Raw genomic sequence first — 70,859 nt, forward strand, 5'->3', positions numbered from 1 at the left:
TATATGTTCTGCCCTGTTCTCTGATAAAATAAATTTATATTTCCACAACAGTAACTGCTGGAATGATTCAGAGATTGAAAGGACAGAAACAATAAAGCAAATCTGATTTCTACTGTGACAGCACACCTTGCGAGCTTCCTGCAGTAATGCTGTTCAGTAACATTGCAGGGGGTGAAATCGCTGCGTTACAGGAAAATACAGAAAATCTCACTCTGCTCCAGCGGCCCTGTGATTACAGTGGTGCCTTGGAAAGCACAACGTATGCAGAAGCGAAATGTTGTGATAAGATTAAAAAGGTATAAAGATAATAAAGTTAAAGGTATGAAGATAATAGTAAAGTAAAGGTATAAAGATAATAAAGTTAGAGCACACACATGAAATTCTGGTTGTGGAAATGGAAGTAAAATTAGGGGAGCAGATCAACCCGATTTCACTGGCAAAGAATGGTTTCAGGATGATGAATCTATAGAATGCACTGCTAATGTTCATAATTTATTAAATCTACCTTAAGGTGCAGAAACCATTCATATGATGGTATACTGGAAAGTACTGTTTAAGGTTTTATGAGTCAGCACACTTTTCAGCTGTGCTGTGAATAATACGAGGTGTGAAAGCATTTCACATTTGAGCAAGAAGCCCAGATAACTTAGCCTGAAAAGCACTCCTATTCATTCAGCAAGTCTGGAGAGAAACAGAAATAAAGACCAGGGAGCATCCAAGTCCAATGCTCAGTTTGTAGAACCACAGACCAGTCACAATTTTGTGGTAAAAAAATATGGCAAGACCTGGAAGTCAAACACTACCACAGATGTTTGATTCATTGAGAATCTAGCATAGCATAAGAGAAAAATTAGAATAGAAAGCAGAAAAGAACACAACCTAAAAGATTAAGCAAAAATGTACTTCCAAAGAAAGTTTATGCTCAGAATCCACTTCACAGCTCATGTCGTGATCCTTAGCTCCAAATCTTTGATGCGCAGTTTTTCTTTACACTGGCTGTATTCAGAGTCACCACTTAAACTATCTTTTGTTTTACTGCACAGAAGAATGGAAGAATGGAGGATGAGCAAAGACAAATGAAAAGACGTGGGCAAGCGGTGTAAATAGCAGGCAAGCAGTAGTTTAATAGTAATGCAGCTCACAAATGGTAGCTAATGTTTGTTCCTGGAAATACCAAGCAGGACATTATATTACAAGTAAAAAAAAAAAAAAAAAACCTAGCATTTTAATATTTTAATACAATTTTTTTAAAAAAGTACTCAAAACGGGTATCTAACAACACATCTTTCACTCTTGAGAGTACAGTAGTGCTGTTTGGTTTTTTGTTTATTTAAAAGGTTACAAGGAAACAATGACACAGAAGAAACAAAGAAACAGGAGCATCCTACTGGATTCATTGATACATTAGCTCCTCTCAGATAACTGACAATGGAGCCAGTGGCATTGTGTGAAAAGGCAACAGGCAGGAAACAGGAACAAAGAAAGCATTCCATTTAAACAGGAATGAAAAAAAGATCTTTTTTTTTTACTGTGAGGTTGATAAACAGTAGAGCACGTTGCCCAGATAAATTGTTGAATCTCCATTCTTGGAGATATCCAAAAGTCACTGTTGTGTTCCTGGGCAGCATGCTGAGCTCACACTACTTTGAACAGGATTACTGGACTAGCCAATCTCTAGAGGGCTCTTTGAAATTTAACTGTTCTGTGAATCTTTAGCTACCAGGAATCAGCAATTCAAACCTACAAAAATTGAAGTAACTTGGCTACTTGAGCAGAGCAGAAACACAACAAATGACTAAAAGTAAAGCATATCTGAAACTGAGTTTATTGACTACGGAACTCAGGATGTAGGCACATACCACACTGGATCTTTCCTTGTCTTCAGTCAGTGCCATACTCTACAGGTGTTATCCTTGCTCCCTAGTAATAAACACATTTTGAGGGAATTATTTAGCAGTATTGCACAACACACTCAACTTTGTTAACAACTCAATTGACCAGCTATCTGGAAAACAGAGAAACCAGAAGGACAATATTTTTCTGTCCATGACTAGCAGAAGACAGCAGGCCCTGCAGCAGTGTTTTTCACTGAGATCATCTTGCACACGGATATTTAGGGGGTTCAGTGCAAAGGTCCAAGTGGTCACAAAACCTGCTCACATTTTCCCACACAGGGAATTTTTGTCTGAAGTAACTGAAACCTGAACAGGCTGCGTTGTTCTGTAACCAGAAGGTACGCTCTCATTAAAAAAAGCGTTGCATCTTCCTCATCCAGAACTCCCTCACAGTAGCGCAGTACAAGAACATGACTTAGACACTGCTCTGTGGCTACTACTTGCCAACAGGTGCTTTGGTACAATTTTTTTCACAGCCATATTCATTTAAGCTTCAGTTCCAAAGTAAGTGATAGTTTTTCTTGACTATATTTAAGCAATTGTTGGCAACCTACATTTGGGAGTGGCCCCACAGCACTTTGCAGACTCTATTTTTTTAGCACAATAAAATTGAAAACGTGTTTCAAAACAAAGGAAAGAAAAAAGATGATTTGGGATACATTAGTTACCTGTAATGATTGTATTGCCTTTGTAATTGAAAGCACAGGAGAATATCTCATCAGTGTGGCCCTCTAATATCTGAAGGCACTGTCCAGTAGCAGCATCCCAGAGTCGAGCTGTCTTATCACAGCTGGCTGTTAGAATACGATTGCCCTTAGGGTTGAAACATATCTTTAAAAAAATACAGAAAATAATTATATTACTTACCATGTTAACATGCCTGGAAAAGGAAGCGTATCTAGAGATTAGAAAATGAAAGCAGAAGACAGTATATAATGAAGTCAGTTTTTCTGCTAAAATTAGCATCGCCACTGGCAGAATTATGTGGCTGGAAATTTTGTACAAAGGTCCATATAGAATGACAACACAAAAGGATCAAGATTTCAGATCATTATCCCCCAAGATCAGAATTGCTGTTGTTGTAACAACTTCATTTAAACATTATCACTATTTCAATGTAAAATATATGCATATTTTGTGGACATCTTTTTTAAACAATATATGTATCTGTAACATCCAAACTCCCACTGAAGGCAACTTATTCTTCAGTATGTCTTCATATTTTGTTAAAGGTTCATTCCCTAAATTGCATGCATTTCCTGATAATCAGATTTATACATATTTTTTAAGAACTAACCAGACAATATCAGGTTTATTATATAATGCATTATTGCTTAATTATTAAGGGCAAAATGCCTGTTCCCCTGAATAACCATCCCAAGTGATCACAGCTACACAGAACATCTGCACAAACAGATTAACTTTTCAGCATGCTCCCAGATAAGTGGATTCTCACTTGCAGCAAAGAAATCATATCTGCCCTGAGGATCCTGATGGATACCCTCCCTAGCACTCACACTCTCACAGTACATACACTGCATATTTACATGAAAGCTATCCATTTGAAAGAATAAGGAAAACTCGCAAGCATTAAATAACATTTTTAAAAATAATATTCAAACTTCTGGAAGCAGCTAAATTCATTTGGAGCTGAACTTCAGCATCTACAGCTGAGCTCTACAAGTCTTTCAGTGAAGTTCATGAGTGAACTCAAGACCAAGTGGATCTTGAAATGGGCTCTGAGCTTCCAAGTGTCTTCGGCACCATGTATTTTCCCACAGAAATATGCTCTTTTGTTTCCATTCCATAAATCAGGTGTGCAGAGAAACAAAAGCAGTAAAGAGCAGGAGGTCTGGTGGAAGTGAGCGATAAGGGTGATGCTAAAAATCTCAGAAGGCAGTAGCCTTCTTCACCAAGATACTCAAATGCTTGTGCTCATTCTTTAACAGTATTTCTGTATCATGGAATTAGTGGTGGCTTGGATGTTACACATAATTAAATTAGAAAAGGTAAGATCACATACAACTTACCTTTGAAATCTCACCTCCATGCCCTTCTAGTTTTGCAATGCACTTTTTTGTTTCTGCATTGTAGACTCTTCCTGATCCTGTTGTAGTAGATTAGGAGCTATTTGTTATTGTTAAGTATGTTTTTAAATAAGAACACAGTAGTAAGACCAGAAGGACCATATCCTCAGGTTTGATTTCAAAGGAAATACATGACAATCTTAACACGCTTTCTTTCAAAGATTATTTCAGATATACATTCTATTTAGTAAGCTATTAATTATATTTAATAAGCTACTGATTGCATTTCAGAAAACATTTTATATTGTCTTAAGCATTAATTTTGTAACTACAGCAGATGAGATCCTAATAGTGCTCCCCATCATCTGGTAACCTGTTCCTGAAAGTGCAAAATCAAAATAATGTGTGAAGAGAACATGGTATTATCATTATGTGCAGATTAATACAGAAAATTATTTATTGTGATTCCTAAAAAAAAAAAAAAAGTAGGCATGCTAAACAGTGAAAATTTTCATTGGGGAGAAATTCCAAAGTTTAAGCAAAACTTTCCATAATGCAACAAACAGAATCTGACCTATCGTTCCAACTCATAATACTCTGCTTTGATCAAGCAAAACAAAGGAAAGGACAAAGATATTTTCATAGTAGTTCCAGTCGCTTCACTTACCATCAGCAGAGGCGGTTGCAATACGCTGGCCAGCATAATCAAAGCAGACATCCATTATTTCATCACTGTGACCTGTTAAAGTTGCTATATGTGCACCAGTCATAGCGTTCCACAGCTGCATAGGCAAATAAAGGCTATTTTTTTTTTTTGCTTATTTTGACTAATACTTAATAGATAGTACTTAATAGTACTTAATAGATAGCTAGTTGATCAATTAAGTGACATGTATAAGTACTTTCTGAGGCCTGAATGAACGTATTAACATGAAACCTGGATATAAATCAATAAAGAGTCATGGTTTTATCAACTTAATGAAGCACTGCATATTTTGTATTTCAGTGTATTGATTTCAATGAACCTTAAAAATACATAATTATTTAATCAGACTTCACTGAAATGAAAAACTCATAGGTTTTGCATTCAGTTACAAATTCTTTAAGGAATCATATGTATTAGTTTAAAATAATGTTCTTCCATTTAGAAAATACAGAGTTTTATGTATCAATAAGACAATGAGAAAGCTTCCATAAAAAACTAAACAGAAAAGAATTCAGAAAATACAGCAAAGAGATACAAGAGCCCAAATTGAGGAAAAGAATAATTGTCTGTCTAAAGCGCTACAATATGCTTGTGCTACCTAAAGAAAGTGAAGAGCAGGTGGCTTTTTTTTTTTTTTTTTTTTTTTTTTTTATTTTCCAAAATATGGGCATTTTGAATTCTTGTGGTTGGGAAGGTGACTGCACCACACTTAAAAACATCTCTTTGTATGATACTCCAATAATTTATCCTGAGGAATGTCTTTCACAGTGTCCAGCTATTACACATGGTATAGTGGGCTCAGAAGAAAGTCAGACATTTGATTCCTACATACTTGGAGTCTCTTCTGATTTTAAAGAGCTAGATTTTGGAAAAGTTACAGCTTTGTCTGTTTTACAGCAAGTAAAACAAAGATGCCATAGGTGTGGGTGCTCGTTTTTAAATGTTGGCACAGTACATTTGTCAAACTGCTGAGCACCTCCTTGTCAATATTATTTCAATTGTATTCAGATGAGAAATGGACAATCTCTCACCACTGAAACATAATCCTTCTGCAGTTTAACACTAACAATCACAGGCATTCATTAGAAACAATCCAAATGAAGAACTAGCTCCTAGTGACCTGCAAAAAGTCACATGTGATGTTTGTGACACAAGTATCATGGGAAAAAAAATAAAAAGAGTAAGACTCAAGGACATGAACTGCAAAGTAGTCCTTTTTTGCACTAAAAATATAAATAAGTTGTAATGGCCAAAGATCACCCTTTAATTTAGCTTCACTGGGTGAAATTATTAACTTCACTGTTATTAACTTACAGTAAAGTATTTTAAATAGTCTAACGTGGTTTTCTGAACAAAAACAGGGACTCACCAAATTCTATACACAAACAGACAAATTATTCAATGCATTATAATGCATAATAAAAAAGCTTATGTACTCGGGTGTTCAGTGCATCCTCAACTTTCTTACCATGCATGTTTTGTCCATTGATCCAGTGACAATAAGAGAACAGTCCCAGTTGAACTGTGCACTGCTAATTTCTCCTCGATGGCCTATTAAAATATGCAACATCCTGCAAAAAAGAGAATTCATATATTTTGTGTATATTTTGATATATCAATATAAGTTATAACCAAGCTTACAAAATGTCATAGGTAAGGTGTCAAATCTTCCCCATGGTAGCCATTAAAGCAATCAAATGGAGTGGTGCAGCTCATTTAGCACCCCAGTACTGCATTAGTTCCATTTTTTCTCCTTGAGACAAAGAAGCAGTAAATAATCAAATGAAAGAGTCCTCCCTTTCTTCTGTTCCAAAACTACTTTAATGACTGTATTGCCAGTGAAATGACTTTTCAGTGCCAGAGATGGATTTATTCTGTTCATCTAGATACAAAGCACATATACCAAGTTTTTCCACATTACTCTCCCAATATTCTGCTTGAATTAACTATAAACAGTGTCTTTTCAAAACTCCATATCACTAACTACTCAATCTAAATCTTTTATAAAATCCAATGAAGGTCCAATGGAACTTAATCAGGTACTTATCATGAGCTTGTACCCAAGTAACAGGCAAATGACAGCCAAACTGAAATATGTCTAATCTTCATTAATCCTAAACTTTTTGCTGCTCAAGGACTGACAATACTAGTTACATGAAATTGTTTGAACAGCTTTAGCTGAATAGAGTGGTACCATTAGCCACTACTGCTTACTACAAATTAATGAACCCTATAAAGCATTGAACAGTGAAAATGATTAATTGGTGTGTATATTAAAGGATTAGATTTTATCATAATGTTAATAATATTGTATCGTTAATAGAAAATAGCTTCAACTAAAGGATAAACTAATGACTAGAAAAACAACCAAATGAGTTTAAGTATCTGAAATTTTCACATGCGATGTGTAAGGGTAACTAAATTAATATATATGCTAAATGAACAGTTCATAAAGCAAATCTCTAGAGCAACTGAATCCTCTAATTGTTTGACAACAAAAGCTCAATTATATTCATGTTGTTTTATAGACTCTTCTCTTTTTGAAAATGTGAAGCTTGTATTCTACAGGTCTTTCTACAGTAATACCAAATAAACAAACAGAGAGCAGCGAAATTCAGAATTTTGTGAACGTATTATTTGGCCAGCAGGATTGCTGTTACTGTAATAGCTAATACCCAAAATATTTAATCTTGAAAAGGTTTGAAAAAACTTTGATTTCCAAATCTTGAAAAGACAATCTACGGCCTAAGTGTAAATCTCCACTGAATAAGCAGAATAAATAGCACAGAACCATTATCTATCGGATTTACAATTAGCAGGAACCCAGAAAACATACTGGTGAAATGCCATGTAAAACGTTCCATTTAAATGGAAACACATTGGTTTTTTCTCCAAGACATCACTATACACACACTTTTCTTTTATTTACTAATTTCAGAGATATTTCACTTGTTTTCACAAAGAAAAGAAAAAAACAAAGAAGTTATACCTCTAAAAAAATAATAGAATATTTATCTTCATAAATTACTTTGTCAATAATCAGAACAATTATTTTGTTATTCTGCTTACAATGAGTTTCCAGTTGAAAAACCACGAGGATTTATCAGGGTAATACAACAAGCTCATATTTAGTTATTTAATTATTATTTGTTGGCATTATAATCTAGACATTTTGTTCTCTACAGTGAGTGGGATCAAATTTTCTCCTCTTCATAAATATATACTGAGATACAGGAGTGTGAGGAGGAAAGTGGACCATCTGTTACTTAAAGTCAATGTGACTACACAAATTTTCCATGAAATATGATAGTTTTTTTTAAATTATTATTATTTTAACTTAAATAGTCAGTTCCATCTAGAAATTCTAGACACCGACAAAATCACAAGTTTCCATGCTGATGAAATATTTTCCTGTTTGGAGCATCCACTATGGTCTACCCATTGTGTCTGCCTCCTCAGTGCTCACGCATCTAAACCTGTTGCATACAAAAACAGTTGGTGAGAGCACTTCTTTCTAGAAGAACAAAGGGAACTGAATAAAAAAAATGAAAAGATGAAGTAACACATACTCTAAAAAAAGGCAAAAATACACCGTCTGTAATTTGTTTCATTTGTTCAACATTTTCTCTCTCATTTTTCATTAAATATGCAGTGTAAAATGATATCTATTAGTACTTTAGTACCTGCCAGTGACAACATCCCACACTCCTACTGTGCAGTCAAAGGAGCCGGTGATAATCCTGTCTCCAGTGGTGTTAAAAGACAATGCAACAATTTCTGCTGAGTGACCCTAAGAGAATTTTAATAAAGGAGTTTGAGAACGCAAATACCACTTTTCTATTAACTTCTTAACTTTTCAGCAGCACAGTTCTTCACCACTTCAGAATATTATTTACTGTCTTGCCCAGTATATCACAATTTTAACAGAAAGCTCTATTGGACAGTGAGTCAATATCCCAACACCTGAAAAAAATCAGGCACACTGCTTAAGCAGTGAGCAATTGCTGGTGACAGGTGAATAACCAGAGAAGTGACTGATATTTTCCATATTTCATTTGAGGAGAATCACATTTGTTCACCAGTGCATACTGAAATCAGATGATTCATTTACAGTAAATTACGGTATGGCCTGTCTCTGGTCTCAGTGGAGAGGCTTGGAAAAATGAGCATAAGCATATTTTTGCATTCATGTAAAATGTGTACATACTTGTACATTCACACATTCCACTGCTCTTTTCTCTCCCAAGGGCTCTGAGAGAAAGCCAAAGGGAAGAAAATGCCTTCCCCGCTCTATAGGCCACCTACACCAAGGAAGAAGCTGGTACTCTATGTACTACTTAGGACTTAATCAAGAAAAATTGGAAACAATGCCAGCCAATCATAACAAGTAAAATCCTAGCAAATCACGTAGAGCAAAAACAAATCATAATCTACTGGTAACTGAATAGTATTCTTCTGCTTGTAGAGCAAAGATAAATCACAACCTACGGGTAATTGGATGGCTTTCTCATGCTGATGTTTACAGGAAGATAATCTCTGCAGATGCAACCTCTGACACTGATTTTTCTTAGAGTTATTTTATGTTACTTCAGAGGAGGTGATAAATTGTTGTATAGCAACATTTTAATTAGCAGTGGAAGGCATTCCATCCTATAAAAGTAATGTCACTGAAATGAGAAGACCTGTCTTTTGATAAATAGGACTCCTTAAAAAACACCATGTTCTTATCATTCTCTTCAAGTTTTCCTGATGTTTTCTAACTGTGGTCACTATGGGACTACCTGGTAACAGAAATTCTCAGAACATTTTGAAACAGTAGCAATATTTTGTGAGACAGAAAATTTTCTTAAAAGCAAGAACAACTTTAAAAACATAAAGAATGAAAACATACTCTTAAAGTAAATACTACTTCTCCTTTCTCTATATCCCATAATTTGGCAGTGGTATCCATGCTTCCAGTTGCCACCAATGTGCTTTGAAGATTAAACGATAAACATACCTATAGCAAGAAACATTGAAGAGAAAAAAGTGGGAAAAGGGAAAGCAGATAATTTATATACATTTTCTCAAAAGAAAATCACAATATTTCTAAACAAGAGAACAGTCTGAACTAATTTAATAGTTCATGACTTACAGAAAAATTACAAGGCTCTTCTGACTGTTCATTTGGAATGCAAAAAACCCTTACTCCAAAGCTCCTGCTTAAATCCACTGGACTCACAGAGACGTGGAACCCAAAGACATGCATGGTGTCATAAAGGAATAAGAAATATCCTTTCACACTCACTATTTCTGCAGTATGTCCTCTGAAAGTATGATAACATTTTCCTGTTTCAGTACTCCACAATTTGCAGGTTTTATCAAAAGATCCAGTGGCAATCTTGTCACTAAATGGAAAAGTACTGTTTTTATTTAGAAGAAAAAAATTTAACTTCAAAGACTCACAGTAGAACTCACAGCAACAGTATCTAGTCTTCAAAGCATGAAAGTATATTTCTTCAAACTGTTGCTTTTAGTTTAGCAATAGTTGATATTCATTAAATAGCAACGGTTCCTGTGTAGATTTGCAAAGCAGAGAATGACAGCTGGGACCTTCTCTGCCTCTGCTTGTGTCAACATAATGAAGGGCAACCACCACCACTTCAGCCAGCAGCCATTCCCTCTGTGACAGATAAACTATGAGTAACATTAGTCATGAAGTTTTCTGCTGTACCTCCAGAAGTATTTAAAAGCTGCCTTATTTCAACTAGTAGGGTTGGTTTGTTTGTACACTGTTAGAATCTGCTTTTTATAAGTAGAAAAGAGGGTGAGCTCTGCTCCCATTTAAGTTAGTGCAAGAGTTGTGAGTAATTGCAGCTAAAATAGAACTGAAGTGAGGTGCCAAAAAAATGTAGCAAAAGAGATGGTATTGGAGCCTAAAGATTAGTAGCAGAAAGTTGTTTTTTAATTTAAATTTTAATTTAATGTAGCTCAAGGATCCCCCTCAGGATGCATCACTTCTACACTTCTATGTTATAGTCTAGCCACTGATCTTTGCACAGATTTTTGTCATACATCAGTTCATGTGAACTATATAAAACAAACAGGAAATAATTTCTATCTCATTTTGAAAAGAGGCAAAATGATTTACTTATACAAAAGCTCCCTAATGCAGAAAATTACAAGAAAACTTCAGTATGCAAAGAAATTCCCTTCATCTAACAGGTGACAATTTTGACCTAAGGCAAACAGTAACTGCATAAAACAGAAGATGCACATATGCATATTTGATATCCATACAGTGGCACCCTGTGGATCTTATAGAAACTACTCATCTCTGACACATTTGTATTATGTCTTAAATCACAGTGAATGCTTAATATGCATACAATACAAGAAATGGAAAAATCCACTTCTGTTATGATTTTATTTTTCCTTAACTGAAGTAACAAAAGCTTTGAATTTCTAAATATACTTTAAGCAGAAAATGTTCCTAAATGTATAAATGTATATACAAATAACATACAGTGTCATCCTATGGTGATCAGCTGCAGTTGAACTTTTCCAACTTAGAATCTGAACTGAGACAGTCCATCTTATTTTAAATTATCAATTATGATAGAGAAAATGTATTTACCCATAGGGATTATTAAAAGCTATTGCATAAACAACGTTTTTGTGTCCCTCTAGTGTATGCAACTCTTCTCCTGACGCAGTATCCCATACTTTGCAGGTTCTGTCATAGCTTCCTGTGATAAAGCTAAAACAAAGAGAAATTTATTTACTGTGAATACCATACTGTTCCTGTACTTACTCAAATAAGTGACTTCCACAGACTTCAGTTATCTTTATCTCAGACTCCGAATCTTTTCATTATTTCTGAAGTACTGACTAATGACCACAGAGGTGGTTCTTCTTTTTCCTTTGTAATATTAGCGATAAAAAAACCCTTGTTTCAAATCTTTAGTATACTTAATTAAAACACAAGCTGCTGTTTTCAGATTTTCAAGACACAAATAAAAAAACAATTAGGCATTGGCTCTTAGTGAAATCAGTCACGACAGAATTCCACAACAGTGAAAGCCCCAAAGAGTTTATGCCAATGACTTTCTGAGCTTTTGGTGATACTTGCTCTGTTGCCACCAAGGTCCTTTTTTATGAAATATGGTAATCATCGATAACTGCCATCTTGGAAGAAGAAAAAGACATCAGCTGAATCTCACCCACTATATTTTGGCATCTCCCATTGGTTCTTCTATAGAAGATGAAAATCTAATCCCCAATCACACCTGAGGTTGTTCATAAACAGCAAAAAGATGCAAGCACTGAATTTCACTTACAATTTAATTTACAAGTACAAGACTTCAATTAGGTATTACATATCTAAAATTTGAAAAGAACTTACCGGGAACCAGATTTGTTGAATGCTACGTTTGTCAGTGGCAATATATGTGCCCTTAGTACCTGAAATAGAAGGGGAAGGGCACAAGAGAGGAAAATATTTATATATATAAGAAAGTATATTTTAAAAACAAGTAAAAAATCAAATTCCTCAAAATATTCAATAGGTCAGTATTTTCTCCTCCTCCTTTCAGATTAGCAGTTATGTCTGTAATATATCAACCCCTCACTGAAACAAAGGCAAAACAAAAACCACCCATGCCTCAGCAGATTATTGCTGCAGATATTACATGGTATTGATTTCAGATTCTTATTTCACCTGAATGAAGTGCCTTTTCCCAATGTTTACTTCTCCTCTGCTCTCTCTGAGACCAGTGAAACAGCCCTAGGCCATGTCTGAAAGGCCAAAAACAAATGCCTGGTGACATCATTGATGAAAAAATATGACAATTAAGCCTTAGATAGTAAAACAACAGATCTGACTGAACTGAGTATTTTGAAATATGTACGTCATACATAGGATGCTTTTGGCTATTATATGATTTTGTTTCCAAAAACAGAAAGAACAAAAACAGATTGCAGCTCTATCTTATGAGATCATGACAGAAAAGCATAGAGAACCATAACAAAGTTACTTATCCAAACAAAATTCAAAGAAGGGACTTAAAATGGATTTCTGCCTTTTTTGTTTAGGTTACAGAGTCTACTGTTTTTCTAACATTGTTTCAAAGACCCTTTAATCAGACAACTATATGTGCTTCAAATACATTACCCTGTACCTACAGTAGCAGACTGAAGTCTACAAGCATATATAAAAATAGTTTCAGCTAAAAGTCAGTGTGTCACAATACTTTGAAAATGACAACGAAGGAATGTTTGACTGACTAACATGTAGCATTTGTTTACATTTGAACAACTTAAGCCTATTACAAGCTTAAGTCTGAAGAGTAATATTATAATAACATGGGAAATCACAGCATCTGCTGACAGTGAAGGAGTGTTAAAAGTACAGCAGTGGTCCACTAGGTCTTCTCTGCAACACCATGAATGAAGAAGACATTTATGAGCAATGCTATTTAATCACTGACACATTACCACAATCTCTAGCTTTCTTAGCTGCCTGTCTCAGAGAGGAAAACAAAGGAAGGTCAGAGATGTTCAAGTCAGAAAAGTAGAAACTGATGGAAGGGAAATGACAATTATCAGGCAAAGGAGAGAGAGAGATACAGAAAAGGTAGGCTAACGTTAAATTTCAGATCACAGAATTAACACTATTCTTTCAGCTTCCAATGCTGTAGTAGCTTCAGTCACAGAACTCCAAGCCTGCAAGAACAACTTGTGCAAATGATGTAATAATCAAATCCTAGGTTGATATTAAAAACATACCTCAGTTCTGCAAGTTACAGCAGTCCCTAAGATGCATGCCAATCAGCATGGCATGCCATTGCTACCCAGCAGTTTCAAATCTAAGAGCTTGTTACCATGGCTTGCTTCTCTGTGGGGTGCCCAACAAAACACTATTGCCACAATTACTGGAAATAACAAAAGGATGGGTTTACATCAGTGCCTATCTCCCCTCTTAAGATTATGCTCTTGTGCAATGGGAAAAAATATTTATTTCCAAACAATGCAAACACTGAACATCGTTTTGGGAAAGAAAAAAAAAAATCTTGCTCATACTGATCTCCTGTATTAGTATTTCGGAGAAGTCTGAAACTTGTGTTTCATTTACATGCACAGAGAAGTATGTACTTCTAGCTACTTGAGAGAAAGAATTAAGCCAGAACTGATTGGATTTCCCTGCTTGGAGTATTTCCAAATTAATCAAACATAGTTCTACACACAACAAACAACAAGTACATTATCTTTCTGAAATTTGGACGTGCAATTGAGTATTTGTCAGTCTCTGTGATGAGCAAAAAAAAATGTAAAAGGTTGTGAAAATGAAGTCATTAGCACAGCTGAGGGCATACCTTAAAGCACAAGAAAGACTTAAAATTTAAAAAGCCTTGTTATACACACAATGCTCTGTTTTCAAGGTTGAATGCACAGATCTTTTGTATTATTTACTCAGATGTGCAATTCTGGTCAGAAGAATTGAAATTATAATACGTTATATGTATATGGCAACATTTCAAGCTCTCCCTTCTCCCTCTTATGTTTAGGGTAACAAGCAGTACTGACCAGCAATTTTTAACAGCTAGACATTGCCATCTGCTGACACAATAAATGCAGAACATTTAATTATTTCTGATTGCAACATGCAATCTCTAGAAGTAATTTTATTTTATTTTGCACAGTTAAATACAGTTAAGTTTACTGTCTTCTGACAGACTAAATCCTGGATTTGGTGACCCAAAAGGTCGCTCTAGTCATTGCTCTTAAAAAGCTTCCCTATTTATAAAATAAACTTACAAACTGCAATTTGTAAGCTGAGATCAAACCATCAGTATTCAAACATTTACAGCTTAAAAGGAAATCAGTTTAGCACAAAACAGCATGAACACAGTGACTATGATTCCCTTACTCAAAGAAAAGAAATATGAATGAAGAGTAATGTAGAAGACAAAAATTCCTTAAGCAGCGTTATTATGGGCCTTGGGCCCAACGCTGAGATGACGTTTGGAAGGCTTGGCATGTAATTCCCTTAAAATTATCTCCTAGTCTGTTCTGCTGAATAAATTATTATTTTTAAGATCAACAATATTGAGCACATGACTAACATCACCTTTTTCATCAGCTTTCCAAGTACAAAAGATCAAATAATTCTTATTATCATTATTTCATGTATTATTCCAGTCCTATGGACAGGATTCACTAAGTAAGGCTTTTATGAACCCTAACCTTCTAATCTGCTATTTTAACCAGTTTTTTGGCTCATCTTTTGGCTGGCAGAAAGTAATGACAACTGGTATGACTGTATGTATCTGAATACCCAAAACAAATATAAGTTCCACAGAATGAAGAACAAGAACACAGTTCTATAAAAAATATTCAGGGCCTTTCCCAGCAGCTAATTATTTGGATTCTACTTGCATTCTTTAAACATAACTATGGGTGTTGCTTGTTCACAGAGTCACTTGTAAAGGAAGGTAATTATTTGTCTCACATCCTCATACATAAGCCTGTGTAAATAGTGAGTTGGAACAATTATACCTCTGGCCTTCTGGGGAAATTCCTGACAGGCACAACCAGGCCAGGTTCAGTCTCTCTAAACAGTAGAGAGATGATCAAAAACACCCAAGAAATTAGTCATAAAATCCAAATTTTTGCTGTCAGGTACAATGCCCAGCTGTAAAAACATAATCTCATTTCAACTGAAACCCTCAAAATCTCCAATGTCATTTTAAAGATGTTTCTGACCTTAAAAAGATAGAATTTGTGGTCCTCTTGTTCCCCTAGTTTCTCTTGCAATCTTTGTACTAAACATATGACATGTTCCTTGCAAGAAGCTGTGATGAGAGGTTCTTCTTTTTGAATTTCTTCTACTAAGGTGATGATATCTGTGCTAGTTAAGAAGAAAAAGAAAAGCCTATTTCATCCTCTGGTAATTATAAATACAAGCATAGTATTTCTTGCAGAGAAACTAAAGCAAGGAATTAAACAATATGCATGTATCTCATGGTGTAATGGCTTACAGAAATACGAATAAATCTTTCCTGGTTTCTTTACCTCTGTCCATCTTTAGTAAAGCATTCCAGTAAGATTTAACTTTTAAAAATTTTAGCTTGGTAAGGACTTTACTTTCTTGAAGGGTTTCCACAGAGGGTCAGACATGGGATCTGTGCATCCAGAACTGACAGTTTGGAAATACATATTTAAAGTAAAGTGGAGCTTCATAAATTCCCAGTGAATTACCCATGAAGTAGCAACAACATAAATAAGATGTGGAGAGTGTTAAAATGATCTCTCTTTGTGGCTTCACAAGTGTATGTCTGTTCCTGTAACTTTTATTTATTATAACAACTTCCAAATTATGGTCCACAGTTCACTAGTGCTCATGGAGCACCCAAGAAGTAGTTCATCTTCTCATATCATCAAACTGCTGACTCCTGGCCATCCATGATTAAACAATTGACAATACCCAGCTGTCAAAACACAAACACACACTTACAACTACTGAGGAAGCCCAGACTTTCTGCCAGCACATAAGTAGAAAATTGACTTCAGACTTCAATGATTTAAGGCCTCTGAACAGGAGACACTAACATCCCCACTAGTCAGTGTCTTATTAGTGTTTATACTCTTGCTAATACAAGACAACTTGTCTTTCACAATATAACTCATTTTATCCAGAGTACTGTGCTGAACAGTAGACAAAAGACAAAGTAGACACGCAGACAAAAATACATAATTTTTAAACATGGATATATAGCTTGCATACGCAAGCTACATTGACTACTAATTTTGCCCTCTTGCAAGAACTCTTTCCTATGAGTGTTTGTACTAAGAAAGACAACCATATAACATCATGCCTTTCTGCCTAACAAACTCAATGGATTTTGCCACCGTTAAATAAAGTTGCCATTTTTTTTTTGTTGTTGTTTTGAAATTCTTCCTATGAGAGCTTGCTGAGTAGAGCATAGGTAGACTGTTATGACCAAAACTGTGACTAAGGCTCTTAGCTTTTTTTCTTCTTCATTTTGGTTTCCTAGAGGAAGGACCCACGTGGAAAAAAAAACAGAAGAAACAGTTTGAAATCTGCATAAAACCTGATAAACTTTCCATGGTGTTGGAAGCCAGCAAAAGAGTTCTATGAAAAACTTCACTAGATATGACATGGAAGTTCATGAGTTGTCCCATAACTTTTAGGTGTACAAACATTTGATGTGAGTGAATGGAAGAGCCAGACTTCTTGTAGTAGTGTCAACTGAGAGGATGATGGTCATAAACAAAACAAAAACAACAAAGCAGGAAATACAGTGTCCATTCAACTCCCTCTCCCCCAGAGACAAAGAAAAAGACAACAACTTTTTTGGACACGATGGTGGTCAAACAACAGGACAAGTTTCCCAGAGAAGTTGAGGAGTCTCCACCTATCGGGATGTTCAAAATCAAACTACAGAGTCATGTTCAACCTGCCCTAGTTGCCTGTACTTTTTATGTTCTCAGGAGGTCCTGATCAACCTAAACAATCCTCTGATCCTGTGACATACTACATTCTGTAACTGACTGCACAGCATTGTCAGTAATGCTGGTGCATGAGTTAGATATAGCTGTATTAAAGCAATGTCAGCACAGTAACTTCTTAAGTCGATATTATCAGTGCAACAAACATCTTATTCTTCACGGGGAAGACAGAAGAGTTTCCAGTTGGTGCCTTCCAACTGCCCACAAGCCAGAGCTAGAGGTTTTTGAAGACTGCTCCCTGTCTTGTAAACCTCATTTCCTTCTTCATTAAGCCATCTCTGTCTTTTATGTTACTTAAGGATATCCTGTTAAACTTCAATCTATACTTTAACACACTCTGCATTTTTAATTCTTCAGTGTGGCCTATCCTTCACCTTTACATACATCACGATCCTGAAACTTCTTTCAATACCTGCAGATGATTAGATCACTGGATTATGTTCTCTTGTTCTTTCAAAGAACCCAACAGCAATTAGGCTCCTAACAAAAGGAAATTTGCTGTTTCATTTCCACACACGATTCTTACTTTCTCCACACAAACACAAGAGAGGAAATTATCTGTCTTGCACTACCTTGCTTGTGGTTGTTATGAGGATTAACGAATCAAGAGGAGAGCTCTGAACTGACATCCAGTTAGTTCCAGTGATTTCAGCAGAGGTCATGTAAAGCAGCGTATGGGCATCTGAGTCAGACCAACTATTTGAAAACACTCTGAAGTAGCATTACAAGACCTAACTGTTGCTCACTGCAGCGTTACAAAGTAAGACACGGAAAAAACCACTGTCTCTGATGGCTTAGTATAGGCATCTTGGTAACTAGCATTCTGTGAGAAATACAAGAGGCTCTAACTTTGAACAGTAGCACAAAGCAGTATGGAATACAAAATTTTCTATTTCAAGTGCTAGGAGAATGATTTGACTGTGCATTTTCTTATCTGTGTGTGTGTTTTAGTGAAAAAAGACATCACTGACCTCAATTATGTTTAAAACTGTCAAATACAGTTGTATGTGAATGCTATAAAACAGCAAACAGCTCTGCTTTCTGAAATAAATACTTACTCAGGACTAAGATCAAGCAGATCTATAGATCTGGTCTTCAGCTCACCACCTTCTACATATTCCAGAATAATTCCTTATTGAAAAAAATTAAATAAAAAAGTTATAAACATGTCTTAATTAGATGGTGTGGATTCCATAATGCACACAGTTCCCGTGGCTAGCAGGAGGCCGGGCGCCCATGCAGTGCTGAACAATCCTGAAGAGATAACAGATATCAAACATCCCTACTTAAAATATTTACTCTCCATTTTCAATTCTAGAAATTAAGAAGGCTTCTGAGTTTGGTTGGGTATTTTTTGCGTTATTTCACCAGCGCTCTTTTCAAGCAAGCCGTACTGAAGGCACTCGCTGCAGTTCACTCTCCCCGCGCTGTGGGAAAGCAGCTCGCGCTGCCGGCTGCCCGCAGAGCACCGCGGGCGCCCCGAGCTCCAGCGGGAGGCACAACGCGCCACTTCCCGCTGTGAAACAGCCGCTCGCAGAACTCTGCCGCCCCTCCGCTTCCCGGAGAAAGGAATAACTTGGAAGAACTTTCGCACCGTTCTCGTGCGGCCAAGGCTGCGAGGCTGCGAGGCGCCGGGGCAGCCGCAGCACCCACCCCGCGGTGTCACCGCCGCACGTGCACGACCCGCTCCGGCCCGGCGCTCACAGAGCACCCGGCGGGAAACCGCCTCTCCCCGCGCGCACACACCCGCTCCGCGCTCACAGGACCAACCCCCGCCCCGCGGCAGCGCCCCGCGAGCCCCAGCTCCGCACCCGGCGGGAAGTAGCGCAGCAGCAGCCGCTTCAGCCCCATCTCCGCCGCCTAGGGCTCGTTACCACGGCAACGGCCAAACAGAGCCTGAGCGCATGCGCCGCCGGCTGCCGTCACCTGGTCGGTGCCGGTGGTACCGCTGTGTCCTGGCCAGGCACCTCAGAGTCGGTACTGCAGCGTTTTCTGCCGTCTCCACGCTCAACTAGTCCTGATCGCCCTGAACACCCCAACAGAAAGCCTGCGCAGGTCCTGGCAGGATAACTGCAACAAGTTTAACAGCAAACAAGTTTTCATTTCGTGGGTTTCACAGCACAGCAACGATGGGGCCACCTGGAGGGGGTTCGGATCAGTGTTCAAGCATACGTGACTTCTGCAAAGCAGCTGTGGGGCTCCCTGCAGGTTGACTTTGAAGGCAGCCCTTTGGTCTTGGGAAGCCCGGAAGTTAAATACAATGGCAATTTCAGGTTTACTGTGCGACACGACTGGAGTTTTGGTTTGATCTTTTGTCTTATTTGTACGTGGAAGGTCAGTTATCTCAAGTCAGATGGGAAATATTTTTATTGAAAGCAATTAATCTAAACAACCTTCCAACAGAACTGACATAGAACAGTCCTGTTCAAATATGACTTGGTGGACTCACAGCCTTTTGAATTTGTGTACCACGATACTTATCTGTCCTGATTAAAATTTCTCAATATAAATATTTTTCTTCTAACATAAGTGATGCTAACAATGAACCTGGACATGCTTCCTACATTAACTCCTTCCTCTCCATTCTTTGTAAACACAGTCATGCAGCCTATTTGGTACCTTCAGTATTAGTTAACACCAACTAGAATTTAAAATCATAGACTATCACAAGTTACAAGAAACCTGTAACGATCATTGAGTCCAACTCCCGGCTCCACCGGGACTACCCAAAGGACTACCCAAAAAATCAGAGCCATAGGTCTGGGAGCACTGTCCAGAAGCTTCTTGAACTCTGCAGGCTGTGCCCACTTCCCTGGGTGTTCCAGTGCCTGAACACTCTCTCGGTAAAGAACCTTTTCCTGGTATTCAACCTGATCCTCTCCTGTCGCAGCTCCACACAATTCCTTCAAGTTCTATTGCTGATCACTAAGACAGAGATCAGAGCCTGCCCCTCTGCTTCCCCTCGACTAGAAGCACTACATTTACATTTTTAGTCCAATTTAATGGTTTTGTACTATCATACAGCAAAAATGAGGAGTACTTGCTATTTTAATTTATTACTGTTATATGCATCTTTTCAGTTCTGTACTTTAGAATGATATTTACATCAATTACTATGACATTCTCCAGAAATATTTTTTTCAAGATTTTGTTTATCATTTACCATAAGGTTTTCTTCTTTTTTTTTTTCTTTTTCCATTTTTCATAAGACTCAGGAAGGACAAATACAGCCCAGTCTGCACACGGGCGAGGAAAGCGGAACGACCGCAGAGCCCCATGACATCAGCACCTGGTGGCTCAGCACGTTCTCACTTTGCCTTCTTCCTGTCAATCTCCATCCAAGCAATGCCTCATAGCTTGTCTTCACCCTGGAGTGACAAGCAGTCATGATGCAATCATGAGCAGTTGTCATCAGGCAAATCAGGCCTTGACACTCATCCCTCTTCCCTGGTGACATAAAGGCACCGACATGATGGCACTGTATACTCTGCTCCAGTAGAATAACTAGAGAATATTGCTGTCCTCCTGAGCACTAAATAGCTATTCTATGCTGAGATGAGGTTTTTCCCAGAGTGCCCTAGGACAGACCTGTGTGCAAAACAGTTGGTAACTAACAGTAAGTTTTTCTGACAAAACAGAACTACAGCTGAGCAGAGGTAGGATTACCCACGGAGACCAGGCAGCATAGATTACAGCTATGGTGAGTAGAAGCACTTCAACACAATTAATTGCCTGAGGGCAGAGCAAGCAAGAACTCTGATGATGCACCCAGGTAGGCAACCTGATCTGAGTCCAAGTTCTTAGACTAGTAAAGTAAAATTATTGCCTGAGATTTTGTAGCATCCAAAAGGTGCACACGGCCACTAAACCAGGAAAGGTCATCTTCAAAGACCATACACACACCATTAAGAATTCAAAAATATTTACACTGGGAAAAGGGGGGAAAAAAAAAAAGGAGACATTCTTCCAGGATCTCCAAGATCCTGTACTGATGTTGGAAAGAGCATACATCAGTTGCTCCCATATGCATTTTTGCTTTTGTAAGCAGTTTGCAGGAATGGCAGAAAGCAGCTATGTACTGTAGACCTCACTGAATATCAGACAATATTCAAATGCCTTTGAAAGGCTGCAAAATACACTGATCTGGAGTGCTGCAGGGAGCTGGATAGCATGATGCAAAGTTAATACAATTACAAAGAGTTTCCTGTTGAGAAATCGGGGTTCTTTCTGCCAACACAGATTGGCAGAAACAGATCTCTATTTTCCTGAGCCAAAGTACCATCCTAAGAAGAATAATATGAAGAAAGTGTTTTTTGACTCAAACACACTCTCGCTTGCAGAGAAGAGTGGGTTTTAGGCTTCCTGATTTAAACTTGCATCGTGACCCACTTGTTCTGAAGTAGGTCAGTCTGCGGTATGCTGAACTAAATCAGAAAGGCCAGCACAAGAGTAGTCTGAGTTAAGGGAAAAATGTAGAAAGCCACTTCCTATTTTTGTTATGTCAGTAATAGGCGCAGTGAATTTTTACTAAGGGGAGTTTTGCTTGCTGTCCTTTCTCATAATTGCAAGGTCTGTCAGATGCAGTAAGTCTGTGCTCCGATATTTCCTTGTTTCTGCTTGGTGAATTATATGGGTTTAGGTAATTTTTTTCAAGGTTGTTCTATTCTAGAACAGGGTTCCTGCTTCCTGCTACTCAAACACATATCCCTTTGTGCTTCCCTCTGCATCATTAGTACACCTTCTCACTTCTGCTCTGTTATTTCCAATACCAATTATGGTACCAGAGCCATGAAAATGTCAAAACTCTACGTAGCGTGGAGATGATTTTCTAGTTTTCTGTTTGTGAGTTAAGAGCAACTGTGGGAGAAAGAGCTGGCAGCAAGTTACATGTGTGTAAATAAATACACACGGAGAGAAAAAGTTGCTATTCACCTAAGAAGTACATCACAGGTTTCTATTCGCAGATACACATGTTGTTCATCTATGGTGAGGTAGTACAGGAAAAGAACAGTTGATCTGTTCATTGCTCTTTACATCCATCTACCAGTTCTTACAGTTTCCCTCAGTTGAACTAATTTTATATATTCTTACTTCTTTTTTGTCAAATTTTCACTTAGCTAAAAAGAAGATTTCCTTTCCACTTTTTAAGAGTGAGCTTTCGTTCTTATCTTCATCTAACCACACTAATGGGTAGACTTGGCACCAGAAAAGCTCAAATTAAAAAAAAATAAAATAAAATTATTCCCCCCCCCCCCAAAAAAAAAAATATATATATATATATATTCATCTTACCCTCTCTGAGAAGAATTCAGAAATGCCTTTCTTCTTTCTTTCTATGATCCAGACTGTGTGGAGGACCCTTCAGTTGAGGATAGTTCTTTATCAGCTCGACAAGATGGCAAAGCTGATGGCATCAGGTAATTATGCAACTATTCTGAGGTCAGACTGAAAACCAGTGAGTTATCCGGATGCACCTAGAGAGGAAAATGGAGGAACACTTCTCTTGAAGTTACCTAACACACAGTTGAATCAAACCAGTTTGAGTAAGGATGGAAGCAAGAACTCCAGATAAATAACAGTATTTCTACTAAGTGTATAATAAAATTGATGAAGATAAGTAAGAAAAGACCCGTTATGTTAGAATACAGTTTCATAAATGTCAAATGTGTTTCTTTCACCACTACACTTGTAATTAAAAAAAGAAGTCAATATCTCATTTGGTCTTTTATATCTCATTTTTATAATGCCAAAATGAATTAAGAATTTCATAAAAACCATAATGTTTTCCACATTTTTGTATATGTTTCACTAAGTATGAGAGTCCTATTATGTTGTCTCTGTGTATCTTGTATTCTAATTTTTCTAACCATCATTTTTATGTAATTCATATAGTATCATATATGTATATCATACGTATATCATTCATTCAATGTAATTAGCATTAGTACAGCACCACTACCCACTTTAAAATTAACACAGTATTTTTGCCTGCACTTGTAGTAATTTGTAGCAATCCTATAGATTGAGCATCTCTGAGATTTGCATGATCTGAAACAGCTTATATATATATATATACATATAAGTTGTTAATATATATATATATTAATACATATATATATTTCCCTCTGAAAGACGTTTTGACCATTTATTCCTAGTCAAAACAATCTCAAGTTTTCAAGTGTTCAGTTTTAGTAAATGTAATTTTTTCTTCCAGGTCTGCATGGCATTTTACATTCAGGTTATTTGTATTCCTTACATACAGCTCTGTAACAGAGTCACATTTGAGTGAATAATTGAAGTCACCATACTGACCACTCCACAGCTTTGATTTTATCTGTCACAAAAAATTTATCATTCTCAAATTCCCATTTCCCTACTTGGTAAGTTTATATTGATCTCACTAGCTTTGTACCTGACCAATGATGCTGCAAGGATATTAAACACCTAGTTTAATCTTGACACTGTAATTGACAATTTCAGTGTGAATTGGGCCACTTACTTGAACCCACCTCTACTGACACAAGTCTAATTAGACTAACTGTTTAATCCATGGCACCTTCATATTTCTCTGAGGTGTGAATCCAGAGCATCTTACAGTTTTGTGTTGTTCCTCTGTCCTTGACTCTTAATGATGATTTCCACTGTCATTTCAACATTTGTTACATGAGTTCTTAGTGTATAGTTTATTTCCTTGCAAGCCACGTTCCTTCAATAACCATCTGTGTTTTGATTTTTATCTTTCAGGAAATACCAGAAGATATAAAATTTAAAATTAAATTGTACCAGACTGTCCTACACATAAAATTATTTCACCTTGGCTCATGGCCACACAGTCACAGGAGACAGTCTGCATCACAAACGTACCTAAAGGTTGAATCTGAAATGAGAAATACTGTGTGTTCTGATTCGTGCATTTTGGTACACGCCTTCACTAAAGGTACAACCCCCCTACTCTCTGTCTAAATCAATCTTTTTTCCTAAGTTACTTTATGTCGTAACCATCTTTTAACCAGGTCTTATCATTCAGGCTTTCTCACCAGGGAAGTCCAAGCGCCACGCTCTTCCCATTGCCATGAACTGATTTGTCTGCTTCCCCTCCTTTCTTTCCACAAGCGTGTCTGACCAAGGTTAGGTCTTCTTCACAACCTTCAAACTGCCAACTAAATAAAAGCGTATGTGATATCTTATTATAACCATGGGTATCTTCTCATTCACCATGGCACAAGAAACAGTTCGTGTTAGCACCTGAACAAGGAAAATCTCTGGAGTTTATGGGCCATTATATCCATCACAGGCAGTAAAGATGTAAAGGAGAAAACAAACAGACAAGTGAACATAAATGAGACAGAAAAGAATGTACACATCTTCAACTAGAATTAGGACTGCAATTTTTTGACTGAAAAAGTGGCTCAAGATCATAATTTCTGGTAACTGAAAGTAGTACTCATTGCAAGAAATATGGCAATAACACTGCGCCTCTAAATTTCAGCAACCACAGCTACTACTCAAAAAGCATGTGTAGGATATCGAGTTGAGTTGTTCATCTTTTGTTTTCCAAGGCTTTCTCTGTAATTCTGAGTGCTAAGAAAAAATATCACTTTTCAGAAAGGTGAAGCCTGAGAATTTCAAGTAAATCAAGATACTTCAGGAGATGAGCTAATGTGAAAACCCAGTACACTGGAACAGTCTGTGTCAGGAATATGGAAATGTAAATATGGATACTTACAAATGAAATTGTTACTTTATTTTGGAAGTATAAACTGAATTAATGTAAAGAAAACTAGAGAAATGGTGCTGTAAGTTTGTTAATGCCATTTAATATTAGTATTTAACACTGCTTTTCCTGCAATATATTTGCTTTTTGATAATCGTATTCTACATTCTGATTCCATTACATTAATTATGTATTTAAGACTGCACAATCTTTGAATAAAGCTGTGAAAATAAACTATTTTGACAGAAGACTCTTAAGAGCTTTATTTTATTTTATGGTAGCTACATGAGAAATGCACCATGACAACTCTTAGGAAGTTATCTGCACTCCTTGCACAACGTACAAGGAACAAATTCATCAATTTTAAAACCTTAGAGAGGATTGTCACACTGGACAGCAAAAACTGACATCTCCCAGAACCACAAAAATCATAAAGATGTAGAAACACACTTTTGCATGTGTGTAAATGTATATGACTACATTTGATTAGTAAACTTGCCATAGGTAGTGACTGCTTTTGATCTGAAAACTGCTTTTATGATTCATATTTTGATGAGGGATGTCACTTGTTGCTTGGTATTTGAGATAAGTCTTCCAGGGTGTTACACAGCTGAGATCAGCACACGGAACACTTTTTACAATTAATCACCTGTACTGTTTTGGTGTTTATCCAGCTGGGAGTATGCCACTACAATCAAGTGGCAGTTTCATAAGCCTAAAGCCTTTCTAGGTTCATATGTTCCCCAATCCACTTCTCAATAAAATTACAGCTGAAGAATGCATTCCTGTTCAGAAGTTCAATTACATGAGGGCATGTTGGTGCTGGTAATTGAAAATAACTGACCAATTGTCAACACCCCTGCAAAAGAGCTAGAAGTGTATTTGTCACTAAGCACTCCTAATCATGATTGATTTTCAGTGAGATAATGTACCTGAAATCATGCTAACCTCAGGCTAAGAAAAACATATTTACTATTTAATTTGAACTCACACATGCATTATGACCCCTACTTTGTGCAGACAGCAGGAAAAAAAGTGAGAAACAACAAAAAATCATTAGGAGCCGCAATCAACTGAACAATAGTTGAACAAACAACTTGTTAGTACTTGCCCAACACATGAAATGCAATAGGATTTATATTTAAACAGCAAAATGAAATCAGAATGATTGATACTCCTTCAGAAAAGAATCACTGTCCACACAACACTAAGCTATTGTTGTCATCAGCATCTCTGCTGCCTCTCATTAACATAGACTGTTTTTTTCAGCATCTGTAAACACATAATATGCAGTGGCAGATAAAGATGCATACTAAGATTCATACTAATCCTCACTGGATACATTTTTCTACATGCATTTTTTCCCTGAGATAATTTCAAAGGACTATAACAGATATGACAGTATAATATTTAAACAGTTTTTCCCATTAACTACAAAAAGATCCGTATCCAGAACTGGAACAGATTCAGATGCAGTCATTCATGCATTAGGCAATACTAATCAATGTTGGTCATACTGCTTTCTTCAAATTAGAAACTTACACAGTAGCAATATTGTCACGTTTCAGCTGACAGCTGCTCTATGTAACTGACGAGAACGAGAGGAGGCATTTTGCTGTGTGCAGAACAGGTAGCGAACACAGTTGCTTTGCACTGGAGTGGGAGACAAACCTATTCCCAAGATAGTCTCTGAAAAACCTCAAATTCTGACACTTTAACATGAGCCCATTTATTGTGCCTACACCATTTCCCAGTCTGTAATTCAGCTCATGAGCATTTTGAGCCTGAATGAGAGCCCACCCCAGAGCTTGCAGGAGTGGGGCAGAGCTCTGTGGTTTGCCTCAGCCCTATCAAAAAGTCCTGGGAATTCCCAGGCAACATGCTGGATAATTGCTTATCTGGGAGGGTGATAGGTTCTTACCTGATATTCTTAATGTAAGGAGTATGGAATCCACCTGCTGGAGAATAAAGCAAATTAATCACAGAGCTTTACCCACAGAGAATCGCTAGTTTCCAGATTTGCAGGTCCAGAAGCAGATTGCATAAGCCCTGTCAGATTTTAAAAGCAAAATCAACAGCCTTACATTCATTAACGCCATACAAACCACCTCTGTGTCCTTGAGAGAGAAGCTGAAAAATAATTTTAAACTTAAAATTTAAATGAAATGTAAATTAATGTTTCCATCCCTATGACTAAAAGGTACCAAAGGCCAAGGCATAGATTTATCTGCAAAACATTGGTACTGACATTAAGTACAGCTGCACAGCCTACCTGGTCATGGAATCATAGAATCATCTGAGTTGGAAGGGACCCTTAACGGGCATCTAGTGTAACTCCCCTCCAATGAACAGGGACACCTACAGCTAGATCAGGTTGCTCAGAGCCTTTAGATATTGAAAGATCACGTACCTGAAGTCTGTGTGAGCCACGTAATAGCAGCAACAGAGCTGAGTAGTCTCCCCCATTTACCTGGCCCCACATCCTACCAACTCCTTGCAGATCCTTTACTTTTGTCATGCATCATTTACAATGTGTTAGTGGCTACAGACTTCCACCAAGAATATTTCATTATGCTAACATGAGGAAACACAAAGGGGAAGAAAGCACTGCAAATTTCTCCTCTAGAGATGACTAAGTTGAGAGGAGACTCTTACTGTAATCACAAGCCTTGCCAGTGAATTAGGTAGAAGCTTACTGATGTAAGGTTTCTCCTGAACAAATCAGTAAAAGAAATTCCCTCAAGTCTCAGAAATGTGAGATTGAACTATAAATGGGTCTTTGTGTTAATCTTCATACACAACCGCTCCCCAGAGAAGTGGAGGGAGTTGTGTACTATGGATTTCATAGCTACCCCACATTGCAAACAGAGCAAGGTGAGCAGAGGCTTTAACAGATGTGAATATACTTGAAATAAACTCCTTTGCTCTTGAGCACCTGTTAAAATAATTACTCAAGGTGAACTCATCACCTCTTCTAATAAAAAAAAAAAAAAAAAAAAAAAAAACCACCTTACCACACAGTGCAGTTTTTAACATTTATTTTTAACTCCAGTTTCCATTTTTTTCCCCCACAAGCACTTTTTAAAACAATAGCCTAAAAAGTATTATCATGCTAACTCCAGTTAAAAGGAAAATTCTGGCACAAGATAGTGCCAAGAAGTAAAAAAATAAACAGAATAAATAACCTTTACAAAGATTTACAAATGCTGAGCAACATAACAGTACTATGCAATAAGCTTAACACAATTCATGCTCTGTACAATAGCTTAATGAAGTCTTTACTAAATAGTACTCGTGTCGTATTAGTAAACCCAGAAACTTCAACAGAATGCTTAATTCAAGCAAAACAGCGATGCAATATGAATCAACGCCAGAAGTTCAACGGTTCCAAAGAAGCCAGAGATAGTGGTGAGTAAGCACACAACAGTGTACAACATGACAACATCAACCAAAAGGTTGAACCCAGTGGTTCTTCAGCCACGTTTGCGTTTAGTTCCCTGCTGGAAACTGTATCACATTGACATCCTCTTGAGCTTCTGGCTGTGGAAAGTAACAAGAAATTACACTCAAATTATCACCTCAGCCACAGATCAATTACAGGTTTCTCTCTACAAGCTATAGCACCTACTGAGAGAATAGCTCATATAGAAGAAGAGACACATGGTATGACCATCTCTGTGAGAACTCTAAATAGGAACAACCACGTATGACAGGAGGTGGAAAGGCTGAGTTCGTAACTGCCATCAGAAGCAGCCTTCAGGAAATGTGGAGATGCAAGAGAAAGACTTCTATATGTGCTCTGTTTTCAGCCTAGTACTATTTAGATATTTAGATTCATACCTCAGGAAAAGAAGATGCTTCTTCACCCAGTCTTCCTTAGGATTTACACAGGCTTTCAGTCCCTTGTTGGTGTGAAAACTGGGAAAGAAATGATGATAAGGAGATTGATAAATACACATTAGAAATCATTGATAAAAAAATACTCTGAAGCTGCATTTAATCAAAAACATGTATCATAGTTACTCTATGTAATGAACAATAGCACCTGCTTTAGAAAACATTGGTTTGATAAGGGACTCTCCACAATGCCTTCAATACTACATTAACAATGTAGTATTGTTCCAATTAAGCTTATATATAAAAGCTTCATCTGTTTCTTGTAACATAAAATTGTGATCAGTTTGTTGTAATTATTGAGACCAAGAACTTTGCTACATACAAGAAATATCCTGTGAGACTGAAAAGAATATTTCCTGTCATGCTAAGATGTCAGATAAACATTTAGGAGGGCTAAAACATCAAGGAAAAAATTCTGATCTCTGTGAATTGAGATGTCTCACTTGAGTTTGTTACATGATTTATGCAGGATTCTGTCAAGGAAACATTCTGTGTTGGCAAGGTACCTCAGGTAGAGGGTCAAGGACATCCTTGCCTGCACAGTGATTCTTCAACAGACTAATTATGTAGAATGATTTTATGGCTATCCCATGAGTTACTGGTCCCTGTCTATTGAGAAATCACATTTCTACAATTCAGATCATTATTCCTACCCCAGCAGCCTTCCTAAGGTTAATATATGACTGCCAGAAAAAAAAAAAAAAAAACAACAAAACAGGATCTTCTGAAAAGCAACTTACATGATGGCATCAATATCGCAGACTTCACCAGAGAGCTGTTCAGTAAAGCCCTTAATGACCTTCCGAGGCAGACGGGCTTTGGTATATGACAGACAGCAATCTTGGTTGCTTTGTGCTGGAACAGAAAAACAGTCATGTCAATAAGACCCACTTGGACCATGTTGCCATGCTTCCTAGGTTATTTGTTTTTCAGTTTCCTAACTATCTAGCTCCCCTTTGACAGAAAAGTTGGATTAGGCTGTATGCTTTGCTGAATTAATCCCCCTCTCCCTCATACTGCTGCTAACATGCACACCCTAGCACAGCTGGCATAGTGCAAAGTAGCACAAGAACCGCATCCTGAGACAGAGCGCCCAAGCTCACTCACCCTGGGAGGTACTGCACAGCAGCAGCAACAGCAGCCCCAGCAGAGAAACCAAAATCAAACTCTTGGTGTGGAAGATAGGCATTTTCACTCCAAGCAGCAGCTGTGCTCCAATGAGTGCTCCTTCGCCACCTGCCTGTGCTGCCAGCCTCAACACTTCTCCACCTGCTTATAAAGCAGCTGCCAGAGCCATGGGAATTCATATGCGGGCGGGTTCCGCTATCATCACTGGGTTTCCCCACGGCAAATTCCATCATGCCCAGTACAACCTGAGTGCTTCTTCCTGGTGCTATAACCAGAGATAGCAGCATGCTGGGGACTTTTTTTTTTTTTTTTTTTTTTTTAAGTAGGTTATAAGATTCAACCCAGAAGAGGAGGAAATAAAAGGTTGTGAGGTAATGGTTCTGTGGGTGAAACGTATATTTTTAGGGGTAGGAGTGTGGGTTGTGAAATGAAGAAAGTAAAATGTAGGTAACCAAATATTATTTAGAGAAGCTGTGTCTTTTCTGTGCCTTAGTTTGATAAACCCAACCTGGGCGCAGAAGGAGGTGGGCCTAGTCCAAATGGGTTCATCTCGGTATTGTATACTCTTAGAAACTGAGTGACTATCCTTAAAGATGCCAAAGGACTAAATTAGTATTTACTGGATGGCCAACACAGTAACATCAGACCTTCCAGATGACTGCTTTTTGAGCTCTAGATTGCAAAACTTCTTGGGCTTCATTGAGGATGCTTGGAAATGGGTTTGTTTAGAGTTTCTTCTACCATATACTCACTGTCATCACTTTCTGCCCATTTGTTACACATCTGAGCTATCCCACTGGAAATAGTCCGTACTGTTTCAAATGCATCAACACTATTTCAAAAGTCACAGTTGTATCTTCTTGCCTCCCCAGGCCAAACTGCACTCAAGTATTGATTACTCCTGAACATTCGGCCAAAACACACAAACATTAAAGAGCCTCATGTGGATCGGGAAAAACCCATGTAGCACACTCTGAGCTGGATTGTGCTATTCCCAGTGCCAGTTAGTGACCCATGTGAAAGGAATGTGATGACTGCAGGCCATGTCCTGTGGAATACACAGAAGCTGCTACCAGCTCCAGGTAGTTATGGGCTAAGCTGAGCTTCAAGTGGCTTCTCTTAAGTTAGAGCTCAAGGATGCAGTCATAGTTCGTTCAGAATTATATGCCTTCTCTTCTTCATAGACTGTCAGTACCTCTCACAAAGTGTACATTCATGTTATTCCTAAAAAAGTAAAATTTTAGAGATAAATAAAATTCAACTTTAGAACAGATTTATATTCAGATAAATCCATTTCTCCATACAATGGCCAGAACTCAGGGAAGCTATGGCACGTGCCTTGCTGCACTCATGTCTCACATAAGTTAGAAATGCTCATGCTCAGTGCCACTGCCATTGGTCAAGGGACAGGAAAAAAGGCAATAAATATCCCGTACTGCTCTAAAAAACTGCTTTATGTATCGTGGTAGAATGCCATGTAAACACATAACTGCTGAAATCACCATGTTCTCAGTATGCCTCTTGATCTGTTCTATGCACTAGCTGTCAGCACTAGACAATGAAACAAAATGCCTAACCAGAATGATAAAACTGAAATGACAGGACTCCAGGTTGACAGCTTTTTATTTTCCTTAAATATAATAGCTAAACATGAATAACTTATTTCAAAACTAACAGATACTAAGAAGTGTCAAGTTGGCAATGAAGGATTCTCTATCATCCCCACTTTTTTTTTCCAAATGGTTGTCCAGTGAAAGCCTGTAATTTTTTTTTTATTTTTTTTTAAAGCAGGAAGTCACACCATCTGTCAATAAGATATGAAAATTAGGCATTGGGTTATCAAGCCTCATTCCTCTGTTCCCACACTCCTGTTTCACTCCAGCATGGAAACTAGGAAACACTCCACCTGCCTCGGAAAGAGAATTTTGTAAGATTGCTGAAACATTTTCTCATCTGTAGATTTGCACTAAGCAAGCAGTAAGCTAAAAAAAAATTACTTGTAAAACTTTTTTCTGAAAAGGAAGATCCATTTGTCAGAGTTCTCTCACCACAGCTTTGACCCCCCTACCTACTCCGAATTAAGTACAAGCAGTTTGGATACTGGAGCAGTGATGTAACACAGCTAATGCTCAGCTCGTACTCCTGTCCTTGGGCAGTTTCCATCCCGCCTCCGGTTGCTATCAGAGCCCTTTGCTGGTGCTGTGCCTCGTGTCACAGATGGCTGCTGTGCCATGGGTGTACTCCTTTTACCTCAGAGTTCATCTGATTTAAGAAAATGGATCGAGGTTAAAACAAAAGTCATCATAAGGGCCTCAGACTCAGGTCCTTTTAGTACTTAGTTTGTACTCGATTTATTTGCACAGTGTAGTTAAAAATCAACAAAAGTTGCAACGCAAATGGCTGAAGAAAGCTGCCTGGCAAGTCCCGACTTACCTAGCTCATAACCATATCTTATCTGTCTTCACATTTACAACAGAATCATAGGGAAGGGGGGAAAAAAAAAAAAAAAAAAAAAAAAAAAAAGAGAGAGACAAAGGAAAAATAAACTGGTAAGTTTTACATCTTCAAAGAAAATGGAAACATGAGTAGCAAGCTCCAATGCAGACACTAAAGGTCTGCTAGACATCTAGCTGTGGGTGGCCAGCACAGGCCCCAAACCAATGCACTTAACGTCCCAACACTGATGTAGTTTGGGGGCTGCACAGGCAGCCTGACGGTAAAGGGGAGGAATTCCTCACGTGAGGAATGCAGGCCAGCAGCACTCCCTGCACCCATGCCACGCCTTGCTGCCTCAGTGAGGTGCGCCATCTTGGGGGAGGCCGCAGCTGCGTGGGCAGGGCTGTGCCCAGAAGTGTCTTTGGCAAAGCACAAGAGGCAACAGCCACAGGCTGGGAGAAGGGAAATTTGTATCCCACAGTGGAAAAAGCATCTTCACAGCGATGGTGATGATGCACTGGGACAGGCTGTTCAGGAGGGGATGTGAAAGCTCAGTCTGAATACCTTAAAACTTAACTGGCCACAACCCTGTCCTAAGCATGATCTTTTGTTTGAGTTCCTCCCCAAACTGTAGTCAAGCCCACCTTATTATTATTTTTTTACCTCCTGACATTTCTGCTAGGACTGTCCTTTTCTTCTTTCAGTTTCCTACCTTGTTTCTTTCTGACATTTCTTTTGTTAAAAGTTTCTTGGCTTTCTCCCCTACTATTTTCCCTCCTTAGATCCTTTCACAAACCCTCCTCTCTCCATGTTGATAAGCTTGCAGTAGAACCAAATGCCAAAGCATAGATCCACAAGGTTTTCAACCTCTCTTAAAATTCCTCTGCTTTTGTTCCAGGGGCCAGAAAGAAAGTTAGGGAAGCACACCGCATTCCTACTGTATGCCTTTTAAAAGATGATGTGAAGGCAGACTAGATGCTGAAGCTGCAAAGCAGTTCAGTTAAAGCTCTAAAAAGAGCAGAAACAACAGGGAAAATAGCAACTTTTCCAAGGTAATACTGGGAAAACAGCAGTTCTGAGCAGTTTGAGGACAGTAAAATACAAGATCTGGGAAGACAGCTCTCAGGCTCTGGCTGCAAAGCCACTGCCTTCATGTCCCCTCTTTCCTGCATCATGAGACTGTTGTGTCCACGTCACATGCTGCTTCTTTTATGCCAAAGGGCTTTTACCCACAACACCATGCTCTGAAATTCTGAAGTGACTTGAGAATTGAACTTTGATAAACATTCCTGTACCAGTGGAAAAAGGGAAATTATTTCTAGAGGACAAGCGTGCCCCATCACTCTCCCCATCACAGCGCAGTGGAACTGAACAGCACAGAAGCAGATCTAATTTCCCCAAGTACATATGAATTCTGTAAATGAGACTATGTGTGTTTTCATGTAAAGTCATGCACATGTGTAGCTGCATACACATGGGGAATTTAGAACTGCTCATGATTTGGAAAACAGCTTGAAATGTTTTGAAAATACGGGCCCACAATTGTAACCTGTTTGACTAAGTAGTTCTGCTATGAGATTCCAGAAGTCAGACAAGTGCAAGGCCTAAAGCATACCGTTAACTACCATTAATATTAACACAGAAGAGGGATTTTATAAATCACTGGTTAGTATGCTACAGCTTATAGCCATTGTTATATGGGCTTAGGTCTAATAGCAAATAGAATTGAATAAAACATCTTTTACCTACAGTAATGTTAGATCCTGCCTATATATTCACCTGTTGTCTAAAATTAGAATTATATTGATAATTTTTAATTGACTGGCAATTTACTAAAACTTCAATTTTTAGCTGTTTACACAAAGAGGTATTTTAATATATACTACTGTCCTTGGATAGACTGCTGAAAATAAATAATTATAGCAACACGGTTGATGAACCAGGAAAAGGAGAACTAAACAGGAAACTCCCTTCTGTAATTTCCAATTGCTTAAAACACAGCAAAGGGCAGGAGAAGGCACTAGTTCAAAGGAACACATGAGCAGAGCCAGAACAGGAGATTTAGACATTGCATAATTTCAGTGATGAAATATACAATAAATCCCAAGCACAAAAGTTCCACACGTAACTTGTTCAGTCTCTCTAATGTCACTGTGATGCAACAGTGATTTCATTACGTTTAGCAATTGCATGACTGTATGACAGAAATCCTTGTATGAAGGAAGAAACCAGCTTTCACTAAGTATGTGTTACTCCTTGTTAGGAACAGTTTACAAATAATACTGAATGAAAATGGTTTGATGCACTCACAGGCAAATCATATGCCTGTTGGAAGAAATGAACCTCTGATCTTATGAGAGTGTAGGCTATGAAGAGAATGGTATGATTTGATTTATCAAGGTGCTGTTTGCCTGCTGCTTCTTACTACAGGACCAAAAGCTGAATATCTGGCATTCTATAGGAAGATCTCTCTAGTTCAAAACAATGTTATTCTGTCCTATAGTCCCTTTTGGTATTCAATCACCTTTTCAAAGAAGTAGACCTCTGAAAGTTGAAGGCAAAAAAGAAAATTGGAATGATGGATGAAAAATAGCCACCCTCTACCCCACTCCAACCCTCCACCCTCCCTCCCCCCCTAAAAAAAAAAGCTTCCTACCAATCTGAGCTGTTGGTTTCATTAAATTTGCTGCAGTACAACTCCATCTAATTTATGAAGGAAGAAAGGAATCTAAAAAATTCAGGTACAATCAAAGAAAACATTACAACTAATGTTTCTGAACACTAAAGAAGTCAAGAACTGCTTTTTTTCTGCCTAACTTCTACAAATGTAAGGAAGAAAGAAATCACTTAAGAGGACACAGAACATATCACCCAAAATGGTTTGGGAAAGCTGTGTCATTTGCAAACAAAAAGGAAATAGCTTACAAAAAGTGAGTGCGATTTACTATCTTATAACATCCTGGAAAACACACACAGCAATCTTTTTGTACAGGAGTCATCTTACTTCAACTCTGCATGTTTGTCAGTGCTTTTCCAGTAATGTTGCATGGTTGAGAATATTCCAGAAATGTACAGAACGCAATGATCTGGATAAGGAGAGAGGAGAGGAGCCAAAATCCACAGCCTGAACATCAAGTTGCTTTCCAGTATTAACAAATGTGAGTTTGCACTTAAAAATATTTTGAAGTATTTAATGCATTCAAAAATATTCAATTCATAAAGATAGCAAAAAGCGTCATTACCCTTGGTGATGATGAAGGAGAGAGGTGTGACATTTTCCAGATTTGTAGAGAAGAATAGAGACAGGCAAAAAAAAGAAAAAGAAGAAGAAAGAAAAAAGATAATTAATTTTATTAGAAACACAACTCCAGGTAAGCTGAATCTGCTCATGAATCAAGTGAAACCAATACAGGTTTGTCTAAAAATTAGAAGAGAATATTTTATAAAATCTGAAGGAACTTTTCTCTAGCAGTCTGTGGTTCTTTTCTTGAACTGACATAATAAAAGGAGAGAAGGAAGAACCAAATAATGTGAAGTGGTAAAGTTTTGGGCTGACCTTGAACTCCCTGACTGAAGATTTTACCGGACTTGACATTTAGAGCATTCCATCTCTCCAGGCTGCTAAGTACATGTTTGACACAATCAGGATTTTGTTACGTATAGCATGAAGACAAGCATAAAACTTTCCAGCAACACCTGTTTGCTTTGGATTGCCAAACTAGGGGAAAAAAAGCACAAATAAATTGTATATATGTTAGTTAATACCATTTAATGGCTCTGTCAAGGGTGTTAGCAGAGTGGCCATGGACACAGGGCTTCTCAAGTGTTGAAATCAGTGTAGCTTTTCAGCACTAAGCAGGTACATTATGGGGACTTTCCTAAGGGGAGATTTAAACCATGGTTGCCTAAAACAGCTAGCTCGGGCTTCCCTGTCCTACACTTTTCCCAAGGAAGCCACAGCTCTAGGTCCTTCCACTGTGACTTTTCCAGATTCTTTTGTATAACACAATCACCTAGCTTATCTGCCCTATGCCTTTTAAACACCTTCTGGACCTTAGCTCTTCAACTCTTGATTTCTGTGAGAGGTGTTTTAGGGCCTTGGCAAGAACAGTGTTGCTTTAAGTCCCTTTAATAAACATTTGCCAAGGTCTTTTTCCTCTCCTATGAGGTCCCCCCTTGTCTGCTTCAAGCATAACGTACTTGTTATTTCCAAAATCTGGTCTGGATGACCCTAGCCACCCCACTGGACTGCTCCTGTTACCTGCCACAGGGCTTTTTTGCTGAGGCCCATGGCTGGCATTATAAGGAACGTGCTGTTCCTAGCCACACAGGATTGCTAACAAGCTTCAGGGTCTCCTGGAAACAACAAGAGATCATTCTGCAAGAACTAGAGCCAGAAATTCTGCCCAAACACAAGACATTCTAAACCAAGCACTCTGGACTTGACAGAAATCTGCTAATCCAAATGAACTGTGCTTAACAAGAACGTTTTTGCCTGGACTTTTTAAATCTATACTTCCGCAGATCAGAGAATGGTCCTTTTTATGCTTCATGTTTGCACTGAGGGTCCTGCAAATGGTAGCCATACTGCCAGCATAAAGCATAAACTAGAACTGCTGCCTCTGACACAACAATGTTTACACTCTCACCTGGGACAAAAATGCCTACCTAATATTTGTCCAACTACAAGTGTTTGGTTACTGCTATCCAAACCCTTCTGAGCTGGCAAGGAATCAAAGTGTTAAAAGAATCTATTAAAAGAATCTACTACTCTAGAATCTAAAATGATGCATATGTAATTTCTCAAATGTCATTAGAGGTTTAACATTAAATGAAACATCCAGCTAGCTATGTGCACTTGTCTAGACACAACACGTGTTTTTCCAGTAGGACTTGGGCAGTCACAATGATTCAAACTCTTCCACAGTGCCTATAGCATGAGATGCACTTTGAGGGGAAAAAAAAAAAGTAGAGCAGAGGTGCTGAAACTTCCTATCGGAGTTGAGTAAATGTAAATTTTTACTCTGAAACGAGATATCCTTCCATGACAACAGGACAAAGGTAAACTGCCACAAGTGGGAGGTTTGTAGGATAAACAGGTCAAGCCTACAAAGGAACACACCTCAGAAAGTGATCTTTCAACATGGGAAGTTGCTAATAAATTCTCTCAGGTTTTTCCTCCCATCTCTGTGGCAATCCACAGCAAGTCTCCATTAGTCACTATTAACTAACTCAGATGAGATTTGCTTGACCTAAAATATCATTTCCTTTGTGCTACTTAACCAAAGATGAAGAAACCATGCAATGGATTTCTAAAACACCACTTAAACTGTTCACTGAATTAAATTGTATATCATTACAAAGCAAACAAACAAAAAAGGAAAACAAAAACAAACAAAAACACAAATAGGATGGCAAAGTTCTCAGGTCCAGCCATCAAATAGAGATAATTCCAGGAGACTTATTTTCATACAGAACACATCCATGAATGACCAAAATTCCCTCTAAATTCTCAAGGTGAAGATGAATAGATAATTTTGTTCTTTCCTGATCTACTAAAAGCATGACTTTTCAAAAAATTATTATTATTTTCTTTTCCTCTTTAGTTGCAGACTCAAACAATTACTGCACTGAAATGGAAAGAGGAGGTTTTACTTTCTGTCAGAGATCAGTGAGAGTTGGCACAAGCTCTATCTCCAGAGACTAATGAACACTTCTTCAGACCCAAGCCAACCCATGGACCTTGGCTGGCTCACTAGTCGATCATGTGGAGCTCACAGCTTTTACAGGAGTAAATTGGGGTTGACCCAGTTGAGAAAATAGGCCGTAATTTTTACTGCATTTGGTACTTCATGAAAGTGATCTTTCACTCATATGAATAACATGTGATTCATATCAAGAGAGAATTAAACAAAATTTTCATATTAGCCACAGAGAAATATGTGTTTCAATCTTTTTTTCTTTCAGAACTGAAGAGCTCAAAGCCAACTCGTGAACCACACCAACAATCAAAGTGATGGTGAAAGATAGCTTGGCAGTTGAAGCAGAAATTTGACCACATGTCTGACTGGGATCATTTATCCAGAAATACCATCAAACTGCTGTTCTTCCTAGAAACACTGATGGTTTCCATGACAGTGAAAGAGCTGACGGACGTACTGTCTCTGGGGCAGAGGAAAAATAGACCCCATACAAAATCAAAAGGGGAAGATGCCTTAAAGTTCACATAGAACTTCTAAATGATTCATTTTGCAGAGAACAGTACCAGCGGACACCTTCACAAGCTAGAAGATGTTTGCTTTCCATTTCTGCCCTCTGGCTCCTTTGGACTATATCACTTTTCATGCCTCAGCTAAGTGCTGCAATGAAACAAATTTTCTTTGTGCCGGAGAAAAAAATTTCTAACACCCCACTATTTCTGAGCTTCCCAGAGTCTGACAGTTTTCTTAACAGACAGGAAGCAATCCGGAGAGCCGCAGTGCCGATCACTGCAATGCAAACAAGCATGCCATACTCCCTATAAGGACTTGGCAGGACTCCCAATGGGACATCTATTGTAATTCAGGTGGTACTTTCCCAGCCTTTCATGAACAGAAGGGGTTTGACTTGTTACATTTAATTCACCAAAGAAAATGCAACTAAAGAAAATCCAGCGGTGACTTATATTCCACAAAGCTGAAGACAATAAAGTTAATTTTCCTCTACCTAATAAGAGAAAACTAAGGAGGATAAAACACTCCTGGCACAGCACAGTATACAAAAGAGGAGCTAAAGCATTGCTCCACAACCAGCTTACGTTTACCTTGTCATTACAAAAACTCATCACAAAACTTTTACATACTCCGGGCTACTTTGCTAGCATGTTCTAACAAGAGCTCCAGGCCTTCCTTATGCAAACACATCAGTATGCCACCACTAAAGTGTTGCCAATGAGAAGAATGAAACTCCCAGTGACACAGAACAATGATGAATGACAAAGCTCTCAGCTCCATCCCGCACTGCTACCAGCAGCCACTACCCTGTGTGGTGCAGATGGGAATGTGCACTCTAGCAACATGTGAGTAAGAGCGACTGCTCTGGTGCTGTCTTTGTTAAACATTTGGAACAGATAAAGAGGAAAATCTTTGGGGAGAGGATTGGTACTATTTGCTTTTAATTCAGTCAACCATCAAACCATATTTTCAGTCTCAATTTTCTGCTGCCTTTGGGCAAGAAAAGGCCAGGATTATCTGTTCTGTTCCTTTAAGGATGTTGAAAGTGAGCCAGTGGGAAGTGTTCTCAGAGGTGGTGTCCTCAGAACAAGTTGAACTACTAGAACAGGACAAGCAAGGAAGCCAAATAGAATCCAGAAGCTGCAATTCACAGAGGACAGCTGAAGACTGTAGATCCCAAAAGGGGACCTTTCATGTGGAAACAAGAAAGGAGGGGCTCAAGCACACAAGGTATGATTATATATGAGCTTTGAAATCAGAAATCCAACAGTGATGAAAGAAAGATGGAGGGGAGGAGAGCACTTTGGTGGGGAACTGAAGGGCCAAGCCACATAGGAGAAGGGCTGGTGGCCCTGGTACCAAGTAAGAAATGATGGAGTGTACTGGGAAAACAAGAAACAGGTGGTTTTTCTGTGGCTGCACACCAAAGATTTTCGTCAACTCTCCAAAACTCAAAAAAACCAAGAGTTATAAAAGATAAATTGATCATCAGGTGTGAATAAATGAGAGCAAGTCTGTTCTCTCTGTCTTAAGCATGAACACACAGATTTTGATCTCTCAGAGGTTTGTGATTATGAGTGCAGAAAGGAGCAACGGTAACAGTGGCTGGCAGAGCCAAGCTGGGACAGCAGCAGAGCTCTTTGTGATTCTGGGGTGCAAGGTGAGTGTGCATACTGCTGCAAAGAGAGAGGTACTCACCTCCTGCTCCCCACAGACAGAGCAGGCTGTCCCCACAAGCTCCTAGCACTTCCTGGCTCTGCACATCTGTTAAATCGAGGGGAAAACTTCTCATCTGAAGTATCTGTTAGTCATGCAAAGGTTCCTCCAATAGTAAGCCTGCTGTGCTGGGGAAGGAAGGATGCTCATACCAGGGTGCACCTGAAGATTTCTTTGTACACAGCTCAAAACAGAGATTGCTGCACGAGATGCTACAACCTTACCACAAATGGCCAGTGTCAGAAGGCAGGTCACAGCACTGAGTCCCAGGAAATGCAGCAGTCCCCAGAAGTCTGCCCATGTCCCACTCACATCTGAAGACCTGGGATGTTTAGAAGGGTCCGTGAAATCTGCCATACTTTCACTCCGTATGGCCTACTGGGTATAGAACAAACCCAGCAGGACCTAAAAGAGACAGGCATATTTAACCTGAGGATCTAGTTTGAAAAAGAAAAAGATACAAACTGGGTAAGTCACAGAACTAACCTCTGTTGATGCTCTTCACTGAAGTGCAAGAAATGCTTTTCAGTCCCTCTTTCTGATGCCTGTCTCAGAGTCTTTGTGTGCCACATGAAGCATGCATGCGGTGTCAGAGTGCTGTAAGGCATTAAAGGTTATTCAAGAAAAGAAGAGTAGGAGGATGTTTTGGTGACCAGTTTAGGCAGAGCCCAAAGTCATCCTTGCCAAATCCACGTTCACAGCACAAGCAACTCCAACAGCAGGGAATGAAGAAGGGGCAGAAATGCCTTTCCTTGAATTCTATGGATGTATCGCGAATTTTTCTTGAGACATTATTTCTTTGCTGGGGCCATCTTGCCCTCTAGTGGTTCACACTATAGAGCTGACATACAGCTGTAATTTCTGCTGTAAATCCTCCAACATTTATGCAGAAGTTTCACATAATATGAAATAATTCCAATTCTGCTTGATTTGCACTGTTTCTATGCACATCATTAGGAAAATCTGAAGTCATGATATGAAGTTATACAAGATGTAAAATGCTTGCTACCTCATTCTTTACATTTCGTACACCAGGTAACTTTTGTACCCTATGAGAGGATCCTCCACCCAGCCAGCCTGGAGTGACACTGTCGACACATGCACAAACATTTTCATTTGGTTTGGAAGAAGCCTTCCTCATTTTTATCTTTTTTTTAATCTTAATTTCTGAGGAAAATGGTGCCCACAAAATGCTTCTATTTTAAGACGAAGACAATATTTTGCCTGAAAAAAGTTGTTAGGAAGAAAAACAGACATGACATCGAAAACAGAGCAACAGAAATAGCATCTAGAAACAGGAACCATACAGAGGGCTCCAAAAGATAGACTGCATAAGTTTAGATTCCTGATATTATCTAGATCAACATGAATACGGAATGTAACCTACACTGTACCCATTTCCTCTGCATGCTCCCACATCATACCCATTCTCATTTCTCTGGCTCTGTCCAGCAAAGTTGCAACAAGGTTTAATTTATTCCTTAAGTCTCAGCTAGAGAAAAGAGCTGAAATATCTGCTTCATTTCACTTTAACTGCTATATTTGTTAGTGACTGACCTTCTGGGCTCCAGTTCTCCATAACAGCAAAGCCAAACAACTCTGGAGGAAGAGGGGGGGGGGGCAGGTGGCACGGAGAAAAAACAGTGATTACAAACTAAGCTTATTATTCAGTAAGGTGCTTGGTTGAGATCAGCCATGATGTCAAAGAATCACAGTATTCAGCTATCTTCATCTAGGAAAGCTTTTTCTGTGGTTAGCTTGCTCAGTACAGAATGAATGATAGTGTAATTTGTCTCTCATTTACAGATCTTCCAAATCTTTATACACTGTCAACAGAGAAACAGCAGAGGTATGTAAAGAAAGCTTTTCACTTTTGAGCTAAGAAAGATGTATTCCAGATGCCAACATTTAAAGAACACTACTTAGCACAAGAAACCAGAAAATATATTGAATGACAAAACATCTTTGTGTTTTGGGCAGTGTCAGCTAAGAAATCTCCTCCCCAGCTTTGCCATGGGCTGCTGGAAGAATAAGAAAAGCAATACCTGGACTTTTCCCACCCTGATCCTCTGCCTCTATGGATTCTTCTACATGATGAAGCCATCAGAACCTTTTCTAACCCCTTACCTAACTGGACCAGATAAAAACTTGACAATAGATGAGGTATGATTTTCTCTGCTTTTTGTGTTCACAAAATGAAATGTGGAACTTTACACAAAATTTTAAATGGTCTTGGCAGGTTACAGTTTGCAGGTGGCATAAATGAAAAAGATCTGAAATACACATAAACAGGGTTTGTAAAACTTAAGATTCAGTACTCTGTTTAATAGACCTTTGATGCTTCAGAACACAGTTTCTATATATGACATCTTTTTCATCCCTTCTATAAATCAATTTAAATAAATGAACTTATTTTCACCAAGAAGAATAAGATATCTTCTTCACTTCTAGGTTACCAACCAGGTTTTCCCAGTTTGGACATACTCCTACCTCGCGCTCCTTGTCCCCGTCTTCCTGATTACTGACTACGTGCGCTACAAGCCCATCCTCCTCCTCCAGGGCGTCAGCTTCATTGTCACGTGGCTCCTGCTCCTCTTTGCACAGGGGCTGGTGGCCATGCAGGTGATGGAATTCTCCTACGGGATGGTGACAGCCACCGAGGTTGCCTACTACGCCTACATCTACAGCGTCGTCAGCGCTGATCGCTATCAGAGAGTGACGAGCTATTGCAGGAGTATCACTCTCGTTGCAGCCACCCTTGCTGCTGTGCTGGGACAGCTCCTGGTTTCCTTAGCAGACGTATCCTACTTTCACCTCAATGCCATTACTCTGGCTTCCGTGTCCCTGGCCTTTGTGTGCTCCTTTCTCCTCCCAGTGCCTCAAAAGAGCATGTTCTTCCATAGGAAAGGCCCCTCAGAAACCCTCCCACAACCAGACAAAGCTGTGGCTGGGCTCAGTTCCAACACGTCATTGAGCTGCCAAGCGGACAAGGACTGCGCAGCTGCTGACACGGGAGCGACTCCAGCACAGCAGGCTCAGCAGCCCGAGCCCCAGCACCACGTGCTGAGAGTACTGGTGCGGCTGGGCAAGGACCTGAAGGATTGCTACAGCTCTCGGAAGCTGCTTTACTGGTCCCTGTGGTGGGCTTTGGCTACGGCAGGCTTTAACCAAGTTGTCAACTACATCCAAGTGCTGTGGGACTTCCGAGCCCCATCTCACAGCTCTGCAGTGTACAATGGAGCTGTTGAAGCAGTGGCAACATTCCTGAGTAAGTTACATTCTAAGAATCAATCAAAGGTGGCATCCGAAGTTTTACTTTAGAACATTTTTTTAGTTCTTTTTCATTGCAGATGCTGCAGGAAAGCAGTATACAAGTTGTGCATTCAAAAAGTTGTTCTTTGATGTACAGAATAGCACAAATGTGAGCAAAGCTGTTGTTCTATATGACTGGGGCAACAAACTTTATCCTACTAGTATGCAGAGAGCATAAATCCCATGCATCTTACATTCATTTGAAGGCACACTTGCCTTTTTTGACAGGGTTTTGTTTTGACAGAGTTTTGTTTTCTATTCTCTCCACAGCCTCGATGCCAACCAAGTAGCGCTACTGTTCCCATAGCAATAGCATAAAGATGAGTTTTCCATAAATATTTTACACACAAAGAGCATACACCTCTCATTAAGAGCTGTCTCTAGTGAAATGTTCTTGCACAGCAAGAAGCAAAGAATTTCAGTCATTTCAAGATATGGAGATTTACAGGAAAAAGTGATTACTCAGTTCGCAATGGTACTAATGTTAACAATTACTCTTGCAGTGGGAGCAGATGTCCACACTGCACAAGCAAAGTAACGTTATCCCAAGGCAACGTAAGAGGATACCACTTCGACTTGGCAGCATTTCACATTCATATTGTGCTGCAGTAGAAGTAATTGGGCTGTGATGCAACAGAAAACTTAGATATATCTTCATTGTTAACTGGCCTTTCACTACCCTTACTGTCATTAAGGAGAACCAAATGCTTCTAAGTTCAAAAATTACTCTAATATGGAGGTAGGCAGCTAATGTAGACCAACTGAATGATGCACTAAAAACACTTAACTCCTATGGTGCCTATTCCATGAGAAAAACTTCTCATGGCAATGCTTACTTTTCTCATTGCAGAGGTTTTTAAATTGTATGAGATCCCATAAGATGGTCATCTGGATGGCTTACCTTCAAAATAGGTGTGTTTTTGTAGGAAACTCACTAAAATCAAATAGCACCTCCCCATTCTCTCTCTTTTTTTTTTTTTTCCTGAGTATATTCATTGATATTTTACAAAAGTCCTCCTTTTTTGGGTATCTTAGCTCCTTATTGAGCTGCACAGACCTAAACCATTGACCTACGAGGAAACAGCTTGCTAGCTTGTTTATAGTGTAAGCTCATAGAAACTAGGAGAATTGTTCCTCAAGCTCCAAACAGCATTCAGAAATCTCTTCCTAGAAGCGCATGCTGCCTACATGCAAATAATGAATCCTTACACAGGACAGCTTATCCAAGAAGTGGAATAAAACAAAAAAAAGAATGGCAGACACTTCAAACTATTGTCTAAAAACAACCAGTCATCTGCCCAATTTCAGAACTAGTCTACTTCATTATTCAGTGCTGCCTTTTTGTAGGTGAGGGTGGCAAGCCTTAGTGATACAGGCAACGTAACAGATGTGATGTTTGCTTCTTTCTTCTTACTTTGTATTTTCTAGGCTCTGTAGCATCTTTCATGGTAGCATACATGAAAATGAACTGGGACCTATTTGGAGAACTGGCATTAGGAATCTTCTCCATAATGGATGCTGTTTCTTTATTTCTCATGCACTTTACTACCAATATCTGGGTGTGCTATGCCAGCTACCTAATTTTCAAGGCAAGCTATGTGCTCCTTATAACAATAGCAACGTAAGTATTAACCCTCACAGCTACCATGACTTACATAATACTTACGATACTTTAAGTATACTTTGGGCATCCCTCTTTTTACTCTCATCTAGTACAAGATGGGGGTGTTCATGTAAAGACAAGGACACTTAAGTGTCTGCTTATGTTCTAAGTATCCTTCTAAAAAAACATAAAGAAAAGTTATTAGAAGAGCACTCAACAATTGCCTACGCAGAAGTTAAACATAGTATAAGGTATATTTACTACTAAAGGCCATAACAGCAAAGCATAAGTTACTTTCCCCTTGCACATATGCTGGCACAGGAGATGCAAAGTGAACCACAGGGACAGCACAACCATCTTGGAAAACCATCTTCTAAAATCCCCTTATATATATCAGACTTTGCTGATATATATAATCCTCAATGATATTACAGTGTAAACATGAAATAAAAGAGTATGGGGCATTTAAACTCAAACAAGACATCCAATGAGATCAAGTTATTTTGTTGTCAGAAACTGAAAATATAATATATGCAAAACATTTTATTACACCATTTATTGTATTGATAGCTTGTTTTTAGCATAAAATTTTTACCATACTACTTCTTTAACAAATAGCAAATGCACTTTTGTGTCAAAACCCATAATGATGCAGTCAACCAAAAAAAATAGAGATAAAAGTACAGGACATGACAAAACAATACTCATCTTTAACAAAGTCAATTAAACTTTCCACTTATATTTTGGTGGATTTTTAGTACATTATAATGGATCACACCTGAACTTCTTTAACATATTCTACAGAAAAAATAAAAACTTGCATCAGAAAGCTGCGAAAAATCAGTTCAAAGCATTCTGCAGGGATATTTGTTCAGATAGAAACTTGGGAGGTAAATATTGCTATGAAAGTCTATTGCCAAAACAAGATTTACATCAGAAAAACTGGTTAGAAGATATAACTGTTACCATGGCCATTATTTCTCTTTCTCGCCTTAACGAATAGTCTCTGTCTCAACCTGTGAGTTCTAATTTTTCCCCCCTGATTCTCTCCCCCATCCTACCGGGGGAGGAGGAAAGAGCACACAGCTGCTTGGTGCTGAGCTGCATGCTGGGTGAAACCTCAGCACCTGCCCATCTCACCATAGGTTCCAGATCGCAGTCAATCTGAGCATGGAGCGTTATGCTTTGATGTTTGGGCTGAATAACTTCATTGCACTGGTGATTCAGACCATCCTTACAGTAGTTGCTGTGGACTCAAGAGGCCTGGGACTGGACATTGTGACTCAGGTATGTGCTTGTTAACTTGCTTCCCTTTCATTATTCAGCCAATTCATCTTCAGAAGTTTACAAAAAGAAATTATAATGCAAATGATAATGTAATTCCCTTTCTTCTATAGAAATCAAGGCAGCATATCTGGTGTTAGCCTTCCTATTTGCCTTTTAGTGCGGCTTTTAAGATGTTTAATGATGAGAAACAACTTTTTAAAGGCGATGACTCCACACCTTCAATAAGTAGGCCCTGATACCTAGCTTTTGCTAATTCATAGGGCATTGAATAACATCCTCTGCCCAAAAAATTAGGCTGGTTCTCAGATGTTGAATCAACATAATCCCACACTGTCAGGGGACCTCAAGACCTTGAGACAGCATGGATTATTGAAATTACTTCAGTTCAAGGACACTTGCCTTCTAATTGCAGCTCAAGAGTAAACCTGATCGATATCTCAAGATGAATAATGTCTCATTACCCGTGGCTTGGTCATTCAATTTGGCATGGGATACCCTCTCCCACATCAGTGTCCATAACTTCAATCAGACCAATTCCATTCGTGACAGTCAGTTGAAATTTACCAACTTCTGCATTATCTCAGTTGGCATCCGGGAAGCTGAGGCAACTTCCTGCTCCCATGGATATGAAGAAAATTAAAACTATCCAAATGTTCTCCATGGAGATAACAGAAGTTACTTGGATAAATGAAAGATTAAATGAAAGATTAAAGATTAGGTCTTGAAGATTAAGGACAGGAACACCCACAGACTTCATAAACAGACTTCATAAATAGGCCGCTGTTACTGGAAATACTGATTCAAATTCGTATTACATTTACTGAACCCAGTGTGGTGATCCCAGTGAAATGTGCGAGTAAGAGCAGGAAAAGGACAAACTTGGACTCTTCACTTGCATGATTCATTACAGTGTGAGTAATGGACATGCTGTCTCTACATTTCACAATAATATAAAAAAAAAAAATCCTGTTCCTATCCCTTCCTCCCTCTGATGTTTAATAGGAAGCATAAGGATTGGGAACAACGTGGCAGTTCTCCATTCTTCATAGTACTGCTTTCTGGAAAAGCTAAGATTTCGCTTAATGACAAAGCAAAAAGTTCAAACATTGAAACTATGCCAGAACACAGGTAAACAAAACTGTGTCTGTTTTCAGGAGAAGCAGTGTTTCTCAACCATGTGTTTTTCATCAATTTTTCTGCTTTTTTTTTTTTCCTTTTTCCCTCTAGTTTTTAATTTATGGCAGCTACTTTTCAGTCATAGCTGGGATTTTCTTGATCAGAAGCATTTGCATGCTTGTCTCAAGAAAGTGCAACAGGAAAACAGTGAGATTGTGGGAAGAGCCTCAGAACCCCACTGAACATGAATCAAAAGAGCAGACTGTAACTGGCTGTGCGACACGGCTGTAAGAGTTGGGCAGACCGCTCACATGGCCAGCCCTCGTGAGAGAAGAGCTCCTGCTGCAGCATACAGGGAACCACTGTGCAAGAGGAACTTACAACGCAGCCCCGAAAAGCTACGCTGAATCATTGCAGCACTTCCTTGCAACGTATGCCAGATAAGATCAACATAATGGCACTGTACCAAGAATAAAAGATAAGTTACTTTAGATTCTTATTTACTTTCCTATAAATAGCTTGATAGCAGTAGTTTAGACATAAAAAAAAGCACAGTAACCTCCTTGGCGTTATGCTGTGCACAGTCGGAAAGATCGGAGTTCACTCTGCTTGCTTGTCTAATTCTTGCAACCAGTGTTGCCAAGCTGCTTCCATGCACACTTGCTCGTGAGTGCACATGAGCCTATTCTCTACTTCTGCCCTTTGCGTGTACCTTATTCTGAGCTGAGGAGGAAGATATTGCATCATTATACTCTCTCCTACCCAAAGACAGGCATTCAGTGGTAGATGACTCCCTTATAATTCAAAAGCCCACCACAGAAGCAGGCCTTGTGCACACAAAAGCTCAAAGGCAGTTTGCACAACCTTCAAAACTCTGCAATGCCACAGTTACTGTATTATCCTTGTCTGAAAGCAGCAACCTAAGCGGTGCGCTGAATTCACAGCGATCCCAGCATGGAAGGGTAAAAAAAATTTGGATTCAAATCTCCACAGACCACTGAAGGCTGGCCATGTCCCTTTGACTTCCACACTTAAGATATTTATAAACATTAATAAGATCCCCTCTGAGTCTTTTTTCTCAAGGCTGAACAGACCCAGGTCTCTCAGCCTGTCCTCATAGGGGAGGATGCAGTGTGGAGGCAGAAAAGAGAGGTTATAAGTGAGTTTGCACAGTAAATACTTAGTTTGATACAAAAATATATCCACATGTTAAAGTTATTTCTGTACTGCAGTTTGCTTCAAGCTTGCAGTACCTACATCTAACTAATAAAAATAGAAAACACTAAGCATTTGCAGAATATTTTTCCTGTGGAGAGACAAGATACCACATGTACAAACATTTTCGCTTTTCATAAACTGGTCATCCTCTGCAACCAGCAAACTATCCTAAATATCCTACTATGGGAGTGAGAGGGGGCAGGAAAGAAGTTTGCTTCAAGTCTCACGAAAATCAGTGAGACTTCACCAAATGAAGGCAGCTTTTTTTCTAGTCCATTTGTTCAGTGTTGTGCATTGTGTAGATATCCCCAGTTGCAAAGAGGCTTTAAGTAGAACAGTTTAACCAATGCAGTATAAAAGGAGATGTACTTACTCTCTGCTAAACAGTACCTTGTTACTACAGAACTATGCATGTGGAAAAAAGGAACTCGGAATTTCCTCAAGCTGTCTTCAGTACAAAAAGTTAAATATCTCCCTACAGGTAGCATCTGGCAAAAGGAAAAGGCATTGGCAACATGCCAAACTCTGCTGTTATGTAAAAATGTATTAGCAGTAGTAAACTTCAGAAAAGGAGCTAGAAAAAAAACAACCGATAGAAGTAACATTAAAAGTTCCTCTGTTTTGAGTTGGTCGCAGCTCGCCGTCTTCCATGCACTGCCACTAAGGAGTAAAGGAACCAAGCAGATAGTATGTGTAGCTTTTAGTTATAGAGAGCACTGTCTTCCAAAAGCAGACAAGAATATACACTTACATTCCTTTTATACGCTTATATTCCTGTCCTCTAGAATTTCCAGAAGATAGATTCTGGAGTTGGGAGTTTGGAGGAGTATTTGGGAGGGGAAGGGGGATAGGGAAGCTCTTAGGAGCATTAGCAATGACAAGACAACAGAATCATAATCAACAACAGAAAGGTAAAGCCTCATGTTATCCTGAGTTTTCAGCAGCAAGACAGTGTTGACCCAGCAATCAGCACTGGTTTCATCCAAGCGATTGAGATGCATGTGTCCTGCTGTGTGTTCATGTACAGCACACACGCTTTGAAGAAGCCACAACTGAGGTTTGGCAGGCACCAGCAGGGCTTTTTAGATCTGCAGGAAAGTGAAACTTGGAACAAATCCACCTCCCCTTGCAGCTGAGCTGAACACGAAGGGCTCATCTCTCCTCTAAGCATGCCAAAGGATTCTGCATAACCATCGCTGTCCCAAGTGACAGCCTCAGCTAAGAGCAGCACCAACTGCCCTTGAAGCACCACCGGGTTGGGGGACAAGTCTTCCATTAAGATACAGTCAAGCTGGTGAGGCCCATTCTGGAAAACCAAACAGCATGAAAATTGCATCTTTTCATTCAAAGCCAGGAGGTATTAGGCAAGCACGGTGTGGGCTAGCAGAGAAATCCTGGCCAGCAGCCACCTCTCAGCCAGCCAGGTGATGGACCACCCAGCAGTGTTTTCTCCACACACTCACCTGTTATTGGAAATCAAGATCTGAATTTAGGGCTGGTTTTTGTAACCTTCCTCTGAGGTCGCAGCAATGCTGCCTTTATATACTATTCAGACTAAGTATTTCCAATGTTAAGACAGAGCTCATAGCGTGTTGTAAGCTGCCTGGGGGCTTTTATTGCCTACAAAACACTTTCACCTCAGTTGTTCCAATTGACTCTCAGACAGACAGCCTCCCTGAGCATGCTGAGAATCTAACATTTTGCTCAGCCTTTATTCAGAAATGAGACTGGAATGGAACTTGATTCTTCCACTGAGATGCATCTCCTCAATTCTAAGTACACCACTGAACAACACTTGACATAACAGAGGCTGAAGTCCCACCACAAGTGCACCTTGATCCAAGCTGTTAATTTACAACTGTGTTTGTGATTAGGAGGAAGTGTGGGGAAAGAAACGTTGGCAAGAGTTGGCTTGGTTAAAAAGTAAACTTTCAGATGAGGTTTTACCAATTGTGAGCAGTTTCTTGACAAATTTCTGGTGCGTTTGCTTTTTCACTGCGTTCTTACACAAATTATGGATTGCTGGAAAGGAGCCATATGCAGCAGTTGGATTTATCCCACGCTCATCATCTGTGTGAATGGGTTTTTCTCCACAATGAGACCTTCGGAGTCTTTTCTCACACCTTACCTAACTGGACCAGACAAAAACCTAACAGTTGAGCAGGTACGTAACTGTTCTCTAATGTAATAACTGAAGTGTCTAAAGCAGTAAGCCTTTGGTTATTGCTGTAAAGGAAGAAAAAGCGTTCAGCAAAACACATATTTTATATAAAAATTCACGTTTAAGATTGTGCTGGAGAAGGATAAGGGTTCTCCTCTTTTCAAGCCTCCTGGTATTTAAAACCACATTTGGATGTTATTTGAATAAATGGATTCTTTCAGCAAAATCAGGTCAACCAGATCCCCTCTCCCAAGAGAAACCCAGGAGGAGCAACACAGATTTATTTATTCTTATTGTGGCACTAGTTAGATTAACAGTGAAATAGTTTTGGAGAGAAAACAGAAAGGCTTCCACTGATAAGCTGTCAGATTATCACCTACAAGGTCGGCTCCGAAAGTAACGCCTCCTATTTTTTATTATTAGGTTGGCCCACCACTTCAGAAGCAGATGGTGGGAGTACAGAGGTTGAAGCTTCCCACCAATGTCCCTTTACATTCTGTTGCTATGTGACAGGTGGCAGCAGAGGGGCAATCTGAAAGAACAGTGTCTGACATAGAAGCATACATGAAGCAAAGGGGTGTCAATGAATCTCTCCACGTGGAATGAATTACACCCACTGACATTCATGGACACTTGCTGAACGTGTATGGAAACCCAGCAGGGCACGCGAGCACAGTGAGGCGGTGCATTTCAAGCAGTGCCAACTGCAGCAGTAGGTCATTCCACTGGTGCAGATTTTTACAAGCGCAGCATGCAGGCTGAGTGTTCTTTGCTGACAAAAAAAAAGTACAGCAAATGGTGGTGACTATGTGGAAAAATAGCATTTTGTAGCTGAGAACTTGCCCTATCAAATACTGTTATTGTGCTGCCTGTATCTGTTGTAGTTTCCATGGTAATAAATACAAAGCAACACCTTCAGAGTGATCTACACACATTACAAGACTGTGCATATTTGTCTATGCAAGGCAGATTCACATCTTAAGGTATTTTTAATTATTTTTTTCTTTTTTTTTTTGTTGTTGTTCTTTAAAGCGTGCTTCTAGAGCACACTTTCGTAACAGAAGAGGACACAGTTAACAAGTGAGTCATGAATTTAATGATATAATTAGAAAACACAAGCTTCATACACCCACATACTGCAAGTATGAAGAACAGCCATTCCCGACTTGCCCTTGCAAATGCTAAGGCAGAGTGTTAGCGTAGCACAAAGACCAGATTTCCTCTGAAAAATGTATTTATGGGATTCTTCTTTTGTGGAGGGAAGAGTAACTTATTTGTTTGTTCTTTTGGGGAGGTATTATTATTATTTCTTCCTTCTAAACCATAAAGGGAAATTATCTGTGTATTTCATGTAAGAGAGATCTTGATAGGATGCCTTATTTCTGATCTCATCAACAATCTACTCAGAACTGATAGTACAGACTTAGCTCTTTCAGTTATTCCATGGATGTCCAACCTTTTGGCTTGCCTGGGCTGCACTGAATGAAGAGAAATTGTCTTAGGCTTCATATACATTAGTAGCTCCAAAAGCAATGCCCCTTATTTATTTCCATGGAAACTACAACAGATACAGACAGCACAATAGCGCTGTTTGATAGAGCAAATTCTCATTTACAAAACACTGTTTTTCAATACAGTCACCACCGTTCACTGTACTTTTTTTTGTCAGCAAGGAGCAAGAGCCTACATGCCATGCTTTTAAAAAATCTGCACCAGTGGAGATGACCCACTGCTGTTGTCACCACTGCTGTAATGCACCACCCACTGCCAGGCCTCCATACACATTCAGCGAGTGTCCACGAATGTCACTGGGTACTGTGGATTCTACATGCAGGCATTCAGTGGCAACTCTTTGTTCTGTGTCACACACTTCCACATCAGATGCCATTCTTTCAGACTGCCTCTCTGCCACCATTGTTGGGAAGGTTCAACCTCTGCTGCCATACCTCCAACATCCACCTCTGACATCATAGGCCAACGTCATAACATAGCACGCTTTGCTTACGTGACAGTCCTCATGCAATATATAATGTTATTAATGTATGTAAAGTAACAAAATTAAGATAAATTTTCTACTTTGTTTTTAAATTACAATACAAAAAAAAAAAAAAAAAAAAAAGAAGACCAACAAAAACATAAAATGACTGGAATTTTTTACCTTCTCTTTGTGAAACTAAAGCATCAGTTTGGTTCAGTGGCACTGACTGCATCTCTTAGTAAATTCTCCAGGTCTTCAGCAGAGATTTTTTTTTGGATGAAATTTGGCTGTTCCTGTGCTTCATCCTTGAAAACAGTTATTCACAAATGTATGAACTACCAATAAGAGATGACACAAATAAGGCATGACTCTGAAATGAGGGGTATTTCTCTCTGGTAAGACAGCTTATAAAGGCCTGGTAAAAAGACATGACCAAATTTTTGATTGTATCTCTATAGATTCCATTTGAGAATTCACAAACATTTACATTGACTGAAAAAGGAGTTGCAAATAGAAAGAAATTGATGTTTTGTTTTGTTTTTTTTCTACAATCTTGAAACTTCCTGTGAAATTCCTTCACTAAAATATAAAGTATGGCTGCATATTCTTTGCTGTTCACAGAACAGTGTTTATCCTATGTATCAAAATGCATGAACTTACTTGCCATCATTTGAGCTGGCACTGCAGTGCCCCATGTCCTGGTTTCAGCCCAGACAGGGTTCACAGCACACTGCTATTGGGGTGCTGCTGAGGGCCCAGGCTGCTCAGCAGGGCACAGCCACCACTGCGATGACAATTTATTTTCAGGCCATCAATGCATAGAACACCAACCAAAACTTACTCAAACAGCTTCATCAAAAACTTATTTACTTTTTAAACAAAAATTAACACATGAAGACAACCCAGTAACAGCTACATGTATATTACATACAACTCCAGTTCCTAGTTCAAAAGGAATGTTTTTTTTTTTGTTTGTTTGTTTGTTTGTTAAATTCAGAGGTGAGGAGAGGCGATCAGAGGTATATGATTCAAGCAAAACTTAAAACTGAATGGGTATTAATTTTCAGCTACTTCAGGGAATTGAATTTGATGCAAGATAGATTTTGCTCTGACACAAGTATGGTTCTTCTAGGTTACCAACCAGGTTTTCCCAGTTTGGACATACTCCTACCTCGCGCTCCTTGTCCCCGTCTTCCTGATTACTGACTACGTGCGCTACAAGCCCATCCTCCTCCTCCAGGGCGTCAGCTTCATTGTCACGTGGCTCCTGCTCCTCTTTGCACAGGGGCTGGTGGCCATGCAGGTGATGGAATTCTCCTACGGGATGGTGACAGCCACCGAGGTTGCCTACTACGCCTACATCTACAGCGTCGTCAGCGCTGATCGCTATCAGAGAGTGACGAGCTATTGCAGGAGTATCACTCTCGTTGCAGCCACCCTTGCTGCTGTGCTGGGACAGCTCCTGGTTTCCTTAGCAGACGTATCCTACTTTCACCTCAATGCCATTACTCTGGCTTCCGTGTCCCTGGCCTTTGTGTGCTCCTTTCTCCTCCCAGTGCCTCAAAAGAGCATGTTCTTCCATAGGAAAGGCCCCTCAGAAACCCTCCCACAACCAGACAAAGCTGTGGCTGGGCTCAGTTCCAACACGTCATTGAGCTGCCAAGCGGACAAGGACTGCGCAGCTGCTGACACGGGAGCGACTCCAGCACAGCAGGCTCAGCAGCCCGAGCCCCAGCACCACGTGCTGAGAGTACTGGTGCAGCTGGGCAAGGACCTGAAGGATTGCTACAGCTCTCGGAAGCTGCTTTACTGGTCCCTGTGGTGGGCTTTGGCTACGGCAGGCTTTAACCAAGTTGTCAACTACATCCAAGTGCTGTGGGACTTCCGAGCCCCATCTCACAGCTCTGCAGTGTACAATGGAGCTGTTGAAGCAGTGGCAACATTTTTAGGTAAGTAAAAACACTAGCAACTACTTCTAATCTGTCCAGTCCTGATGGCATCCTTCAGTAATGTCTTTGGCGCCTATTTCCTGTGAGGATCAAGGTCAAAGAACATAGTGTAAAAATTAAAGTATATTAACAGAAACTGCTCTAGGAAGTCTGTTTCAACAGCAGACTAAACATTTCAAGATGAGTGATCCTAGACAAACATTTTGTGACTGCATCCATATTCTGATCAGTGAGTTCATCTCCAGCTGTGACACCCAGAGAGGGTGAGAGCTGTAATTGTTTAGCAGTAAGACACGGGATTTTATTAATTCACATAAATAGCTGAAAAGGGAACTAAAAAGGGTTGAGCCAGACTCTTTCCCACTGAGCCCAAAGCCTAAATAAGAAGAATAAGTAAATATAATAAAGAATAAATAAGTAAGAATTCTAGAATTGACTGAACACTGAAGCAATTTGCCCAAAGCACTAGAGGAGTCTCCACCCACGTTCAAAACCTTGATGCATCCTGAGCAGCCTGCTCAAATTGACCCTGCTCTGTGTAGGACAAGGCAACGTCCAGAGTTCTTCAGCCTCAGCTATTGTGATTCTCCTGCTACTACTTGACTCATCCAGACCACATTCCTCTTTACCTGTGCGCCTTGTGTTCTGTGGCTACTTCAAAGTGCAACTTCATTTAAATTGCTGAGCAGTACAATTGGAGCCTCATTTCCAAGCTCACATCTACACCATTACATCTCCATACCAACAGTCTTATCTCAGGTTTCTTCTACATGGAACTGTCAGTATATTCATACTGAATTTTGCTGAAGCTACTCCAAACCTTCAAGACTACTGGTTTGAGCAGCATTCCCAAAGGATGCTTTTGCATCCTGTAGGACTTGATAGTAAATCAAAGTACAGAAATCATTTAACACTAACAGGAACCTTTGGTTATTGTAGTTATGAACCAAAAGGAGGAGACCTACTATGACTTTTTAATTATGCTAAGGAATGCATACTGTCAGCAAATGAAGTCAATGAGTGTGCTGTCCTGCTTGAAGACATCTGGGCAGCCAGTAGTACCCTGTGGACTGTTAAGTCTCACAGCTGTATAACATGCCTAGATCAGACTTGGAGCTTAAGTTGCTTCCTACTGCACTGAAAATAAGGGGTTTTGATATACAGGATTATCAGTAAAAGTTGACAACTAATGAGATTTTTTCATTAGAAAATGAAGCTATGCCTCAAAGTATGAAGGAATGCAACAGATTTCCCAATTCATGTAAAGATCTTCATGAAATGAAATCCACTATACAGATTTTAACAGAAAGTGCCTGGTGAGGCTGTCCTTACTCTCAGTTGTCAAAAATGGAACAATACACCATACACTGCTGCCTCCAGCCCTCAGCACGAGGCACTTCCTCAGAGTACTTCAGTCTAAGACAGCTCTACAAGCTAGGAAAAAAACCCAACAACTCAGAAGACTTAGACAACACTTGTAGAAAACAGATACTCCATTATCAAAGCCCATTGTGGCCCTAAGAAAAGTCTCAAGAGATCTGAGCGTGGTCCATTTGCACAGTTATGCCATAACTCTAGAAAGACAGTAAGATTTATTATTTTTTATGTTTAGGATCAGCAACATCCATGGCAGTTGGATACGTCAGAGTGAACTGGGATCTTTCTGGAGAACTGGCTTTGGGAATTTTCTCTGCAATGGATGCTGGTTCTCTGTTTCTCATGTTCTTTATTGACAACATCTGGGCATGTTATGCTGGTTACCTTGCATTTAAGGCATGCTACATGCTCCTTATAACAATAGCAACGTAAGTATAATGCACAACTGTTCAGTCAAGTTGATTTAAATCAGTAAAAATGTCATATTTTCACATTAATAAAGTAAATAAGTTTCCACTGAAATAGGATTTCTGAATAGGTAACGATAGGAGAGCATTGTTTCCAGCTCACATGAAATCACGCTTAGAAGTACGACTCAATCATTACAACAGCTTATTCCAAGTAAGTTCCTTCTGCTGCATTTAGCTGCCCAATGATTTATATGCAAGTTGTCTTTAAACAAGCAAGTCCTCACTTAGCAAAAACATTCACTCAAAATAGGTAATTAGGATGCACAATAGTATGACAAATAGAGGGAGAAAGAAAAACTTCTGCCAAAATGAATGTTAAAAAACTTGATGACTCCATTGTACATGTGAAACAAGTCCTAAATTTCCTCCCATAATTTGCAAGCATATAAGGCTCACCATAGCTCAATTAAACTGTACACTCATTTTCAGGTTCCAGATTGCTGTTAATCTTAGCATGGAGCGTTATGCTTTGATGTTTGGCTTCAACAACTTCATTGCACTGGTGATCCAGACAATTTTAACCATTGTTGTAGTGGATCCAAACGGTCTGGGACTGGGTATCAGCACCCAGGTAAGCCAAATCACTCACACTTCTCTCATTTTCCTGCACTCCTCAAAAAGAGGGTTCTAATAGAAGTTTGGACTCTTGGAAGTATTAGGTGATGGGTTAGCTTAGAGCAGTTACTTCAGAGACAGTGAACTGGTAGTAGATGCTACTGCCTCCCTGTCCTCTACTCTCTTTAGTGTTGCATTTCTATCATAACTTTAAGAACATCTTCCTAGAGCAGAAAAAATAGAATACCACCTATTACTCAGTTTCCAGGCTTACTATTGACAAGTTCGTTATGAAAACACCCTAAGCAGAAGCAGGAACTAACCTGAAAAATACTTTATGGAGCTTTATTACTAGGATAATTTTCAGTTGGATGCACTTCCATGTTACTTCAGTTCTGAAATTTCAGATTCTTTCTGCTCTACAAACTCAGAGTTTACACACACATGCAGGAGGTCCAAGTCCCTAGCATTCATCTTTTCAGAAAAGAACCAGAAAGTGCAGGGCAGTGGCCCTTCTCCATTATTGAGGGGGGGAAGAGAAGTAACTAACATAGGATTCTCCTCCTCCTCCCTTTGTAACAGCAGACTCTACTGAATGAGGTCAAGCAGGTGGACTATCACCATTTCAAGATGAGATCACTCAATAGCATGGGTGGCAGGAAGGGGAAGAAGGCAGCACAGGGTCTCCCCTTCAGTTATTATACAACAACAACAAAAAAACAGTTCTTGATTTTCTTCATTTTTCTCCCCATTTCCCAGTTTCTCATTTACAGCAGCTACTTTACGTTCATAGCTGGAATTTTCCTGATCAGAAGCATATACACCATTATCTCCATGAAATGCACAAATACCAGCATGGCTGGTGAGCCCACTGGTCATTAAGGAATACCGCAGGAAGATGAAAAGAATGGCTGCAAGCAACACCTCAGAAGACTGCATCATCTAAACAATTAACTAGGGGAAACTTAAAGCTCAACTAAACCTGTGCCTGTCACACAACCAACCAGACTTATGAGCCTCCAACATAAAGAGCTTCTTAAACAGGAAGATGCATTTTCCTGGTTTCCTTCACCAGTAAGTTCTAATACCAAACAGTCCTCAATCTTCCGTTTCAACTCAAATTCAATGATGCAGCCCTGATGTAAAAACTTGTATTTTTGTTTGATGGATTGCTTCCCCCTGCTCTGCCCTCGTGAGGCCCACCTGGTGTACTGCAGAGGCCCAGGGCCCCAGCACAAGATGTGGAGCTGCTAGAACAGGCCCAGAGGATGACCATGGAGATGACCAGAGGGCTGGAGCACCTGCCCTACAAATAAAGCTTGGGCTTGAAGAAGAGAAGGCTCCAGGGAGATCTCATTGTAGTTTTTCAGTAGTTAAATGGAACTTCAAAGCTGGAAGGGGACTGACTTTTTACATGGTCTGACAGCGATAGGACAATGGGAACAGCTTTCAACTATTGAGAGAGCAGAGATTTAGATTACATGTTAGGAATAAATTATTTACTCAGAAGACAGCGAGGCACTGTCAGAGAAGAGATGGATGCCCCAGTCCTGGAAGTGCTCAAGGCCGGGCTGGATGGGGCTCTGGGCAGCCTGAGCTGGTGGGCAGCCAGCACACAGTACAGGGTTGGACCTCCACGATCTTTAAGGCTCCTTCCAACCTCAGCCATCCTGTGATTTTATGAACACAATAGGAGAAAATTGCATACAGATGCCTGAATCTCTCAGTGGCAGAGCTTATAGAACATCACCAGAGAACTTTCACTTTTACTGAACATTTTAATTAAATGCAGTTTACTCTCATTTACAAGGCATTCAAACATTCCTGGGGAGCCTAAAGAAGCAATCGTCCTACAGCAGCACACAGATCTGTAAGACAGGTTGCCACAAACTTTCTGGACACTTGCACTTTTTCAACTGGAAGTTCTGACATGAATTTTTAAAGCAAGTTAATACAAATAATAATTAACCTTCCCTCACTCCACTTCAGCCCACAAAGATGCTACGACTGCATGTTCAACAGTGGATTAATACATTCTCACAAATGACCAAACACATTCACTTCAGGTTCCACACAGACAGTGAATCCCTTCTATATCTGAAGTTGTGTGACATCAAGAAAAATGCCATTTTGTTCAGGAAATGTTCCAGATGCAGTGACAGCAGGACTGTGAATCTGTTGAAGATTTCTTGTACTCATACCCTGGCTTTCCCTTTTAAAGGTCTGTCTTGATAAAGAGATCTTAGCTTAAGCAGTCAGCATACACCTTCATTATGTACAGCTAATGGAGGTTTTCAGACATACTTATCTTGGAAGCAAAAAATCTCCTAAGCTAACTTTGTATTTTTAAGCAAGCCATTGGCAGATACTTCAATTCCTATACAAGGCAGTCTTACTTAAATAAAAACACTTAAAGGTTTAGATACAAAGACAGCTTATCAGTGACTTCTTTCAACTACGTTCAGTAAAGGGGCACTTTGGAGTCATTTCTATCAGATAGCAGCAGTTTTCATTATGTTCCACTGCCACAAACTACCACAAAGTACAGATTAGTTAAGAGCAAGAAGTAATTGATATTTCCCCCTATTCAGCTCACAAGGAAACCTTAACAATTCATTCCTCTAAAAACACTTTTTAAAAACAGCTCGAGCTTCCCTTTATGACCCAGGAAGTTCTCCTTTCAGAGACAAGCACTTGTTCAAAGCTTAGTTACATCTACTTAGATGAATCAATTTGGATGAAGGAAGTACAAGATTGTTTGATTGATTCAGTTCATTTCTCATCAGTAAGTAACTCTAAGCATTCCACAAATCCTTCTAAGTCCTTGCAGATGCCCACTCTTTACTGCATGTGTTATTATCCCAATACAGATGCCAACAATAGAGAAGTCTAGTTATTATGCTAAACAGCAGTGAAGCATTGCTAGCACCATGAAAACCCTCAACCGTTGGGAACTTGTTTAATGAATTCACCCAAAGAGAATTAATCCATGCACCATACTCCATCCATCAGCCCTTGTCAGAAGAAAAAGGAAGACTCCAGAAGTCTTTTAATATCAAACACATCAACAGGCCAGAAGAGACCTTTAAGCAAAGAATACTACCTATAAACTTCTTATATCCATTGTCCTTTGGGATCTCTAAAACTTAAAAAAAATAACACGGAAATTACCATTCCCCACACATAGGCAACACTAGTCAGAAGCACTGGCATATGAAGAGCATTTCCACAGGCAGTGATCATGCCTGCCAGTTCCCCAAGGGACAAGTACATCTCTACTCAAGCGGATGACTACAAAAAGTTTCTTACCTTGAGGAATTCTCCCATTTATTTCAATCAACTCACACACTACTTTTCTCAAAAAATCTCTAATAATTTGATCTCATTTATTCCTGTTATTCTGAAAGTTAGAACTTTATTCTTAAGCTGGCCAGAAACCCTCCTTTAAGCTTGAGGTCTGGGTACTCACAGCAAGTGCACAGTAATTGTTTAATTTCAATGTTACATTTGAACAGAAGCCCAGTTATCAGTGTTCAAATTCCACCACTGATTACTTTGATGCACTTGCATTCTTCTTGCAACTTCTCTACCATAGATTAGACAAACCAGACATTTCTTCCTCTACAAATGCTATACTAAGATGGCAGAAAACGTTCCAGAAAATTAAGAAATCCAATCAGTTAACTCAGTGTTCCACAGGAAGTCCTACTAATAGGCACAGATTTTAATAAAAAGAGAACGACTCAGTCTGTGGTACCAAGGTCATACGTACTGTTGCGGTCACAACTAAGTCATGTTCAAAGACTCCACTAGCTGTCAGCAGTTATGTCTTTCAGCAACTAACCATTTTTCAAGTCACTACTCATCTCAGTGCTCTCAGTGTCCTTCATTACATAGCTATTATCAGAGTTATATAAGAGTTCATGTAAACTCATTCCGGATAGATAAGCCACTTCACTTGAACAGCAGGCTTAATCATGAGGACATATTCAAGACTGTAGGATATGAAAATTGAACTTAAATTACTTCCGAGCATATCATTTCTGATAGATCATTTGTGTATGAGATTCACAATATGAACATTCTAACCCAAATAAGTGTCACTACACAGAAATAAAGCTACACTTCTTTTTTTCTAATATTTATTTTTTTTTTTCCACCTGCAAACTGTAGCAAAACATGATCAGCTTTATTATGCAGACAGGTATCCCTCTAACATTAGAGATTTAGGCATGTATAAATAGAAGAGCTCTTAGGAAAGGAAAACATTTTGAGAAATGAACAAACCTTCAATTTAATGTGATGACTTCCAATACCAATGGTTAAAATGATGTAGCTCATTCATTCCAAGAGATACAACAGCACCTTAAAGTGGCTGATCTATTTCCCAGTAACATTTTTCACATAACAATGTGTTAAAGTTACAAATACTGATATGCACAAATAGCTATTTTCTAAGAAAAATATGTACAGTACTGCAGCATAATGAATGTGGTATCTGCAATAACTTATTAGCCAATTTTAATATACATGATACCGCTACTTTTTTCCTGCCAGTTCACAGGTCCAAGGATGTTACCACAGCCCTCTGTTTTGCACATTATTACCTGGGGAGGTGAGAGGGAGGGGGTTGATTTTCTTTGTGTGTGTGTGAGGGGAGGGGAATGACTCCTTGTTGGGTTTCTTGTGTTCTTTCCCCCCCCAAAGGTACACAATGCAGGCTTTCATTTTAACTTCTTAAAGACTTCTTTTGTGTTTAAAGCTAATATCAGTGAAACAAGACAACAGTGCAAGAGGCGCAGAGATGTTATGTGACCACATAAGAGTTCTTTTGGGTAAAGTGTCTATAAGGCTATAAGAAAGGATTGGTTGATGAGTTTCCTGCTGGAAATTGTCCTGTTGGGGCACCAGCCTGAGGGAAACAGAAAGAATAAAATAAGAAATTTTTCTAAATCACAGATCATAAATACAAAGGTGTATGAAACAGAGAACAAATTATCAAGAAATATTTCTGGTTTGTGTTGCAGGGTTTTGGTTTATTGTTTTCTTTTCTTTTTGGTGTTTGTTTTATCTAAATATACATTATTGTAGGACTATAGTGTATAGATACTTCTATTTTGATTTGAGCAGCCTTATAAATGCCATAGCATTGTTATATAGAATTGCATTTAAGAGATTCATGTTGCCTTCCTTTATTTGAAGCAAAAAAATCATGCATCTATAATTATTACATATCGTGCCTTTTCAGACATGCACAAGTTATTAATATGCAACGACTTACCATAAAAGGGTTACTAGATACTCCAACAGCTGCAACTTGTCCAAAAGGAGTTACTACAGGCTTTGCCTGTCCAAATGCAGCAAAACCTGCACCTTCAAAAGATAACAAAATATTACTACCAGTTATCAATCCTCAATTAAGTTTCAGTTTGAAAGCTTACAGCAAAAAACAAAGGGAAAGCTTGGACTGCACCAGTCAGCAGGATTTTATCTTACCTAAGTAGTGTAGTTTTAAGAAATTTTAAATAGTAAGTTTTCACTTAATAGCTCAATCTATTTAGTCTCCTCACATACACACTTTCATTTCAGCTCTTAAAAAACCATCTATTAGCAAGATCAGTTCCCAATTTAAACATGCAACAGTCTCTCTTTTCCTAATCTCTTCTCTAGCCAAGTAACATGAATGTAGAAATTCAAAGACTAGAATTTTCAAATTCAATAAGAGCTTTGGGCATTGCAGCTGAAAAGCAACAAACTTAGCATGAAAACTTGAACAAGTTTGGCTCACAGCTTGCTTCTGTTTACCACTTCAGAACACAGCTATTAAGATCTCAGCACCCTTAGCTGAGGGCTACTTCTACACACTTCAGCTGTATTATCACGTGAGCATCCTTAATCGGCCTCAGTGTGCTGTCACACAGATAACACAAATTAGATGAAGCGATCCATATTCACTGCCCTCCTACAAAGCTTAGTGTAGTAATAGCAATGTAAATCATACGCTTGTCTGCAGCGGTTTTCACTCAGGTAGACAAGAAGCCTAAATCACATCTGTTTATGTTTTCTCCATAAGTTCGCTTCAGTGAATTACTGCTTTTCTATTAACACTGCCATTAACAGTGCACTCTGAGATGATATTTATGAAGTATTCATACTATCAGTATTAGTAACTGCACCTTTAGATGCTAATGCTCAGGAGCACTGTGCAGCAGAGCACCAGAGAGCTGGTTTTTAAAAGCTTAAACACAATACACATCAGCATCGAAAAGCTAAGTTTTTTAACAAGAGAAAACTTGCAAAAGCATAAAAATCATAGCTGAGTTTTTCGCTCAGTTTCAACTGTACAGAACTAACGAATTCCTGATTTTTACATACAAGCTTTTTCCAATGTTGCTTTATCATTTAGATTTTGGGAAAAAGCACTCTGATTTTGTCTTGCCTGTGCTCTTCAAGTTACAGAAAATATTACAACCTGTTGCAGGCACACTTAAATAAAGATCAAACAATCCTTGCATTTAGAACTGTTATATCTCTGAATATTTTAGTTTTATATCAATTATGGTAAAGTTTCAGTTACAAACTGCACACAGTCAAGCCTGAATGCTAACTACAGAGCCACATTGCTGTGTGAGGGAACCCCTCGCTAATTTAACTACAACATTTATGTAGAAATAAATACGCACTCATTATCATTGACTTAGATTAAGGGAACTTCTTTAAAACAGAAACATGGAAGAAAGTGATCGAGAGTGTATAGACCTACCATTTGGCTGCTGAGCAAAAGCAGTCTGTTGGGGGAAAGCTGCTTGGGTTGGGAATGTAGGCTGCTGGAAGTTGCCACTAAAACTAGTAGGAAGACTGTAGGAGGCAGGAGTTCCAAATCCTGCAGGCATGCTCATGGATGCAGTACCAAATGTTGCTGCTGGCAGGCAAAAAATAACATGGAGTTATTTGTAAGAAATCACTTTTCCCACAAGACGTTACTGTAATGCCATGTTAAGAGCCTCCAAATGACTCCATGGTCATAAAAAAGTTCTGTTTAAACCCTGCATCCACTGGTTTGTTACCTTGGATCACCACAAATTTACTTTTGCACTTCAAAATTAAATGAAATCATTTAACATTTGCTAGATCCAGTACAGATAGGCTTTCTGAAAAACAGATTGTTTTCCATACTTTCTACACTAAACACTTAGCCCTGAGGTTTTACTGGAAAAAGTCAGCACGCATTAGAAGCAAGCACTTCCAGGCAGCACAAGCCCTTCTTTTTTCTCTACCAAGGAAAGCACAGCAATATCTTCCTACTTCAAGCCGCATTACAGTAAGTAAAAAAAAGAAACAAAAACAAATACTCAAGGGATACATGCATCCCAAATCTCCATCCCATCTTTAGTGTCACTTTAAGGGAAATTCTCACCATGCACATTACTTTGCACACAAAGTTCCTAGTGCAAACACTCTCACTGTTGAAGTAAGACTTGAAACAAACAAAAAAACAGAAATCTTTTCATCTGATTCTCTGCTGAAACATCTCAAGTAAAGAACGTAACAGCACATACACAATTCTACATGCCTTCAACAAAAACAGGAGCACATCAAGTGCAAAAATATAGTAACAAAACCATTATTCAGTCTTTTGGGAGAAAACCTTTTGGTACAAATAGAGTCATCGAGTATTTTCTTCTAATTCAACAATAGACAAGACTACTCTTTCAAACTGATAAATATTAAATTTGGGGGCTTGTATAAGATCTATGTAAAAAAAAAATATCAGGATATTTGATCAATTTAGCGTAATTACTGGTTCAAAAATTCACCCCAAAAGTATTCAAGGGCAAGACATTACATACACAAACTACAGGAAAAGTGCACACAGAACTAATGTACTGACATTGTCATAAAGTAAAAATCAAAGAAACTATTCATCAGGAAAAGCTGATAGAACAGCAAACAAAATCACAACGAATTGAGCAGCAACTTGGGATACTACAAAAGGTATCAAACTACTGTTAAAACAAGCGACAGGAGTCACTCAAGCAGTCATTGTAGTGTGACTGTGGAGGATACCAATAATGGTTTTGTTTTAGTTGCTTTATAGATTTCTGTGCTCTTCTCTCCTTTTGTTGAGTTGCCAGATACCCACACCCACTCCATTATAAAACATGTAAGGCTTCTGAAATTCTATGCGCAGAGAACCAGATAGCTGCCAATAAGGTTTTACAAGCAAGAACAACTAGCCACAAGAAACTTTATACCAAATGTGGCCACCTACCAAAATGAGCGTGAGGAAATATGTGAGAGTGCATTGCTCCCGAGAGGCCTTATGGAAGCCACAAAGAGACCAGACAATGTCAAATCATTTATACACTACTGAACAGTAATTCTTAGATGACTACTAATATATATATATACATACATACACACAGCAAACAATTCAACCATAGCATGACCTGTGTTAGATTAAGTCATGAGAAATAAATGCTACAGATCAGATAGCCCTTGTAATAAATAGTTCATGCAGAAAACATTCAACTTAAAAGGACAAGCCACAAGTTTACATCTTATATTGAAAGGGGTACAATATTATCATTACTTATAGTCACCAGTTCTTATTTAGTACATTCTACATCACTACTGCTGAAAAGGTGCTGGAACCTCTGCAAGTCAAGGAAGGCTGTTTAGAAGGCAGAACGATAGAGTTGCCATATTTAAAAGATGATGTAAAGCAGATTAATCTAGTTGTCTTTCATAATTTGCCATTGGGTGGAAAGTCCAAGTTATCTCCTTCCTACTGAGAGAGTGCTGCATCTAAAGGCTGCAAAGCTCTTAAGATCCAAGAGAGCAAAGATTTCGTTCATTAAATAGCTGAGCAAGTTGAACTAAATTATATCTCAAAAGTGACTTAAAAACATTTTAGCAGAGGACATGAACACAATCAATTCAGCTTTAAGTCAGCCTGAGCAATGTAATTCAGCCTACCTAGAACTTTGATAAAGCACAATTCAATGTTAAAATATATAAACATCAGCAGACTTAAGTCTATGCAAGTCCAATTAGTGCAGAAAAGCACTGAAGTTCAACAGTGCCTTTAGAGTGGAAAATTAGCACAGTATGACATCCACTTAAATCCATGACTGATGCTCTGTAGATTAATGGAAGATTTTTGTTACTGATTTTTTTTGTTATTTTAAAAATGAGTAAGTTTTTTATCTATGGAATTACGATCCTACAGAGTCCTCCTCCAGAAAATTAATGTAAATTTTGAGTACTGTACATTTATTGTCACAAAAGGGGAAAAAAAGGCTATCAATTCACCTACTTCCATCTGTGTGTTCATTTCAATCAATTTCTGATTCTCCCACATTTAAATGGTTTTCTCTGCTTCTCTAAATTAAGTTTTATTCTAAATACAGTTGAATATCAGCATACAGGCTCTGCATGCCTTATGTAAATTTCAGCTAAAGCAGAGCGAGACTTTCCATTTTGTTACAAAGCTGAAGAGTTTAAGACTTTTGTGAAATTTATTCCAGAATATCAGTGCCTTGTTTTTAAATCTACCCCAAAAACAATGAGTAATAGCAGCAAAATATTAAATTCAGAAAGATCAGAACATAGTTAACAGGGAAAAAAAAAAAAAGAAGTTATTTCAAAGCTTCAGTTTCTCTGCTGTAATGTATTTGTCAAAATCTAGGCACATTCTTAGATATGCCACCTCTTTTACCTCCACTTTATCCATTTAATGTCCTGTAGGTGTAACAGGTGTAGATTAATGAGTATAGAATAAATGAACATGTGAAAAACTACCAGCCAGAAGCTTCATAGAATGGTTTGGGCTGGAGGGGACCTTTAAGATCATCTTGTTCCAAACCCCCTGGTATAGGCAGCGACCCAGGCTGCTCAAAGCCCTATCCAACCTGGCATTGAATGCCCCCAGGGAGGGGGCATCCACCATCAACCATGCAACCCACATCAGTGTCTCCCACCACCCTCACATTAAAGAATTTCTTCCTAATACCATAGATTTCTTCCTTCATCCGGTTTTAACTCTGGAGACCTTGGATTTGAGACCTTCCAGGGCTTGGAAATAAAGAAAAGTGGAGAGTGTGCAGAAAATCAAGCATACCAGCTTGGCAGCAGGGTTTTCAAGATCCCAGATTTTAGGGCAAGCTGTTGCGAAGCAACTTCAAAGCTAAGATACTAGTCATGGATAATACTCAACTGGTAATACACAAACTACAATATAGTACAAGTAGTATTAAATATCTTATGAAGATCACTTTGACATTTTGTGGTCAGAGTCCGAAGTTGCAGAACTGGGCCAGAAACTAGAAGCTAATACCCTCAGCTCTTCCCCTCCCCCACCCTCCCTCCCAAAAAAACCTATCTAACAAAACAGCAAAACAAAAGAAAGCAACTCAACATCAAACACATTGGACTTGAAAACAAGTAGTATAGAAAAATCTTTAAGACAAATTCACAGTTACAAAAAAAGAATCAAAAGAGGTATTGCAAAAATTTCAGATCTTAAGTTCTGTGATTTTTTTCCTAACCTGTTGCTCCTCGGCTATTGGTCTGGAATGGATTTGTTGAAGGTGCCACTGGGGCAACAGGGGCAGCTACGAATGGATTTGTGGAAGGTGTTGCTGAAAGATTAAAAAACAGTATTTAATAAAGTCTTTTAAGAAATAGCCTGACTCACTAATGTGAGTCTTATAGTATTTTTAATCAATAAAATTGCATGAAATCAGTAATTGATAATAAAACACTTAATTTGAAATGCATCACATGCAAAGATCACAGTACTTCTTTGTTGTCCTTTAATAACTTCAAAATCAAAAGTGTCACAGTATGGAATTAATAACTGAAAGTGAGGTACTAGTCTACCATGCAGAGTTATTATATACCTCCAAATGGAGCAGGCACACTTGAAGATGCAGGCTGTGTCTGTGAAGTAGCAGCCACGGGTACTGTTCCAAAAGCATTGCTGAAAATAATTCATACATTCAGAAAAGTCAGAACTGCTTGTTTAACCATTAAATGCAACTTTACATGCCGACCACGAATGTAAAAAAAATAGAAAAGGAATGCTTACACACAGTTTGCTAACTGCAATACAGAATTGCAATACAAATGCCAGGAATTGAGGCCCTGAGTCAGAGACTATAACTAGTGCATGAGTCAGAGACTGTAACTACTGCTGAGCAATAAAAAAAAAAAGTCTTCTCCACCAACAGCAAGAGAATGAATACTGAATAGAGGCCATCAGGATAAGGTTACAAAACAAAAGCTTTAAGGGGTGCTTCTAACATCAAGAATAACTGTAAAAGGCATTTGGTATTTATTACTTCAGCGATCCAAAAAGAAGTGATTAGTTCTATTTGTATGAAAAATAAGAACAATTTTTGCCAGGGATGATGCTATGGTTTTTGGTATGCAAATACTCTGTACATAAATGTGTTACCACCTCAGAGGTGTAATACTCTACTGTACAGTGCTGTTATTATCTAAAATAAAGGAAGAATTTTCAACATTGACTCTAAACACAAACATTTCTTCACCTATAAAAATAAAACCAGTTGTTTAAGAAACAATTCTGAGCTGCTTTTCTGCATTTTGCTGAAGCCAATAAAAAGTCAATTACATCAAATAAGAAGTACCTGCTGACGTTACTGGTGGAAGTATACGCATTACTGGAGGTTGCGGTGGAGCTGAACACACTGTCTAATTCTGCTAAAGCTGCATACTTGTCTGAAGACGCACTCGACTGATTTGGGGCTGACAAAACAGGACCTGCTGATGCAGACACTACTGTACTAAAGCCACTTCCTTGCTCACTACCACCTAGAAAGAGAAAAAACAGATTTAAAATGAAGATGATTTTACTTTCCACCCTACTAATGTTAAGCACTGATGTATAAACTTCAAACTTAAATTATATATGAACTAGAGCATAGTGTTATGCTTCTACAGATATTCTGCAGCTCTGCAGTCTTCAGTTTCCCTAAAAAATAAGGACTCAATACTACTGTCTTCTTCAACTAGATAAACTCAGCAAAAAAAAAACCACCTTCAAGTAGCATTTCAGAACAAAACTCCACATCATAGATAAATGCTTTCATATACTATTTGCAAAAAAGAATTACAGAATAACTACAAGGGCTGCTCCAAAACTAATGTCTCCTGCTTTATTATGTTGCCCCACAAAGTCAGAGGCAGATGTTGGTGGTATGGCAGTAGAGTTTGAACCTTCCCACCAATATGCCATTGCATTTTGTTGCTGTGCAACAGATAGCAGCAGAGGGGCAGTGTGACAAAATAGCATCCAACACAGACATGCATATGAAGCAAAGGTGTGTCATTGAATTCCTCCACGAGGAAAAATGGCACCTGCTGACATTCATGGACACTTACTGAACAGTTATGGAGACAAAACAGTGGATGTGAGCACAGTAACAGTAGGTGGTGCACTTAACAGTGGGTCACCTCTGCTGGCACAGATTTTCGCCCCTCCCCCCATACCAACAAGCACAGCATACAGGCTCCTGTTCATCACCGACTAAAACACATAGTTCATGGTGGTGACTAAGTTGAAAAAAAGCATTTGGTAGCTGAGAATTTGCTCTAGTCAAAGTGTTATGGAGCTGCTTGTACCCATTTTTGTTTCCACAGAAACAAACAGGAGGTGTTACTTTAGGAGGGACCTAAAGTTTTTCTCCTTAAAGTTAAGTAAGCTTAAGTTTTCACTTCCTAGATATGCATTTACAAGCAGTGATAAAGCTGCAGTTTCTCAGCTAATTTCTACAGAAGCAATGGACTCAAATGACTATTCTACGGCATCACATAAGTATTCCACAAGATGCCACCAGGCTTGAAGAACGACAATAAAGGAAAACAAATGGCACAAAACCAGAAATAAAGTATCATCTTTCTGCAGATCAAGAGAATCAATGAACTCTTAAGAGAAGATTTCAGAAGATAAGTAGGATGTGACACCTTAGCATCTCTTACTGAAGGGCCGAGCTTAAATTTACTTATCTTCATGTCCAGTGGAGTTCTGCTATTAAAAGAGAACATTTCTTTGCAACCTTTATACTTTTATTCTTTACATTCTTTATCTGTGGTCATTCAAAAAGGTTGCTAAGCCAAGGAGACAGGACAACTTGACTGAATGTAGTCTTACTGTAGACTAGTACTGAATACATAATGAAGCTGAATTTTGCATCCTTGCTTAAAAATGGTTTAAACTCTAGCTTTGCCAGAGCTGTGTCAACTGGCAATGAACTTCAATTAAAACCAAGCAGAAACTTTGATGTGTCTATACATTGATGGAAAAAAAATCCATACATACTGTGGAGGTGTGCAACTTCAGTGCTTCAGCAGTATCAGAATAAAACTGAGCTTGAATTTCACTAGCATTTGGAAATCTGCTTTCAAGACAGCATTTCTTTAGTACACAAGGAAACCCCACAAGTTATTTTTAAGAATGAGTTCGTAAAAAATTAGAGCAAAATCTTTTGGAGTCAAAGAGACAGGAAAACTACCCTGGCACTCCCGTGCAAAAACTGCATTTCTCCATTTGAGTCTCTTCACCA

At 38.9% G+C, this 70,859-nt stretch overlaps 5 protein-coding genes and 1 long non-coding RNA gene across 11 annotated transcripts in view; 3 read left to right on the forward strand and 3 right to left on the reverse strand.

Moving 5' to 3' along the window:
* Window positions 1-1,377: 1,377 nt before the first annotated feature.
* Window positions 1,378-18,990, reverse strand: DAW1 (dynein assembly factor with WD repeats 1). Its single transcript, XM_042878446.1, has 13 exons — window positions 18,950-18,990; window positions 18,197-18,269; window positions 15,372-15,516; window positions 12,013-12,071; window positions 11,245-11,367; window positions 9,916-10,015; window positions 9,520-9,627; window positions 8,312-8,418; window positions 6,097-6,199; window positions 4,590-4,704; window positions 3,926-4,002; window positions 2,564-2,726; window positions 1,378-1,920 (listed from the first exon to the last, which is right to left on the reverse strand). Exons 1-13 carry the CDS (start codon window positions 18,987-18,989, stop codon window positions 1,886-1,888), a joined length of 1,248 nt encoding a protein of 415 aa, XP_042734380.1. The 5' UTR covers window position 18,990; the 3' UTR covers window positions 1,378-1,885.
* An 8,890-nt stretch (window positions 18,991-27,880) lies between these two features.
* CCL20 (C-C motif chemokine ligand 20) lies at window positions 27,881-29,977 on the reverse strand. The gene is made up of 4 exons (XM_042878522.1): window positions 29,857-29,977; window positions 29,490-29,604; window positions 28,693-28,770; window positions 27,881-28,392 (listed from the first exon to the last, which is right to left on the reverse strand). The coding sequence occupies exons 1-4, from the start codon at window positions 29,936-29,938 to the stop codon at window positions 28,365-28,367; spliced, it is 303 nt and encodes a 100-aa protein (XP_042734456.1). The 5' UTR covers window positions 29,939-29,977; the 3' UTR covers window positions 27,881-28,364.
* A 9,753-nt stretch (window positions 29,978-39,730) lies between these two features.
* Window positions 39,731-42,253, forward strand: LOC122184069. The gene is made up of 3 exons (XR_006180472.1): window positions 39,731-39,755; window positions 42,048-42,090; window positions 42,222-42,253. It is a non-coding gene; the product is annotated as an uncharacterized LOC122184069 (long non-coding RNA).
* Window positions 42,249-47,850, forward strand: LOC122184068 (thiamine transporter 2-like). Its single transcript, XM_042878613.1, has 5 exons — window positions 42,249-42,404; window positions 42,693-43,509; window positions 44,982-45,174; window positions 46,302-46,443; window positions 47,671-47,850. The coding sequence occupies exons 1-5, from the start codon at window positions 42,255-42,257 to the stop codon at window positions 47,848-47,850; spliced, it is 1,482 nt and encodes a 493-aa protein (XP_042734547.1). The 5' UTR covers window positions 42,249-42,254.
* Window positions 47,851-47,958: 108 nt separating this feature from the next.
* LOC122184067 (thiamine transporter 2-like) lies at window positions 47,959-59,696 on the forward strand. Of its 3 annotated transcripts, XM_042878610.1 has the most exons (6): window positions 47,959-48,037; window positions 50,774-50,941; window positions 54,049-54,865; window positions 56,478-56,670; window positions 57,142-57,283; window positions 58,027-59,696. In XM_042878610.1, exons 2-6 carry the CDS (start codon window positions 50,792-50,794, stop codon window positions 58,147-58,149), a joined length of 1,425 nt encoding a protein of 474 aa, XP_042734544.1. In that variant the 5' UTR covers window positions 47,959-48,037; window positions 50,774-50,791; the 3' UTR covers window positions 58,150-59,696. The 3 variants fall into 3 exon arrangements, with proteins under 3 accessions (XP_042734544.1, XP_042734543.1, XP_042734546.1); XM_042878609.1 differs by lacking the exon at window positions 47,959-48,037 and having other exon boundaries at window positions 49,568-50,941; XM_042878612.1 differs by lacking the exons at window positions 47,959-48,037; window positions 57,142-57,283; window positions 58,027-59,696 and adding an exon at window positions 56,781-56,915 and having other exon boundaries at window positions 49,568-50,941.
* A 1,685-nt stretch (window positions 59,697-61,381) lies between these two features.
* Window positions 61,382-70,859, reverse strand: part of AGFG1 (ArfGAP with FG repeats 1) — a 36,432-nt gene continuing 26,954 nt past the window's right edge. For 3 of the 4 annotated variants that reach the window (XM_042878607.1, XM_042878605.1, XM_042878608.1), the window contains 6 exons: window positions 68,925-69,108; window positions 68,172-68,251; window positions 67,818-67,910; window positions 64,031-64,189; window positions 62,549-62,640; window positions 61,382-62,179 (listed from right to left, as the gene is read on the reverse strand). In XM_042878607.1, the coding sequence (XP_042734541.1) occupies window positions 62,120-62,179; window positions 62,549-62,640; window positions 64,031-64,189; window positions 67,818-67,910; window positions 68,172-68,251; window positions 68,925-69,108 (668 nt within the window). In that variant the 3' untranslated portion in view covers window positions 61,382-62,119. The remainder of the gene's footprint in view (window positions 62,180-62,548; window positions 62,641-64,030; window positions 64,190-67,817; window positions 67,911-68,171; window positions 68,252-68,924; window positions 69,109-70,859) is intronic. The other variant, XM_042878606.1, reaches the window with a different exon arrangement.

The sequence above is a fragment of the Lagopus leucura genome, unplaced genomic scaffold, assembly GCF_019238085.1.
Source record: "Lagopus leucura isolate 7727_CA_CO unplaced genomic scaffold, USGS_WTPT01 Super-Scaffold_100021, whole genome shotgun sequence".
Lineage (NCBI taxonomy): Eukaryota > Metazoa > Chordata > Aves > Galliformes > Phasianidae > Lagopus > Lagopus leucura.

Excerpts from the sequence above, each read along its gene's own strand:
- DAW1 (XM_042878446.1), bottom strand. The coding sequence starts at position 18,989 with ATGGGGCTGAAGCGGCTGCTGCTGCGCTACTTCCCGCCGG. Across the intron at positions 11,368-12,012 it reads TTCAACAAATCTGGTTCCCG|CTTTATCACAGGAAGCTATG; the intron begins GTAAGTTCTTTT and ends TCTTTGTTTTAG. Across the intron at positions 10,016-11,244 it reads GCTTTTAATAATCCCTATGG|TGACAAGATTGCCACTGGAT; the intron begins GTAAATACATTT and ends TTTTCCATTTAG.
- LOC122184067 (XM_042878610.1), top strand. The coding sequence starts at position 50,792 with ATGGATTGCTGGAAAGGAGCCATATGCAGCAGTTGGATTTATCCCACG. Across the intron at positions 50,942-54,048 it reads AAAACCTAACAGTTGAGCAG|GTTACCAACCAGGTTTTCCC; the intron begins GTACGTAACTGT and ends TGGTTCTTCTAG. Across the intron at positions 56,671-57,141 it reads CTCCTTATAACAATAGCAAC|GTTCCAGATTGCTGTTAATC; the intron begins GTAAGTATAATG and ends ACTCATTTTCAG.
- LOC122184068 (XM_042878613.1), top strand. The coding sequence starts at position 42,255 with ATGGGCTGCTGGAAGAATAAGAAAAGCAATACCTGGACTTTTCCCACC. Across the intron at positions 42,405-42,692 it reads AAAACTTGACAATAGATGAG|GTTACCAACCAGGTTTTCCC; the intron begins GTATGATTTTCT and ends CTTCACTTCTAG. Across the intron at positions 43,510-44,981 it reads AGCAGTGGCAACATTCCTGA|GCTCTGTAGCATCTTTCATG; the intron begins GTAAGTTACATT and ends TGTATTTTCTAG.
- CCL20 (XM_042878522.1), bottom strand. The coding sequence starts at position 29,938 with ATGCCTATCTTCCACACCAAGAGTTTGATTTTGGTTTCTCTGCTGGGG. Across the intron at positions 29,605-29,856 it reads GCTGTGCAGTACCTCCCAGG|CACAAAGCAACCAAGATTGC; the intron begins GTGAGTGAGCTT and ends TTTCTGTTCCAG. Across the intron at positions 28,771-29,489 it reads TGCGATATTGATGCCATCAT|TTTTCACACCAACAAGGGAC; the intron begins GTAAGTTGCTTT and ends TTTCTTTCCCAG.